The sequence below is a fragment of the Primulina eburnea genome, chromosome 10 (genome assembly GCF_022965805.1).
Source record: "Primulina eburnea isolate SZY01 chromosome 10, ASM2296580v1, whole genome shotgun sequence".
Lineage (NCBI taxonomy): Eukaryota > Viridiplantae > Streptophyta > Magnoliopsida > Lamiales > Gesneriaceae > Primulina > Primulina eburnea.
In genome coordinates this window covers 15,160,018-15,221,886 of record NC_133110.1, presented here as the reverse complement: position 1 = coordinate 15,221,886, position 61,869 = coordinate 15,160,018, and the positions used below count along the sequence as shown (strand labels likewise).

The following is a 61,869-nucleotide window of genomic DNA, read 5'->3' as shown; positions in this document are numbered from 1 at the left end:
CCATTAATTTCTTTATTGCCCGTTTTGAAATATTTTGACGTATATTTCCGGTTCACTCAATTGATGATTTGTTGTGTGTACATGGCATTTGAGAAGGAAATTTTGGCCGCTCGAAAAACATAAAGATTATGTCATTCGTGCACGAGCCTATCACCAGAAGGAGCAGACTTACTTGTAATTTCTACTACCCTGCGTCTTGTTGGTTTTGGTAGCATTTTATGAACCAAATTTGACGCGTTCTTATTTTTTGGTAAGTCGCTTCTGCGTGTTTATAACAGAAACTTAAGGAAAAAGCAGCATTGAGGAACCCAAATGAATTTTACTTCAAGATGATTAAAACAAAAACTGTTGGCGGAGTCCATAAACCTGAGTAAGCTGGAAAATTTTATTTTAATGAGGTTATCTGTTCTCTTTTGAGGATATTTATTTGAGTGTAATTTGAATATTAGCTGTTGAATGTGGATTTTGTAAAGGAGCCAGGCTAATAAGTACACTAACGAAGAGCTGATTTTGATGAAGACCCAAGACATTGGATATATTTTGCAGAAGCTTCAAACTGAAAAAAAAAGTTTTATTTTAGAGTTTCTGGTTTTTTGGGTCTCGGATTCTCGAGATAGCTGTCATGCAGGTTCTTTATTCTGAAATTTAAATTTTTGGATGCAGAAAATTGAAAGACTTAATGATATGCTGCATTCTCTTGACAATCAGTCATCATCCAAACATGTTTATTATGCCGGCAACAGGTGAGTGATCAAGCCCTTTTTCTGCTGACTCTTGATAGTTTTCCTACCCATTTTTTAGAGTAGTCAATTTCATGTTATAACAGTTATGTCACCACCAAAGTTTATTCTTTTCTCATTATTAGATATGGTCGCTTCTGATAGCTCAATTAATTTATTTCTTCAAAGTCATTTTATTCCCTTTTGCTTTAGAAAGAACGTCTAATATGTAATCTAGGAAATTAAGATAAAACTATCCGAAGGCCAATTTCGAAATTTCAATAACCAAGGGGCAATGAGACTTTTTTCTCTGGAACTTCTGTTTTAATCACTTGAATTCCATGTTTACACTTGTGTGTCTGCAAATGACAGATTTTTTTTTTCATCCAAGACAATGATTTCGTGGTAATGTACTGGTCACACAAAGTATTAATGCATAAAATGGTGCAGGGAAAATATTGCTCAGTAGTATAGCATTTTGAGCTTAGTAGATATTTTTGTGTTTCATGAAGTATGTCGGCTGGCTGTTGATTCTCTTTCTAGGGAGGAGGCAAGAGAAGTACGCAAAAAAGTTTCAGAACAAGGGAACCCATCAGCTTTTAAAGACTTGCCTAAAGTTATTTTGAGGTACTGAAATCTATTTTTTTAGTCAATTGCCTCCTACGAAATTGGATTGCCAGGTTGATAACCTGTTTCTACTTGCCTCCCCACAATTAAGATCCCTACCGAGTACCGAATGATATCATTATCGTCAATCCATAAGCTATATTGCAAAAACGAAGTGGACTACAAATTTTCCTCCCCACAATTTAGTCTGCCTGTCCTCACAGCTCTTTCATTTGTCTCTTCACCAACCATACTTTACGCCCTTTAAGTTGTCAATACCTCACTTGTTGATTGAATATTGTGATATTTTGCGCCTTTTCATAATATCTTATTTTTCTTATTGAATTTAGTTTTCAATTTCTACTTCTTTGGTATTCCCTGCTATTGTTCGAGTTTTCTCTTCAAAAACTTTTTTGGATTTGTTGGTCACAAATATATACCAATTGGGAATATCAATCGCATGCTATGTGAGTTAATTATAATTCCATTTATGCGTGCATGATAAATATTTATGGCCGTGTGTCCTTTTTGTATTGTCTGGACTTTCTACTGGGCTTCTATTTCTTCCCAGAGATCAATACTATCCCGTCATTGTGAGTGATGTATCTTTGTATAAATTTAATGGGAATTAGGGGATGATACTTTTCTCCATCATTTATCCTTGCCACTTGACAAACTTTGGTTCAAGAAATCGAATTGATGCACAAGTGCTAGAGAATTTAAACCCAACTGACGTTTCTTGTATCATGAACTACTATCTATCATATTCCCTAAAGGGTCTTGCTTGTTGGCAATCGTTGCTGCATTTTCCTAAAATTTAATCCTTTTTCTATGCTGTATCTTTCTACTTTGATTTTGGGATTTAGTTTTATTCCAAATGACTTTTCTGTTTCTTGTAGAACATAACTTTATCGAATCCAATGGTTGGTTATCTGTCCGCCGTGCACAAATTCTTTTCCTTTTGATGAGTTTTGCTTTGGTTGATTTCCAAATTTCTTTTCAGTCTCTCCTTGGCTTTAGGCCTTCATATTACTTTTGTTTCTCTTCTACATCGAGGAAGTTAGACTAGAATTTGTGGTTGAGGAGTTTAGTTTAATCGTCTATAGAAACACGGTCAACATGCAGGAAGACAGATTCTTCATATCGAGAGCTAGAGGCTAGAAAAAAACGGTTAAAAGATCTAGAGAAAATATACACGGATATGTCTATGCAGAAAGAGTTACAGGTATCAATATTTCAAAGAGTACGTTATACGCTTCATTTTTTCCTTGTTTCGCTGTAGGGTAATCATTTTAATGCATCATTGGTGCAGAAAAGGGGTAAGAAACGCAAACTGCGTGAAGATGAAATGGTTAGTCCCACTTCAAGACCCGTGTATAAATGGCGACAAGAAAGGAAACGTTTAATAGAATACTTATATAACAAAGATTTCTTGAATGAGAACCAGAGGAGGGGACGTGCAACAATATCTTGTAGTCATCTGGGAAGCACAATTTTCGTAACTCTGTGAAATCTGCGTGATTTTTTAATCGGAACAACCGTAAACATTGAAACATAATTTTTCTGTGACTGATGTTGGAAACAAAAGTATACTTCAATGTTTTCATAACCGGATCACCTTCATAACCGGACCGGTGATCGAATCGAAAAACACATGTTAAATTTACGGTGTGACTTAAAATTGTTATATTATATAAAATAATAATATAATATTATAAATAATGAAAAAGATATAGTTACCGATATAGTGATATTTCATGCTTTTAAGTTCCAAAAAATACTCTGCCATTAGAGCAGTCAGATCCATCAAATTTCACTGCGAAGAACTACAATAATGTGTGTAAAGTTTATAGCTTATATTTTCATTGTCGAAATTCTTTTCCATAAAAATATAATAGAAAAAAGTGAGAAAATAGAGTGTTGTTTTGACTGTTTTTTTTATATATATTTAGAAAACTATCATTTAAAAATATGTTCTATTTAGATATATGTGTAATAAAAGAGTTACTTTGGAGAGAGTTCAAATAATTTTTATGGTTTATGCATAATTTTTTAGGTTTGCTACCTTTTGCTATGACAAGCGAGCAAACTTGGGCCGCCACACATCGATTTGGTATTTAAAGAATTTGGTGGTGAACCCAAGTTGGTGATTTATTGTTAAATTTGATCGTGAATTATTTAGTTCTGGCCATATTGATAAGTTGTTTTTGATACTGGGTGAGAAAATTGAAGATAAGGCATTTCTAGATTTGATAAAAAGGTTGTTTGAATATAAGATAATCAACATTGAATTGGGTAGGGTTTGTTTAGGCAGGGGTCTGCCTCAAGAATCTGCCTTGAGTTCGATGTTGATCAATGTTTACTTTAATGGGTTTGATAAGGAAGTTCAAGAATTACTATTAAACACGAATAAAGAGATTCCTAAGTTCGTGGAAAATGATCTTGTATCGGCTGAAAGAGATTCGGACCATGTTTTTTTATAAGCCATTGAAGATTTATGCTGTCCGATTATTGGATAAGATATTGATTGTTACTTCAGGAACAAAGATTGATGGCTTTAGAATTGAAGAATAGAGTAGTGAAGTTATTAGGACGTGATTTGGATTTGAGAGTGGATAAAATTACAATTGTCATTCATAGCACGGTTCACTACAAAAAAACGGAAGGCGTAGCGACGGTTTTAATAAAACCGTCGCTATTATAGCGACGGTTTTTCCTAAACCACGGCGGTTTTTATTAAAACCGTCGCCTATTGAATTTAGCGACAATTTACTAACACCCGTCGCTATAATAGCGACGGGTTTATTAAAACCGTCGCTATATTAGCGACGGTTTTTCATCAACCATCGCTAATATTGCGACAATTCCACAAACCGTCGCCCATGTGCGACGGTCTTGTATTCTACCGTCGCTATGTTAGCGAGCATTTTCAATCAACTGTCGCTTAATTTTAAAGACGACGGGTTTTATCAAAACAGTCGCTATAGAGCGACATTTTAAATAAACCGTCGCTTAAATTGATAAGCTACGGTTTTCATAAAACCGTCGCTATATAGCGACGGTTCAAGCTAACCGCCGCAATAATAGCGACGGTTATGCATCAACCGTCGCCCATCTAGATCCACGACGGTTATGAACAAACCGTCGCCGATCTAGATCGGCGACGATATATGCGCCAAACCGTCGCTATGATTCTATATATACCGAGGTTCGCGAACATGTAAAGGCCCGTATTTCGTATTTGTATTTTTGCGGAATTATTAAAAATTTTCTAATTAAATAATTAACTTGCCTCATTTATAAAATAAACATGTAAATAATTTAAACTTTAAAGATAACAGCGGAAGTCAACGTTGTGTTTCAAAAACAACTTAAAAATAATCCAACATATTAAAATAGTGTTTGAATGATAAAAGATGCATAAGCTAAAACATGATGTCCTCGGGTTTACTACTGCTATCCCAAGATCGCTCACTGGTCTCCGCCCGCGGTCTCGACCTCATCAATACCTACAACAATCAAGTCTAGTGAGTCTAAAGACTCAACATGTATATATCGTGAATAACAAGTAAATATATCATAAAATCGCATGCAACGTAAAAATAAAGTATCGTAAAGCGTACGGTGAAAATCGTATCATGAATAATTATAACTACGTGCATATCTGAAAATCAAACGTAAAAGCTTTGCTTAGTAGAGCTCTGTCATAGCGTATCATAATTTTCTGGTAGAGATAATGTTTCTAAGCTAGTGGCCCATAACATAACGTGAGCGCCTGATCAGACTAAACCACAGTATACTAGGTGGTAGAGATCAATCACAGCCCTTGGACTGGATGTCCGTACCCATACATAATCGTAAACCGGTCGTATGTCACCGGGTGGAGAGGTCCTCGGTTGCGCCTACCGACTTCCAAACCCATAAACATAACGTGGCCACAAGACATATAGCATATATCTCAAAAATAAACATTTTATATTTTTATGCACGTAATATAATTATAACCTTATTTTACCGGATGATTTGGATCGCTCCCAGGCTCGCTGTGACTTAAACTCATGCAAATAATATTATCTTGACCTAAACTCGACAATAGAACCAAAAAATAACCTAACAATAAGACCAACAATGAAACTATTAGGACCAACCCCTTGATTTTCAATCATGGTATTATACCAACCCGAACCAACATTAAACCGACGTTTAACCATGATTAAAAATACCCAAACATACTGAAAAATATGCATAAGAACTGCAAAACACGAAAATAGGTGAAAGGAATCCAAAAACATAAAACACTCTTTCGAGAGTCATTTTGGCACCTTTCACCGTAAATTCTCGTACGACCTCTAAACTCGACCAAATCACAAACGGCCAAAAACAAAAATTTTCTAACTCATTGAGGTACTGTCATGTCCAAGGCCATGGGCTAAAAGCCAACCAAGAACTCAAACAATCCCAAAAACATAATCTCATAGCTGCTGTCAAAAGTGCAGCAGTGGCAGCTTGTGTATTTGTAGTAAACTCTGAAAATAATTGACTATGGGCTTGAACCACCACCCAAGGACTCTTACCAACATTCTAAGGCATGGCTTGGACCATGGCTAAGGGCTAAAAGCCAAACATAAACCAAGCCATTACCTAAGACACTGAAACATCCCAACCGAGAACTCAATTTCTGTGTAGTTATATGTATTGAATTGTTTTATTGTCTTGTGTCGTTCCAGTGGCCATTTCATCAACCATGGCTTGATCTAGACATGATGTAGTGTTGTATGAACCATGGCTATGGGCTAGGAGCCAACCATAATCCAAACCACACTGAAAACCCGAAATGCATACACCCAGAATTTGAAGAAACCGAAAGTAACTTGTTTGTGGTTGTGAAATTCGAATGGATCTGTGACTCAAGCTTATAAAAACTGATTTGGACACATTCTAGACATGATAAGGACGGGCTCTAACCATGGCTACAGTCCCTAGGACAACCAAGATTCGAACACCCCTTTGAACAATCCAATGACAGAAACTGTGAACCCAAAATTCTGTGCTCATAAAAATGTTGCTGTCATATCTTTGTTTGTGCGTGTATGGATGTAAACCAATGGACCAATAACACCCTAACACACTCTAAAACATTCCTAGAAGCAGCCATGTATGCCTGGATTCGAGCAACCCCCTGTCAACAACACAATACACTGAACCGTGAAGCACATATCATTTGCCGATAAGCTGTACAGATTTTTTTTAAGAGTTTTTCTGTCAAAATGCATTTTGTCACTTGATTTATGAACATATACTGATTTAAAATAGCTAATATAACTTGATTGCAGAGCAAAGGAACAATATATACATGCCTGGAATTTGTTTTGACAAAAACAAATCAATACGACGAGTACGAGCGACGGAACCAAGTTGGATTTCTCCTCTTTTTCTCCTACTATTTTGCTGCTATTTTCACTATTATTATCTGCTGGTTTTCTGCTATTTTTCGAAGGTAAGAGTATAGGTTTGCTAGCCAATGAAGATGAGTGTTATTGTAGGTGTTTAAGGTTCCATAATATACATTAAGTTGGGAGTTACAAGTGAAGGAGTTGAAGGGATTTGAATCGTTTCTACTTCTCTCCTTGCTGCCGATTTTCTCTCATTCTTGCTGTTGTGTTTCTGCTAATTTCGAAGGTAAGGGTGTGTAGGAAATGTAGGTAATGAAGATGAAGGTTCAAGGGGTGATAAAGGAGTCTTGAAGTGCATTTAGTTGGAGGTTACAAGTCAAGAATTTGAATGGATTTTGAATTGCTTCCATTCCCTAGCTGCCGTTTGTTTCTTATTATCTCTACTGCATGTTCACGATAATTTGCTTAGGTAATGGTTTGAGGAAAAATGATGTGGATTATAGTATTGAATTTACCAATAAGTTATTGAATTAAAGGTGAGTAATGGTATTCATTTTAAAGACCAATGAGGTGACTAGAATGAATTTACTACTCTTTTGAATTGTCTTAACCAAATTTATTACTCATTTGCATGGTATATTATTATTTAAACCTTGTATTTTAAATTCTTAAGATTTTAAATACTCATTATACATATTAGTGAATTAACTCATTAATTTAGATTAAACTCTTGCATGACTTTGCATGGATTCAACTTTAAGTATTTAAATACTATGTTTAATTTCTTGAATATATATTATACCTAGATTAATTCATCCCCATTTATTTACATATTTTAATTTAAGCTTTAATTAAATATTAACCTAAAAGAATTTATTTAATAACTTAGCTCTAGTTAATTTATTAAATCCTAAAACATTCTTTTTCATTAAAATAAATTATTCCTTAGCTTAAATTAAATTTAGGAATATTTTTCTTATTATTAATCTTATTTCTAATCTCCAAACTCCGGTCCGACCTCGCGTATTTACCCTGAAAAGATAAAACCAAACATCTTCTTTTAAAATAAATAAAACACTTCATATTTTCTTAAAAATTCATTTTTAATTTAAATAATAGAAATTATGCATGGCTTATACGTAATCTGATTTTCGGGTTCTACAGAACATTTCCTTGAACGATTTTTCATCTATCTCAGGTAGTAGAGAAACTCTATCAAATTTTTCGAAGTATCGATTTTTTTTATTTTGTACTAACATTTTTTCTTATTTATTTCGTAGATTTCCTCGTCGGTGCGATCTTCCAATGTTACGTGAAGCTGCATATCTTCGCGCAAATCAAGGTTTTAAAGTTTTTTTTTTCAGAAAATTTAATACATAATTTTAATTTTTGCATAGTAGTTATTTTTTATGGATTTTATTGATAAACATCGTCGCTTCTTAAACGTCGGTTTTTTTAAAAAACCGACGATAAATATAGCGACGGATTTTACGAAATCGTCGCAAAATATAGCGACGGGTTTTTAAAACCCGTCGCTAATATTAACGACGGTTTTGTATAAACCGTCGCTTAATATTAACAACGGTTTCTTAAAACCATCGCAAAAATAGCGACGGTCTTCTTCCAAAGAACCGTCGCTATAAGCGACGGGAGTTGAAATACCGTCGCTTCTAGAATGCGACGCAGCCTCCAGTGACGGATCGCGAAACCGTCGTTAAAACCGTCGCCTTACCCTTTTCATTTTCTAAATAATAATTCCAAACTATACTAAAAGAATTATTAATATTTTCAATATCAATCTTCATAGTTTAATCTAAAAATTAATGAAACTCTAATCAAATAATTGCATGCACAATGATATTAGTATTATTAAACATTAAAAGACCTGAAGTAATTAAATTTAATGTCATTATCTAATTTTTATGTAACAAAAATCACCTCAAACAAATGATAAAATATTTTATTTTGTTTAATAAAAAATATCGTCAAAGCCTATTTTTATAAAATTTGTGGTTCGTCTATAATTATCATATGCTAATAAATATTTATTTATGTTTATAAACCAAATTAATCTTTTAAAATATGATATCATGTAACGTACCATATTTTTCATACTCAAAATTTGGGGAAAAAATTAAAATTTTCTTAAACATAAAATAACCTTCAAAGTTTGCCATAAAATATCTCAACCAAGTCCCCCATAAGACATGGTTGTTCAAAATAACTACAATAAAATTTGCTCACAAAGGTTTGCTCAAAGTGTTTCTCTCAAAACATGAAATCAGAGTAAATTAACATTTGCATAAAAAAAAACTTAAACATGGCGGTCCTCGGGTTTAGCCTCCCATTCAGTCCAAGCCTGCCCCTGGGTCGCCACCTCCTGTCTCCTCATCAACATACTCACCTGCATCGATCAAGCCTAGTGAGTCTAAAGACTCAACACGTATAAACTGGAACAACGAGTACTACGTAATAAAATCGCATGCAACTTTAAAATAGGACATACGTAACTTGAAACTTGAACTTGCATAATAAACTTGAACATACGTACGTACATAACTAGACGTGCCATCAACATAAACTTTCATAAACATACTGCATACTTGAACATACATAACTTCATCATTTTGCATAGAGGCATGTTTCAAAGCAAGTGACCCATACATAATGAACGCCTGATCAGACACACCACAGTACTGGGCTGACAGGGACGTATCCACTGCCACATACATGAGATCCCCGTTCATAATTTAACGGGCTGGTTGGTCCCCGTTCATAATTTAACGCTTTCCAACCTCGATCTAACCCGTTCATAATTTAACGGGCGGATTGGTCCCCGTTCATAATTTAACGCTTTCCAATCCTAAACATAATTTGGTCACAAGACATTTAGCATACCTCAAAAACTTAAAATATTTTCTTTTTGCACGTCAACATACTTACTTGGCATTGAGGATTCGTTGGACTTCGATTGGGGCCGTTGCTGCACATACTAACATGAATTTGCATACTTAACTCGCATAACTTAACGTAGAAATCATACTTACTCTAGAGTTCAACCATTACTTAGGACATTCTAAAATTCCCCATGACACGACCTTGATAATCCTTGCACTAAACCATGACATCAAACCTCAAAGCATGCTAAAATATTTTTCCCAAAATATGCAAGACACGGACCCCGTGCCCAGGTCCGGCTCCGGGTCCATGTAGGTATTGTAAAATGTATGTGCAGAAAAGGGGAGACACGGACCCCGTGCTTAGGTCCGTGTAGACTCTGGAAAAAGGCACTCCGGAAGAACAAAGGCACGGACCCCGTGTCGAGGTCCGGGTAAGGGTCCGTGTACTCTCGGTTTCTTGACACTACGGAGGAAACAAAGGCACGAACACCATGTTAGGGTCCGTGCGTGGGTCGTGTACCTGCGGGACAAGTCAACCTACGGAAATTCTGTACAGGTTTTTGCTTAACAGTCTAGACTCGATTGTACGGACCATGAATCGACACCACGAGACCATGTTAGGATACCACAACAATGACTCGAGCCTATACGATTGTCCCCAAAACAACCACCTATCCCGAAGTAATTCAATAATCTATAAACAACACTTTTGACAGAAAATAGTTTACACGGCTACTCGTTCTCCCAAGAGTCTAACGACATGAAATGACCCATCAATATTCAACTTAACCTCATGCTAAACATACCTAGATGCAGCAACGATCACCCATCGATCCCCAACGAAGCCTGCAACAAATAAACTTCAAGAACACAAATTCTCGTAAAAGTTGCAGTTTGAGCAGCCCCACGAAAAATGTCATAACTCACTCAATTTTCATACAAAAATCTCGAATTTTATATCAAATCGAAGGCATCGAAAAGTTCTACAATTTTCTAGTTGAAAGTATTCTCAAAATCTCGACTGAAAATTTGCAGTTTCAACCAGAACAGTAAAAACGTGATTTTCAGATCTAAAAAGGGTTTAAAAAGCGATTTAAACATGATTGCTCAAACTTATACACAACATACACATGGTTTTACGCATAAATAACAACGCACACATAATATGACATGATCGATGCATCAAGAACAGAATATACGTGCCTTTTGATATTTAAAAATAACGATACGACGATACCGAAGCGGAGACAGTGCAAGGCTCGATCCGGGACGAACGTGGCGCTAAAATCTTGCGATAAAAACTCTCGAAAATTGATGGAATGGTGAAGGGGATGGAGCGGCTGCTGCTGGGAAGGAGAACCCTAGTTTTTCTCTCTTTCAAAATAATAAAAATCTGAAACGTGAAGTGAGTGTGTGTGTTTAGTCGTGTACAGGTGTGTGTAAAAGTGTGTAAGTGTGTGTGAGGTAGAAAACGTGTGTGTGTGTTTTTTTTTTAATTAGGAAAAATTAATGCTAAATTAATTCATTAAAGATACTAATTAAAGGATAACCCACACTAATTTAATCAAACTTTACAATTAAAATAATTACACACCAATTTTAAAAGTTTTAAACTCTTAAATAACTCGATACATAAATAAGGCTTTAAAATTCTAAAACTCTATAATTTATTTAAAATGTCCCATCCTAAATCTTAAAAATAAAATACCACATTCTAAATTGTCAAAATCGTCACCAGTCTTTTCCTCAATCCCGCCTCGAATAATCGCCTGAAATATGAAACTCGAAAAAAATATTTTAACGTGCATCACATAAACATGAATAATTTAAAATAATGCATTTTCATAAATCATGCACTACTAGGACTCGCTTTAAAATTAAATACATGCCTCAATAATTAAATAAATGCATGGGTTATACGTGTACTGAATTTGGGCACTACAGTTCCTCCCCCACTTATAAAAATTTCGTCCTCGAAATTAAATCTTACCGAATAACTCCGGGTAACGAAGTCTCATATCTGCTTCCGACTCTCAAGTGGCTTCTTCCACTGATTGGTTTAGCCACCGGACTTTGACTATCTTAGTCACCTTGTTCCGAAGTCTACGCTCCTGTCTGTCTAGAATTTGGACGGGTCTTTCCTCATAGGACAGATCTGGAGCAAGTTGCAACGGCTCATAACTCAGAACATGCGAAGGATTAGTTAGATACTTCCTTAGCATCGAGACGTGGAACACATTGTGTACCCCGGCCAGGTTCGACGGAAGGGCAACACGATAGGCTAGTGTCCCAACTCTGTCGAGAATCTAGAATGGTACAATAAATCTCGGACTCAGCTTGCCTCTCTTCCCAAATCTCATTACACCCTTCATAGGTGCAATCTTGACGAATATGTGATCGCCTACAGCAAACTCGAGATCTCTCATTCTCTTATCGGCATAGCTCTTTTGGTGACTCTGGGCGGTCTTCATTCTGTCTCGAATTTTGACCACCACATCTGCAGTCTGTTGAACTATCTCTGGGCTAAGTTCTGCCGTTTCACCAACTTCATCCCAATGGACTGGTGATCTGCACTTCCGTCCATACAACGCCTCATAGGGAGCCATACCTATAGATGATTGGAAGCTGTTGTTGTAGGTAAACTCCACTAGTGACATCTTAGACTCCCAAGTCCCCTGAAAATCAATCATACAGGCTCTCAGCAAATCCTCTAAAATCTGAATCACCCGCTCAGACTGGCCATCCGTCTGCGGGTGAAAAGCTGTACTGAACAGTAACTTTGTCCCCATGGCTGCATGTAAGCTCTTCCAGAAGGACGACGTAAACCTCGGGTCCCTGTCGGACACAATCGAAACTGGGAACCCATGCAATCGGACTATCTCCTTGATATAGAGCTCTGCATACTGCGTCATGGAGAAAGTCATCTTCACTGGTAGAAAATGAGCTGATTTAGTGAGTCGGTCAACTATAACCCAAATAGAATTCGATCCTCGGACTGACCTCGGCAACCCAACCACAAAATCCATAGTAATGTTCTCCCACTTCCACTCGGGAATGGGGAGTGGCTTAACCAATCCTTCTGGCCTCTGATGTTCAGCTTTTACTTGCTGGCAAATGAGGCATTCTGACACAAATTGGCGGATGTCTCTATTCATCCCTGGCCACCAATACAAAATCTGGAGATCCTTATACATCTTGGTACCTCCTGGATGGATAGAATACGGAGATGCGTGTGCCTCTAGTCAAAATATCATGTCTGATCGATTCACCCCTAGGCATCCCACATTCTACCTCTGTATCTCACAATCCCATCTGACACTGTATAAAGAACACTGCCCTTGACCTCATCTTTCAGTCTCCATTTCTGTAGCTGCTCATCTGAAGACTGACCTGCCCGGATACGGTCTAGCAAATCAGATTTGACTGTCAGATTAGACAGCCTAGGAGCTCTGCCCTCACGATAAATCTCTAGACCAAACTTCTGAATCTCAGATTGAAGAGGTCTCTGCACTGACAACTGAGCTACAACTTCCACCTTTCTGCTCAAAGCATCTGCAACAACATTAGCCTTTCCCGGATGGTAGCTAATCTCACAGTCGTAATCTTTCACAAGTTCTAACCACCGTCTCTGTCTCATATTCAGCTCCTTCTGCCTGAATAAATATTTGAGACTCTTGTGGTCGGTGAAAATCTGACATTTCTCGTCGTATAGGTAGTGTCTCCAAATTTTCAGTGCGAAGACAACGGCGGCTAACTCAAGGTCATGCGTCGGGTAGTTCTTCTCGTGCACCTTCAACTGCCTGGAAGCATAAGCTATGACCCGACCCTGCTGCATCAATACTGCGCCTAACCCGAGCTTAGATGCATCGGTATATAACACAAAGTCTCCTTGCCCTGATGGCATGGCTAGCACCGACGCTGAAATAAGAGCTTGCTTCAAGGTATCGAAGCTCTTCTGGCATTCTTCACTCCACAAAAACTTAGTATTTTTCTTGGTCAGTTAAGTGAGTGGCACTGCTATGGACGAAAATCCCTTAATCAACTCACGGTAGTAACCGGCTAAACTTAGAAAACTGCGGATCTCTGATGCATTCTTCGGTTCAACCCATTCCTTAACGGCTGCTACCTTTGCTGGATCCACTTCGATGCCACTGCTAGATACTATATGCCCCAAAAACGCTACCTTCTGCAACCAAAACTCGCACTTACTGAACATCGCAAATAACTTGCGACTCTGCAAAATCTGTAAAATTGTCCTCCTAGATACTATATGCCCCAAAAACGCTACCTTCTGCAACCAAAACTCGCACTTACTGAACTTCGCAAATAACTTGCGACTCTACAAAATCTGTAAAATTGTCCTCAAGTGCTGGTTGTGCTCCTCATGGCTCTTCGAGTATATAAGGATGTCGTCAATGAATACTATGACGAATTGATCGAGAAACGGCTGAAATACTCGGTTCATGAGATCCATGAAAATTGCTGGAGCATTTGTCAATCCAAATGGCATCACCAAGAACTCGTAATGCCCATATCGGGTCCTGAAAGCTGTCTTGTGGACATCTGCATCCTTCACTTTCAGCTGATGATACCCTGATCGAAGATCTATCTTAGAGAACACGGTAGCTCCCTGCAACTGATCAAACAAGTTTTCGATTCTAGGCAACGGGTACTTATTCTTGATCGTTACCTTGTTCAGCTCACGATAATCGATGCACAGTCTCATGCTTCCGTCTTTTTTTTTCACAAAAAGCACTGGTGCACCCCACGGTGAGAAACTCGGGCGGATAAACTCTTTGTCTAAGAGCTTCTGAATCTGCTGCTTGAGTTCTAACATTTCTGCTGGAGCTAATCTATACGGTGCCTTAGAGATTGGCACTGTGCCTGGCACGAGATCTATCGCAAACTCCACCTCTATCTGGTGGAAGGCCTGCGACGTCGTCTGGAAAGACGTCTGGGGAATCTCTGACTACTTGCACCCCTGATATAGAAGGAGTGGGCATGTCCGGTGCTGAGATGACGCTGGCCAAGAAGGCCTGACACCCCTTCGAAATGAGCCTCCGTGCCTGCATGCAAGAGATCACTCGTGAGAAACTCCTCCATCGGACTGGCTCAAAAAGAAACTGCTCCATGCCCAATGGTCTGACTAGCACTGATCTCTTCTGAAAGTCGATAAGAACTCTGTTCTTAGTCAGCTAGTCTATTCCCAATATGATTTTGAATTTTGGCATCGGCAATAGGATTAAATCTGCATATACCAGGTGGCCATGCAGTTCTAAATCGATATATCTAAGCACACTGGTAGCTAACAGCTCTTCCCCTGATGGGACTGTCACTGCAAAGTTCATGTCTAGGTCAATGGATTTGAGGTCGATCAGTGCGGTTGTGGATAATCTCTTAATAAAAATGTTTCCTGATATGCGTTAGCACAACACAAAGCTTATATCTCCAACATACAAACAGTAACCTAAAGCATAATAGAACTCAATATCCCAAGTCACACAAAATACCACTTACACACTAATAATCCCAAATAAAAATTCCACATGCGAGGCAAAATAATACTGAGCTTAGGTAGAAAAGTTTACCGGTCAGTAAAGTCATGTCTGGATTCGTCTCCTGCGCATGCATGGCGAATACTCTGCCTTGAGTCGGCTGATGCCACTGTGGGCACTGCTTTAGCATGTGGTCACTAGCTCCACACTTGAAGCACTTGCCTGATCCATATAAGCATTGTCCTGGGTGCTGGCGGTTGCGCTTAGGACACACTGGGAAAATAACGGGCTTCTGAGGTGCCCCATGCTGCTGGATTGGACCCTTGCCCTTTGGCGGTCCCAGATATGGTTTATTCCTTGGTGGTCCCTTAAAACAGCCTCTTGTGATGCGGTCACTGATGCTGATGCTGCAGCTGCGGTGGTGCCTGGTAGGGCCTCTTGCCCAACCTGTCCGCCTCGATATCCCGCTGGTCTTGCTCTGCCGCCAAAGCCCTAGAAACGGCAATTGCATATGTATTAGGGCCAGCTACCTTCACATCACGGCACAAGATCGACCGCAAAACATCCATAAAATGCCTCAGCTTTGCCTGGACATCGTTCGAAATCAGGGGTACAAAGTAACACCCCATCTCAAACTTTCTGACGAAGTCTGCCACGCTGCTGTCTCCTTCACGCAAAGTCATAAACTCTCTGTTCAGACGGAAACGTACTTCTTCAATGAAGTACTTGGAGTAAAAGACCTCCTTGGAACCATTCCATGGCAACACCTGTAAGTTAACTGCCACTGATGCGCTCTCCCACCATAGTCTAGGCTTCTAGTGTTCCCTGTCAGAAGGAACGTGGCGCACCTGACTCTATCTGCATCAGTCAGTTCCATAAAGTCAAAAATTACCTCGATGTACGTTATCCATCCCTCAGCTACCATCGGGTCAGTGGTACCCGCAAACTCCTTTGGGCTCATCCTCCTAAACCGTTCATACACCGCCTCTGGTTGGGGCCTCGCCCCTGCACCTACTGTTGTAGCCTGGTTCCCCGCAAGTTGTGCGAAGAACTGCATCATACCCGCAAGCATCTGCGCCTGCATATCTGGAGGTGGTGGTGGTGGTGGTGGTGGTGGAGGAGGATTGGCCGTCTCCTCAACTCGAGGCTCTCTGTCCTCCTCCCTGGCTTCCCGATTAATCACACGTCTAGGAGGCATACTGTTCCAGTAAATTACCCAACACGTAAACCCAACATGCATGAATGTAATACAAAAACATAAGATGCACGTACTTTGAACTTTACATGTAAGCATGCTGAAACATGATTTGATGCTTACTACATAACATAATTCAAAACTTTAAAACTTACAAACTTGAGGTGTGACTTTGTGAGTGATAAGTGCAAGATTTGCACTTAATTTATATTAGAATCCATTTTGAATTATGCTTGTTTCGAACAGAATTATGCGTTTTTTGGTTGTTTTTGTTGTCATTTAAGGAATTGAGAAAATAGTGGACACGAGACCAAATAGACTAAGAAGACACAGGAGCGCAAACCTCTTGGACGGCAAAGGACGCGCGATAGCGCCACTTTCCGCGCAGCCGTGCGCACAGCACGTCCACCGCATGAACCCGAGAGCAGCGCGCCTTCGCGCCAGTTCCCGCGCACCCGCGCGCGTAGGTACCATGTTGCACACCCGAGACTGCCGCGCCATCGCGCGAAATCCCGCGCTGCCGCGCGCGCACATGCACGCCAAGCATCAAGCCGAGACCAACGCGCGCCCGCGCCAAGTCTCGCGCTGCCGCGCGCGCACGAGACACGCAAGAACCCGAGACAAGCGCGCACCCGCGCGACATCTCGCGCTGACGCGCGCGCAAGCACGCGATACGGAACCAGCACGAAGCGCGCAACAGCGCCACTTTACGTGCCACCGCGTGCACGACGGACTTGGAGAAGTATAAATTGCGCGATTCTTAGGTCATTGATCTATCTAGCCGCCGTGGAGAGCCGTCATTAGAGAAAGACACGCGAACCAGAGCACATACACGGAATAGAGATTCAGAGTGCGAAGAATCATCGCAAATACGAAGAACGACGGATCTGGGGACAGAGACGACACTTCGATTTGTTATCTTTTCCTTTGTTTCTTTATTTTATTGCGTAAACATGTCTAGAATCATAAACATGTCTTGTTTTCTCTTGGATTTCGTGATGAACTAAATTCTCATTCTGGAGAATGATGTAACTCTGTTGAAACGATGATTTGACACCGTTATTTATTGATTGAATTCTGTTTTCGTTTAATTGTGTTCTCTGCGTTTACTGCACTGCAATTTACTGGCCATAAATTGTTTGTTGTTTGATTAATCTTATAACTCGGGAGAGGGACTAGGATTATAGATCATTAGAGACACATCGTTGAATGTTTATAGCGTTCGGAAGGCGTATAACTTTAGCGAGGCTTAGTAAGAACATTGCATGCACTTATCTATGAACCGTAGATTCTAATTAGGAATAATTGAATCAAGGTTGATAGATACACTTTATTCGTCACTTGGGAAAGGGGGAATAAAACAATCTAAGTGTTCTTGGCCATTAATCGATTGGAATTCAGGAAAATAAATTAAACTGTGAATAATTATCGTGGAAACTTTGTGAAATCATTTCTCTAGATACTTTCTCTCATTATTATCTCTCGATTCGGTGACTTAATTTATTCCTTGCCTTCAATTAATTCGTTTAAACAAACAAAACTGATTATTGATTTTTCTAGATAAAGTCTTGGCTATTTTAATTACAAGAATTGATATACATTTTTATACACACTCCTCGTGGGATCGATACTTGTACTCAAACGTACATTTTACTATAACTTGACATCGTGCGCTTGCGAGCAGTTAAGAAAACGCGCAACAAGTTTTTGGCGCCGTTGCCGGGGAGTGTCAAATTTGAATTTATATCAGAATTGTTATCAATTAGTCTAGATTTTAATTTAGATATTTTATTTTATTTCATTTTTGATTTATTCACTTTTTCTGTTTGACAGTGCATGCTAAGATCGCACAGCCCTGATTTGCTTATTTTTTATCCGGAGATCGAGCGAACTGCGAGAAGATTAAGAAAAGCGAGAAGGGAAGAAATCAAAGCGATGGCTGATAACAGAGAAAACGACCGACAGATGCCGCCTGAGGCTATACCAATCAGAGATCACTTCCGACCAGTGATCAACACGCATTATTCTGGCATTGCTCGAGGAAACATCAACGCCAACAATTTCGAGCTTAAGCCCGCATTGATAAACATGGTTCAATAGAACCAGTTTGGGGGAGCCACTACTTCAGATCCTCATCTACATCTCAGAACATTCTTGGAGATTACAGATACGGTAAAAATGAATGGTGTTTCTGATGATATTATTCGACTGCGCTTGTTTCCTTTTTCTCTCAGGGATCAAGCAAGAGGATGGCTGCAATCGCTTCCCTTGGGAAGTATCACAACATGGGAGGAGTTGGCGACAAAATTTCTGGCAAAATACTTTCTCCCTGCAAAGTCTGCACAGTTGAAGATAGAGATTAGCACGTTTCGGCAGACTGAATTGGAGCAACTGTATAAGGCATGGGAGAGATACAAGGAGCTGTTGAGGAAATGCCCGAACCATGGTTTTGAAGACTGGGTGCAAATCGAGCTTTTCTATAATGGATTGAATGGTCAAACGCGTACAACTGTGGATGCAGCGGCAGGTGGCACGATCTTTGCCAAGTCCCCTGCTCAAGCCTATGACTTGCTTGAGCAGATGACCATAAACAGCTACCAGTGGCCATCTGAAAGATCTGGAGTGAAGAGGACTGCTGGAGTTTATGTCGTGGATCCAATCACATCACTTACTGCACAGGTTTCAGCATTGACCACACAGATTGCAGCAATGAACAAAGCAGGCCAGTCTACGTCTGATGTAGCACTGGTTACTGCCGAAGAGTCGCCTATTCCTGAAGAAGTGCAATACATCAACAACAAGAACTTTGGAGGCTTTGGCGGATATCGAGGTAACCCTCCCCCTAACACTTATCACCCTGGTTTGCGAAACCATGAAAACTTTTCTTATGCAAACAATAAGAATGTGTTGAATCCTCCACCGGGGTTCAACACATCAAATGGGGAAGGGAAGCCATCATTTGAAGATTTAGTTGGAACGTTTGTGGTTGAATCTTGTAAAAGGATGTCTAGAACTGAGTCTAGACTGGACAACCTTGAGACACACATGGCGAGCATTGGTGCGACATTGAAAATCCTGGAGTCACAAGTGGGGCAGATAACGAATGCACTTACGTCTCAACCGTCAGGCGTAGTACAAAAGACTGCAGATCCAAATCTGAGAGAGGTGAATGCCATTTTTATGCAGCATGAGGAGATTGGTATGTTAGGCAGCGAAGAGAAGGAGGTTGAACTCACACAAGTTCCGAATGAAAAGCCAACTCCAAGCAAAAGAACCCGAGGTAAGAAATCTGAGAGGTATGAGTTAAATCAATGCATTGATATTTCTTTACTTCCCTACCCCCAGAGATATTTACAATTACAGGCTGAGTTTCAAAAAAAAAAAGGTCTTGAAGATCTCAAGAACCTACACTCTAACATTCAGTCTAAAGAGAAGGAAGAGGTGGCAATCACTGGAGGAGAGAATAAGGGCATGCAAGGAAGTCTTCCTCAGAAGCTGCAAGACCCCGGAGAATTTGTTATACCATGTGAAATAAGGGGGCAATTAGTGGAAAAAGCTATATGTGATTCGGGAGCGAGCGTGAATGTAATGCCAAGTTTTCTCTACGAGAAACTTGGACTGAGTGTGATCAAACCCACAGGACTAAGTTTGCAAATGGCGGATAAATCGATCAGGACACCACTAGGTGTTGTGGAAGATGTTGAACTTAAGATTGATAAAATAAGGCTTTTAGCTGATTTCGTGGTACTTGATATTGAGAACAGTCAGAACGTTCATGTCATTCTAGGACGACCATTATTGGCTGCTGTTGGAGCTATTATTGACGTGAAACGAGGAAAGATGACCATGGAAGTTGAAGGTCAAATGGTGGAAATAAAGGCATCCAAGATATCATATGATCCACCATGAACAAGATTGGTATAGTCGGGCTGATGACGTTAAACCAAGCGCTGTGTGGGAGGCAACCCATAATTTATTTTCTTTAGCATTCATTTTGTTTTTATTATTTTATTTTATTTTACGTCCTTAGTTGTTAATTTTACCCACCACCAGATCTATCACCGCCGCAGCCCATGGAAATGGATGACTCAGATGCTGCGGACAACAACTCGAACCCCGAGTTCTGACATTCGGGAGCGAGGTATGTGTTGTCATATTCTTTATTTCTATACATTGAGGACAATGCATACTTTAAGTTTGGGGGGTAACAAATTGCTTGTTAGAATTTTTCTGAATTTTTTTTTATTTTGCACAGTAGTTAGTTTGATTTTTTTTTATTATTATTTTTATTATTGCATTCTATATTTGTTAGGAAAAGTCATGTAAGTAAAATGTGTGACCGATGATGAAAACTTAATTGCGATCCTGAAATTTATATGTGTTCATGAGAACCTAAGCGTCACAAATATTTTGCACTGTCATGTTTATTGATACTATTGTTGCTTAGAGACAAGTTGTATGCCTGTGATGCTAAACAGACGACGGATATCTGATTTTTGGTAATTCTTGCATGACATTGATTGACACTTTTACAAACATAGAAATGATCTAGGCGGTTTTTCACAATATCTTTGGGCCTGTTTTCTTTGTTACTGTCAATTGTAGCCCTTTGAGACTCGAAGTTTTCGAGATGCTTAAATTTTCTTCGTGCACCTATTTCATATATCATTTTTGCTGAAAATTGCATGTGATTGGTTTGTATGAGTTGACTAATGGATTGACGGAAGTCTAGAACTTGTTTGAACACTTTTCGAGGCGAAATACGGATAACATGTGACATAGGAATGATTTAGGCGATCTTTGGAACCATTTTGAGCCTTCGAGCCTACCAAATGAACATGATATATCCCTAGTGTCCCATTTTGAGCCAACTAAAAAATCAAGTGGTATGTGTCAATGACACACAATTAGCCCCCTTGTATTTATTCTACTTCCCACAACGACTACCTAATGAAGCTTATACACTTACTGTCCTACCTAATTTTGAGAGAAATAAGTTCATGGGTGTTGTAATGATTCAAATACTCCTTGAAAAGAAAAGAAAAAGTTAAATGTGTTGAAAGAGGTTCAAAAGAAAAAAAAAATGTGAATCAAAAGTGGTGAAAAAGAAAATATGGGAAATGAAGGATATGAATGAAAAGAAAACAATAAAGTGGAGGGTGGTTGAAAAGAAAATGAAAATGAGTGAAGTTGATGAAGTTCAATTATTTCTCTCAAATTTTGAATTCCATACCTTTTATTGTAGCCGTGAGCCGTGGCCTAACGTTACAAGCCTACAAGACCTATTAACCTTGTCACATTTATCCAATATACTAGTGGAGAAAAGTTGTTCAAATCAAGCTTATGGATACCTGAAAAACATTGTCAACGAGTATAGACTCTAATCACTTGCTTGCAAGCATCTCATTTTGTGATTTCATCTTTGGCATACTTGTGTTGATCATCTTTCGAGCCAAATAATCACCGAAAAAGTCCTATGTGATCTGTGAATGCAAATGTTGATGTTGTGTAAGTTGAACTGAACTGAGGTTTTCTTGATTCTGTAAGGCGAATGGGCATTACAACTCTATTTGAGCATTCGATGGGGTAAACGAACATTGACATATCACACACACACGTGACTCTTGGGAAATCATGAATTACATGAAATTAGATGAGTCGGAGGTCAATATCACTTTTCGCATATCCATGACTTTAGTAGTGGCGTTAATATTTTCCCTAGTTGTTAGCTTTTATTCTATTTTGCTCGGGACTAGCAAAAGTTCAAGTTTGGGGGGTTTGATAAGTGCAAGATTTGCACTTAATTTATATTAGAATCCATTTTGAATTATGCTTGTTTCGAACAGAATTATGCGTTTTTTGGTTGTTTTTGTTGTCATTTAAGGAATTGAGAAAATAGTGGACACGAGACCAAATAGACTAAGAAGACACAGGAGCGCAAACCTCTTGGACAGCAAAGGACGCGCGATAGCGCCACTTTCCGCGCAGCCGCGCGCACAGCACGTCCACCGCATGAACCCGAGAGCAGCGCGCCTTCGCGCCAGTTCCCGCGCACCCGCGCGCGTAGGTACCATGTTGCACACCCGAGACTGCCGCGCCATCGCGCGAAATCCCGCGCTGCCGCGCGCGCACATGCACGCCAAGCATCAAGCCGAGACCAACGCGCGCCCGCGCCAAGTCTCGCGCTGCCGCGCGCGCACGAGACACGCAAGAACCTGAGACAAGCGCGCACCCGCGCGACATCTCGCGCTGACGCGCGCGCAAGCACGCGATACGGAACCAGCACGAAGCGCGCAGCAGCGCCACTTTACGTGCCACCGCGCGCACGACGGACTTGGAGAAGTATAAATTGCGCGATTCTTAGGTCATTGATCTATCTAGCCGCCGTGGAGAGCCGTCATTAGAGAAAGACACGCGAACCAGAGCACATACACGGAATAGAGATTCAGAGTGCGAAGAATCATCGCAAATACGAAGAACGACGGATCTGGGGACAGAGACGACACTTCGATTTGTTATCTTTTCCTTTGTTTCTTTATTTTATTGCGTAAACATGTCTAGAATCATAAACATGTCTTGTTTTCTCTTGGATTTCGTGATGAACTAAATTCTCATTCTGGAGAATGATGTAACTCTGTTGAAACGATGATTTGACACCGTTATTTATTGATTGAATTCTGTTTTCGTTTAATTGTGTTCTCTGCGTTTACTGCACTGCAATTTACTGGCCATAAATTGTTTGTTGTTTGATTAATCTTATAACTCGGGAGAGGGACTAGGATTATAGATCATTAGAGACACATCGTTGAATGTTTATAGCGTTCGGAAGGCGTATAACTTTAGCGAGGCTTAGTAAGAACATTGCATGCACTTATCTATGAACCGTAGATTCTAATTAGGAATAATTGAATCAAGGTTGATAGATACACTTTATTCGTCACTTGGGAAAGGGGGAATAAAACAATCTAAGTGTTCTTGGCCATTAATCGATTGGAATTCAGAAAAATAAATTAAACTGTGAATAATTATCGTGGAAACTTTGTGAAATCATTTCTCTAGATACTTTCTCTCATTATTATCTCTCGATTCGGTGACTTAATTTATTCCTTGCCTTCAATTAATTCGTTTAAACAAACAAAACTGATTATTGATTTTTCTAGATAAAGTCTTGGCTATTTTAATTACAAGAATTGATATACATTTTTATACACACTCCTCGTGGGATCGATACTTGTACTCAAACGTACATTTTACTATAACTTGACATCGTGCGCTTGCGAGCAGTTAAGAAAACGCGCAACAGTGAGCTTCTTGCGACTGGCGGTAGGCGTAAACCTTTACAAGAACACGGCTCTGATACCAACTGTAACGTACCGTACTTTTCATACTCAAAATTTGCGAAAAAATTTAAAATTTTCTTATACATAAAATAACCTTCAAAGTTTGCAATAAAATATCTCAACCAATTCCCCCATAAGACATGGTTGTTCAAAATAACTACAATAAAATTTGCTCACAAAGGTTTGCTCAAAGTGTTTCCCTCAAAACATGAAATCAGAGTAAATTAACATTTGTATAAAAAAAAACATAAACATGGCGGTCCTCGGGTTTAGCCTCCCTCTCAGTCCAAGCATGCCCCTTGGTCGCCACCTCTTGTCTCCTCATCAACATAATCACCTGCATCGATCAAGCCTAGTGAGTCTAAAGACTCAACACGTATAAACTGGAACAACGAGTACTACGTAATAAAATCGCATGCAAGTTTAAAATAGGACATACGTAGCTTGAAACTTGAACTTGCATAATAAACTTGAACATACGTACGTACATAACTAGACGTGCCATCAACATAAACTTTCATAAACATACTGCATACTTGAACATACATAACTTCATCATTTTGCATAGAGGCATGTTTCAAAGCAAGTGACCCATACATAATGAACGCCTGATCAGACACACCACAGTACTGGACTGACAGGGACGTATCTACTGCCACATACATGAGATCCCCGTTCATAATTTAACGGGCTGGTTGGTCCCCGTTCATAATTTAACGCTTTCCAACCTCGATCTAACTCGTCCATAATTTAACGGGCGGATTGGTCCCCGTTCATAATTTAACGCTTTCCAATCCTTAACATAATTTGGTCACAAGACATTTAGCATACCTCAAAAACTTAAAATATTTTCTTTTTGCACGTCAACATACTTACTTGGCGTTGAGGGATTCGTTGGACTTCGACTGGGGCCGTTGCTGCACATACTAACATGAATTTGCATACTTAACTCGCATAACTTAACGTAGAAATCATACTTACTCTCGAGTTCAATCATTACTTAGGACATTCTAAAATTCCCCATGACACGACCTTGATAATCCTTGCACTAAACCATGACATCAAACCTCAAAGCATGCTAAAATATTTTCCCCAAAATATGCAAGACACAGACCCCGTGCCCAGGTCCGGCTCCGGGTCCGTGTAGGTACTGTAAAATGTATGTGCAGAAAAGGGGAGACACGGACCCCGTGCTTAGGTCCGTGTAGGGGTCCGTGTAGACTCTGGAAAAAGGCACTCTGGAAGAACAAAGGCACGGACCCCGTGTCAAGGTCCGGGTAAGGGTCCGTGTACTCTCGGTTTCTTGACACTACGGAGGAAACAAAGGCACAGACACTATGTTAGGGTCCGTGCGTAGGTCCGTGTACCTACGGGACAAGTCAACCTTCGGAAATTCTGTTCAGGTTTTTGCTTAACAGTCTAGACTCGATTGTACGGACCATGAATCGACACCACGAGACCATCTTAGGATACCACAACAATGACTCGAGCCTATACGATTGCCCCCAAAACAACCACATATCCCGAAGTAATTCAATAATCTATAAACAACACTTTTGACAGAAAATAGTTTACACGGCTACTCGTTCTCCCAATAGTCTAACGACATGAAACGACCCATCAATATACAACTTAACCTCATGCTAAACATACCTAGATGCAGCAACGATCACCCGTCGATCCCCAATGAATCCTGCAACAAATAAACTTCAAGAACACAAATTCTCGTAAAAGTCGCAGTTTGAGCAGCCCCACGAAAAACGTCATAACTTACTCAATTTTCATACAAAAATCTCGAATTTTATATCAAATCGAAGGCATCGAAAAGTTCAACAATTTTCTAGTTGAAAGTTTTCTCAAAATCTCGACTGAAAATTCTCAGTTTCAACCAGAACAGTAAAAACGTGATTTTCAGATCTAAAAAGGGTTTCAAAAGCGATTTAAACATGATTGCTCAAACTTCTACACAACATACACATGGTTTTACGCGTAAATAACAACCCACGCATAATATGACATGATCGATGCATCAAGAACAGAATATACGTGCCTTTTGATATTTAAAAATACCGATACGACGATACCGAAGCGGAGACGGTGCGAGGCTCGATCCGGGATGAACGTGGCGCTAAAATCTTGCGATAAAAACTATCGAAAATTGATGGAATGGTGAAGGGGATGGAGCGGCTGCTGCTGGGAAGGAGAACCCTAGTTTTTCTCTCTTTCAAAATAATAAAAATCTGAAACGTGAAGTGAGTGTGTATGTTTAGTCGTGTACAGGTGTGTGTAAAAGTGTGTAAGTGTGTGTGAGGTAGAAAACGTGTGTGTGTGTTTTTTTAATTAGGAGAAATTAGTGCTAAATTAATTCATTAAAAATACTAAATAAAGGGTAACCCACACTAATTTAATCAAACTCTACAATTAAAATAATTACACACCAATTTTAAAAGTTTTAAACTCTTAAATCACTCAATACATAAATAAGACTTTAAAATTCTAAAACTCTATAATTTATTTAAAATGCCCCATCCTAAATCTTAAAAATAAAATACCACATTCTAAATTGTCAAAATCGTCACCGGTCTTTTCCTCGATCCCGCCTCGAATAATCGCCTGAAATATTAAACTCGAAAAAAATATTTTAACGTGCATCACATAAACATGAATAATTAAAAATAATTCATTTTCATAAATCATGCACTACTAGGACTCGCTTTAAAATTAAATACATGCTTCAATAATTAAATAAATGCATGGGTTATACGTGTACTGAATTTGGGCACTACATATCATCTCTAACAATTTCATAAATTTGAAATAATAAAATACTATCATATTTAAGTAATTATTCTAGTTAATTATAAGAAAATCATATAAAAAATTTTTCTAAATTTTTTAATATAATATCATGATTTTGTTTTTTATTTCTGTGATATCATAATTTTGTGTGTTGTGTGTGTATTTGTATACTCAATCAGGAGTAGGCCTCTTGTGAGACGGTCTCACGAATCTTTATCTGTGAGACGGGTCAACCCTACCGATATTAATAATAAAAAATAATACTCTTAGCATAAAAAGTAATATTTTTCATGGAAGATAAAAATAAGAGATCCATCTCACAAAATACGATTCGTGATATCGTCTCATAAGTTTTTGCACTCAATCCGGAAGCCAATTTGCATGATTGAATTTTAGTTAATTTAAAATAATTTTTTTGCCACAATATAAAATACTTTTCATCAAATCAAGATTCTCTGCATTGGTGTCTCCTTTAAACCCAAAGCCTTCACCCCTTTCCACATGCGAGTCTTCTGTGCTTAATAATTATTTTGAATGTGGTGTAAATACGAAAGAAATCTGTTGTTTTTTCTGTACCGATAACCTTCGCTGTTTCACGGTTAAATTATTTCAACTCAAGATTTTTGTTAGCCCTTTATGTTTTCTGTAGTGGTTTTTGTCTTTCTGAAGTGCGTAAATTGATTTTAAAGTTCTGTGAATTTTTTTTGCTAGCAAAAAGATGTCGCCTTTAAGGAATGCTATTCCAAGAAAAGCATACAAGGAGCACGCTCAGCCGTAAGTGTGATTATTTTTTGGGGCCATTAATTTCTTTATTGCCCGTTTTGAAATATTTTGACGTATATTTCCGGTTCACTCAATTGATGATTTGTTGTGTGTACCAGGAATTTGAGAAGGAAATTTGGGCTGCTCGAAAAACATAAAGATTATGTCATTCGTGCACGAGCCTATCACCAGAAGGAGCAAACTTTGCTGGTAATTTCTACTACCCTGCGTCTTGTTGGTTTTGGTAGCATTTTATGAAAGAAATTTGGCGAGTTCTTATTTTATGGTAAGTTGCTTCTTCGTGTTTATAACAGAAACTTAAGGAAAAAGTAGCATTGAGGAACCCAGATGAGTTTTACTTCAAGATGATTAAAACAAAAACTGTTGGCGGAGTCCATAAACCTGAGTAAGCTGGAAAATTTTATTTTTATGAGGTTATCTGTTCTGTTTTGAGGATATTTATTTGAGTCTAATTTGAATATTAGCTGTTGAATGTGGATTTTGTAAAGGAGCTAGGCTAATAAGTACACTAACGAAGAGCTGATGTTGATGAAGACCCAAGACATTGGATATATTTTGCAGAAGCTTCAAACTGAAAAAAAGGTTTTATTTTGGGGTTTCTGGTTTTTTGGGTCTCGGATTCTCGAGATAGCTGTCATGTAGGTTCTTTATTCTTAAATTTAACTTTTGGGATGCAGAAAATTGAAAGACTTAATGGTATGCTTGCATTCTCTTGACAACTAGTCATCATCCAAACATGTTTATTATGCCGACAACAGATGAGTGATCAAGCCCTTTTTCTGCTGATTCTTGATAGTTTTCATACCCATTTTTTAGAGTAGTCAATTTCATGTTATAACAGTTAGGACACCACCAAAGTTTATTCCTTTCTCATTATTAGATATGGTCGCTTCTGATAGCTCAATTAATTTATTTCTTAAAATTCATTTTATTCCCTTCTGCTTTAGAAATAACGTCTAATATGTAATCTAGGCAATTAAGATAAAACTGTCCGAAGGCCAATTTCAAAAGTTCAATGACCAAAGGGCAATGAGACTGTCTTCTCTGGAACTTCTGTTTGAATCACTTAAATTCCATGTTTACACTTGTGTGTCTGCAAATGACAGATTTGTTTTCATCCAACACAGTGATTTGGTGGTAATGTACTGGTCACACAAAGTATTAATGCATAAAATGGTGCAGGGAAAATATTGCTCAGTAGTATAGCATTTTGAGCTTAGTAGATATTTTTGTGTTTCATGAAGTATGTTGGCTGGCTGTTGATTCTCTTTCTAGGGAGGAGGCAAGAGAAGTACGCAAAAAAGTTTCAGAACAAGGGAACCCATCAGCTTTTAAAGACTTGCCTAAAGTTATTTTGAGGTACTGAAAGCTATTTTTTTTAGTCAATTGCCTCCTACGAATTTGGATTGCTAGGTTGATAACCGGTTTCTACTTGCCTCCCCACAATTAAGATCCCTACCGAGTACCGAATGATAACATTACCGTCAATCCATAAGCTATATTGCAAAAACGAAGTGAACTACAAATTTTCCTTGACAATCAGAAATAATTTGCTTTAATCTGCCTGTCCTCACAGCTCTTTCATTTGTCTCTTCACCACCCATACTTTACCCCCTTTAAGTTATCAATACCTCACTTGTTGATTGAATATGGTGATATTTGGCGCCTTGTCATAATATCTTAATTTCTTATTGAATTTAGTTTTCAATTTCTACTTCTTTGGTATTCCCTGCTATTGTTTGAGTTTTCTCTTCAAAAACTTTTTTGATTTGTTGGTCACAAATATATACCAATTGGGAATATCAATCGCATGCTATGTGAGTTAATTATAATTCAATTTATGCTTGCATGATAAATATTTATGGCCGTGTGTCCTTTTTGTCTTGTCTGGACTTTCTACTGGGCTTCTATTTCTTCCCAGAGATCAATACTATCCCGTCATTGTGAGTGATGTATCTTTTTATAAATTTTATGGGAATTAGGGGATGATACTTTTCTCCATCATTTATCCTTGCCACTTGACAAACTTTGGTTCAAGAAATCGAATTGATGCACAAGTGCTAGAGCATTTAAACCCAACTGACGTTTCTTGTATCATGAACTACTATCTATCATATTCACTAAAGGGTCTTGCTTGTTGGCAATCGTTGCTGCATTTTCCTAAAATTTAATCCTCTTTCTATGCTGTATCTTTCTAGTTTGATTTTGGGCATTTAGTTTTATTCCAAATGACTTTTCTGTTTCTTGTAGAACATAACTTTATCGAATCAAATGGTTGGTTATCTGTCCGCCGGGGACAAATCATTTTCCTTTGATGAGTTTTGCTTTGCTTGATTTCCAAACTTCTTTTCAGTCTCTCCTTGGCTTTAGGCCTTCATATTACTTTTGTTTCTCTTCTACATCGAGGAAGTTAGACTAGAATTTGTGGTTGAGGAGTTTAGTTTAATCGTGTATAGAAACACGGTCAACATGCAGGAAGACAGATTCTTCATATCGAGAGCTAGAGGCTAGAAAAAAACGGTTAAAAGATCTAGAGAAAATATACACGGATATGTCTATGCAGAAAGAGTTACTGGTATCAATATTTCAGAGAGTACGCTATACGCTTCATTTTTTCCTTGTTTCGCTGTAGGGTAATCATTCTAATGCATCATCGGGACGTGCAACATTATCATGTAGTCATCTAGGAAGCCCAATTTTCGTAACTGTGTGGAAACTGCGTGATTTTTTAATCGGAACAACCGTAAACGTTGAAACATAATTTTTCTGTGACTGATGTTAGAAACAAAAGTATACTTCAATGTTTTCATAACCGGATCACCTTCATAACCGGACCGGTGATCGAATCGAAAAACACATGTTGAATTTATGGTGTGAATGAAAATTGTTATATTATATAAAATAATAATATAATATTATAAATAATGAAAAAGATATAGTTATCGATATAGTGATATTTCATGCTTTTAAGTTCCCAAAAATACTCTGCCATTAGAGCAGTCAGATCCATCAAATTTCACTGCGAAGAACTACAATAATGTGTGTAAAGTTTATAGCTTATATTTTCATAGTCGAAATTCTTTTCCATAAAAATATAATAGAAAAAAGTGGGAAAATAGAGTGTTGTTTTGAATGTTTTATATATATATATATATATATTTAGAAAACTAACATTTAAAAATATGTTCTATTTAGATATATGTGTAATAAAAGAGTTACTTTGGAGAGAGTTCAAACAAGTTTTATGGTTTATGCATAAGTTTTTAGGTTTGCTACCTTTTGCTATGACAAGCGAGCAAACTTGGGCCGCCACACATCGATTTGGTATTTAAAGAATTCGGTGGTGAACCCAAGTTGGTGATTTATTGTTAAATTTGATCGTGAATTATTTAGTTCTTGCCATATTGATAAGTTGTTTTTGATACTGGGTGAGAAAATTGAAGATAATGCATTTCTAGATTTGGTAAAAAGGTTGTTTGAAAGTAAGATAGTCAACATTGAATTGGGTGGGGTTTGTTTAGGCAGGGGTCTGCCTCAAGAATCTGCCTTGAGTTCGATGTTGATCAATGTTTACTTTAATGGGTTTGATAAGGAAGTTCAAGAATTACTATTAAACACGAATAAAGAGATTCCTAAGTTCGTGGAAAATGATCTTGTATCGGCTGAAAGAGATTCAGACCATGTTTTTTTATAAGCCATTGAAGATTTATGATGTCCGGTTATTGGATGAGATATTGATTGTTACTTCAGGAACAAAGATTGATGGCTTTAGAATTAAAGAATAGAGTAGTGAAGTTATTAGAACGTGATTTGGATTGAGATTGGATAAACTTACAACTGTCATTCATAGCGCGGTTCACTACAAAAATGTGAGACCCCGAGACTAAACACTTGTAAAATAGCTTTGATGGCATTTTGGTAAATAAGTTGAAAAATAATGAATAAATTTTAAGGGTAAAATGGTAAATAGTGACATATCTTTTTCATATTAGTCTAAATGATTTGAGATTTGGATATAACGAAGAAAACTCAAAGATATAGAATTTTGAGTTTTGAAAAATTGGATCGTTTGACTGGTCCAAAATGATATACCGATGCTAAAATGTCAATGGTATTTTCGTAATTATGTGATGGCATTTTCGTAATTATTTGATGGCATTTTCGTAATTATGTGATGGCAATGATGGCAATTTCGTAAATAATATAATATTATTAAAAAAACTAAAAAGATAAATATGAATAAATTGAATTGATTCATTCGACTCTTGCAGTGAGTCGAGAGAACGAGGGAATATTAAGAGTTTTGATTTTTTCTTTTCGATCGTGCGATTTATCAGTTAATCTAATCGACGAACCGACTTCAGTTTTGGGATCGTTGACATGAGGTCTTCGATTTGAGGTATAAATTTTATATTTTTGATGATGTTTTAAATTCGTAGATTTTTGGAATAAATTCGATAAATCGTTAAATCATACAAAAATTGAAAATTGTTGAGTAGCGTATGATTTTAACGGAATAGAGAAGATTATAGTGATGTTATTTTGAATTATTCCTAATTTATTATAATTAGAGAATTTTAATCGTTTGATTGAGATTGGAGAATTATTTGTCAGTTTTTATTAATTCTGATAAATATATGCAGTAGAATAACCGACAAGAAACTAAGTTTTGAAGTCGGAATTGAATTATGCTACAATTTGAATTTGATATCAATTTTTGAAGTTTCAAAAGATATTTGAAACTTATATTATTGAATTTGAATTAGGTTATTGATTGAAATGAATATGCTATTGATGTAGATAGATTTTTATACTGAAATCTAAAGCTACAGTGGACTGGAAACGAAGAATTGAGGTAAGTTGCGATCGGGTAACATACAACAGGTATCTGTATTATGATATATGTGTGAATGAGTGGATTGAGAATACATGTCTATATGCCATATTTGTTGATTTTATGTAGCATACATGACATGCACGTTGAGCTATGATCCTTGGATATCCTGATATGATTTGATTTGATTATGGGGTTTGTGAACACGATGCTATGTTTGGTATTATATGATCCTTAAAGCATAGTCATTTGTGGCCCCAATGATTGATTGAGATTTGGGATTTGATGGCGCTTTGTCGACGCTATCATACGAGTATCTCTGATTGAGGCCGGTGTGCCAGCTCGAGCATTGATTTGTTAGCGATTTGTTTGATTCTGACATGTGCTTAGTGGATGGGCATTTGACCTGATACCTCCACGACATACATGCATTGCATATCATATATCATTGTTTAGATATCTGTGGTATATATTGTGGTTGTTTCAGACTGAGCTTTGCTCACCCCAGAGGGGGTTGTTCTTGTCTTTGTATGTTGACAATGACAGGTACTTCGAGTTATCAGGAGACCGGAGATAGTACTATTGGAGGAAGTCATGGTTGAGTTGAGGTTTAGTGGTTGTTTGTATTTAGTTGGTTTTGATTACGTGTGGGCATGTTTTATGATGTGAGATGAAATATTATTTTTAGTATTCAAATAATATTTTTGGGCTCATTGTAAAGAAAATTTTAACTAGTTTTCCGCTAATTAATGCTAATCTAATTGCATTGTAATCACGATTAAGAGTTAAGGGCCCCACAAAAAAAGGAAGGCGTAGCGACGGTTTTTCCTAAACCGTCGCTATATAGCGACAGTTTTTATTAAAATTGTCGCTATTAGCGACAGTTTTTCATCCACCTGTCGCTAATATTGCGACAATTCCACAAACTGTCGCCCATGTGCGACAGTCTTGTATTCTACCGTCGCTATGTTAGCGACCTTTTTCAATCAACTGTCGCTTAATTTTAAAGACGACGAGTTTTATCAAAAAAGTCGCTATAGAGCAACAGATTAAATAAACCGTCGCGGATCTAGAAGGATACACATCGTTACTTATCAAATTAAGCACTTGTCGCTTCTTAATCGGCGGTTTTTTTAAAAAACCGTCGATAAATATGGCGACGGATTTTACGAAATCGTTTCTAAATATAGCGACTGTGTTTTTAACACCGACGCTAATATTAATGATGGTTTTGTATAAACCGTCGCTTAATATTAACGACGGTTTCTTAAAACCGTCGCAAAAATAGTGACGATCTTCTTCCAAAGAACCGTCGCTCAACTCCCGTCGCTTCTAGAATGCGACGCAGCCTCCAGGTGACGGATCGCGAAACCGTCAGTTAAAACCGTCATTCTTACCCTTTTCATTATCTAAATAATAATTCCAAACTATTACTAAAGAATCATTAATATTTTCAATATCAATCTTCATAGTTTAATCTAAAAATTAATGAATCTCTAATCAAATAATTGTAATGCACAATGATATTAGTATTATTAAACATAGTCTGAAGTAATTAAATTTAATGTCATTATCTAATTTTTATGTAACAAAAATCTAGCTCAAACAAATGATAAAATATTTTATTTTGTTTAATAAAAAATATCTCCAAAGCCTATTTTTATAAAATTTGTGGTTCTTCTATAATTATCATATGCTAATAAATATTTCTTTATGTTTATAAACCAAATTAATCTTTTAAAATATGATATCATCTTTAACAATTTCATAAATTTGAAATAATAAAATGCTATCATATTTAAGTAATTATTCTAGTTAATTATAAGAAAATCATATAAAAATTATTTCTAAATTTTTTAATATAATATCAAGATTTTGTTTTTTATTTCTGTGATATCATAATTTTGTGTGTTGTGTGTGTATTTGTATACTCAATCAGGAGTAAGTCTCTTGTGATACGGTCTCACGAATCTTTATCTGTGAGACGGAGTCAACCCTACCTATATTAACAATAAAAAATAATACTCTTAGCATAAAAAGTAATATTTTTCATGGAAGATCAAAATAAGAGATCCATATCACAAAATACGATTCGTGATATCGTCTCACATAAGTTTTTGCACTCAATCCGGAAGCCAATTTGCATGATTGAATTTTAGTTAATTTAGAATAATTTTTTTGCCACAATATAAAATACTTTTCATCAAATCAAGATTCTCTGCATTGGTGTCTCCTTTAAACCCTAAGCCTTCACCTGCTTTCCACAGGCGAGTCTTCTGTGCTTAATAATTATTTTGAATTTTGTGTAAATACGAAAGAAATCTGTTGTTTTTTCTGTACCGATAACCTTCGTTGTTTCACGGTTAAATTATTTCAACTCAAGATTTTTGTTATCCCTTTATGTTTTCTGTAGTGGTTTTTGAATTTCTGAAGTGCGTAAATTGATTTTAAAGTTCTGTGATTTTTTTTTGCTAGCATAAAGATGTCGTCTTTAAGAATGTTATTCCAAGAAAAGCATACAAGAAGAGCGCTCAGCCGTAAGTGTGATTATTTTTAGGGGCCATTAATTTCTTTATTGTCCGTTTTGAAATATTTTGACGTATATTTCCGGTTCACTAAATTGATGATTTATTGTGTGTACCAGGCATTTGAGAACGAAATTTGGGCTGCTCCAAAAACATAAAGATTATGTCATTCGTGCACGAGCCTATCACCAGAAGGAACACACTTTGCTGGTAATTTCTACTACCCTGCGTCTTGTTGGTTTTGGTAGCATGTTATGAACGAAATTTGGCAAGTTCTTATTTTATGGTAAGTTGCTGCTGCGTGTTTATAACAGAAACTTAAGGAAAAAGCAGCATTGAGGAACCCAGATGAATTTTACTTCAAGATGATTAAAACAAAAACTGTTGGCTGAGTCCATAAACCTGAGTAAGCTGGAAAATTTTATTTTTATGAGGTTATCTGTTCTCTTTTGAGGATATTTATTTGAGTGTAGTTTGAATATTAGCTGTTGAATGTGGATTTTGTAAATGAGCCAGGCTAATAAGTACACTAACGAAGAGCTGATGTTGATGAAGAGCCAAGACATTGGATATATTTTGCAGAAGCTTCAAACTGAAAAAAAGGTTTTATTTTAGGGTTTCTGGTTTTTTGGGTCTCGGATTCTCGAGATAGCTGTCATGTAGGTTCTTTATTCTGAAATTTAACTTTTTGGATGCAGAAAATTGAAAGACTTAATGGTATGCTGCATTCTCTTGACAACTAGTCATCATCCAAACATGTTTATTATGCCGACAACAGGTGAGTGATCAAGCCCTTTTTCTGCTGATTCTTGATAGTTTTCATACCCATTTTTTAGAGTAGTCAATTTCATGTTATAACAGTTATGTCACCACCAAAGTTTATTCTTTTCTCATTATTAGATATGGTCGCTTCTGCTTTAGAAAGAACGTCTAATATGTAATCTAGGCAATTAAGATAAAATTATCTGAAGGCCAATTTCAAAAGTTCAATGACCAAGGGGCAATGAGACTGTCTTCTCTTGAACTTCTGTTTGAATCACTTGAATTCCATGTTTACACTTGTGTGTCTGCAAATGACAGATTTTTTTTCATCCAACACAGTGATTTGGTGGTAATGTACTGGTCACAACAAAGTATTAATGCATAAAATGGTGCAGGGCAAATATTGCTCAGTAGTATAGCATTTTGAGCTTAGCAGATATTTTTGTGTTTCATGAAGTATGTTGGCTGGCTGTTGATTCTCTTTCTAGGGAGGAGGCAAGAGAAGTATGCAAAAAAATTTCAGAACAAGGGAACCCATCAGCTTTTAAAGACTTGCCTAAAGTTATTTTGAGGTACTGAAAGCTATTTTTTTAGTCAATTGCCTCCTACGAAATTGGATTGCCAGGTTGATAACCTGTTTCTACTTGCCTCCCCACAATTAAGATCCTTGCCGAGTACCAAATGATATCATTACCGTCAATCCATAAGCTATATTGCAAAAACGAAGTGGACTACAAATTTTTCTTGACAATCAGAAATAATTTGCTTTAGTCTGCCTGTCCTCACAGCTCTTTCATTTGTCTCTTCACCACCCATACTTTACCCCCTTTAAGTTATCAATACATCACTTGTTGATTGAATATGGTGATATTTGGCGCCTTTTCATAATATCTTATTTTTCTTATTGAATTTAGTTTTCAATTTCTACTTCTTTGGTATTCCCAGCTATTGTTCGAGTTTTCTCTTCAAAAACGTTTTTGGATTTGTTGGTCACAAATATATACCAATTGGGAATATCAAACGCATGCTATGTGAGTTAATTATAATTCCATTTAAGCGTGCATGATAAATATTTATGGCTGTGTGTCCTTTTTGTCTTGTCTGGACTTTCTACTGGGCTTCTATTTCTTCCCAGAGATCAATACTATCCCGTCATTGTGAGTGTTGTATCTTTGTATAAATTTTATGGGAATTAGGGGATGATACTTTTCTCCATCATTTATCCTTGCCACTTGACGAACTTTGGTTCAAGAAATCGAATTGATGCACACGTGCTACAGCATTTAAACCCAACTGACGTTTCTTGTATCATGAACTACTATCTATCATATTCCCTAAAGGGTCTTGCTTGTTGGCAATCGTTGCTGCATTTTCCTAAAACTTAATCATTTTTCTATGCTGTATCTTTCTACTTTGATTTTGGGCATTTAGTTTTATTCCAAATGACTTTTCTGTTTCTTGTAGAACATAACTTTATCGAATCAAATGGTTGGTTATCTGTCCGCTGTGCACAAATCATTTTCCTTTTGATGAGTTTTCCTTTGGTTGATTTCCAAATTTCTTTTCAGTCTCTTCTTTGCTTTAGACCTTCATATTACTTTTGTTTCTCATCTACATCGAGGAAGTTAGACTAGAATTTGTGGTTGAGGAGTTTAGTTTAATCGTGTATAGAAACACGATCAACATGCAGGAAGACAGATTCTTCATATCGAGAGCTAGAGGCTAAAAAAAAAACGGTTAAAAGATCTAGAGAAAATATACACGGATATGTCTATGCCGAAAGAGTTACAGGTATAGAAAAGGGGTGCAGAAAAGGGGTAAGAAACGCAAACTGCGTGAAGATGAAATGGTTAGTCCCACTTCAAGACCTGTGTATAAATGGCGACATGAAAGGAAACGTTGAATAGAATACTTATATAACGAAGATTTCTTGAATGAGAACCTGAGGTGAGGAGGGGACGTGCAACATTATCCTGTAGTCATCTGGGAAGCCCAATTTTCGTAACTGTGTGGAAACTGCGTGATTTTTTAATCGGAACAACCGTAAACGTTGAAACATAATTTTTCTTTGACTGATGTTGGAAACAAAAGTATACTTCAATGTTTTCATAACCGGATCTGTGAAGGCCCTAAAACTGCTTGCTTTGAAAATTTGCGGAAAATTTGAAAATTTTTCTTTTTAAAAGAACTTAAACGGCCTCATTCATAAAATCACTGGTGAATCAAGTTCAATGTTTTAAATTATTGCATCGGAAGAAAAATAAAGTTTGCCAACAAATACAACTTAAAAATATCCAACGACTGATTAAAAACATTGTTTGCGGAAAAATAATAACTGCTGTGCTGAGGTCCTCGGGTGTCACTACTGCCGACCCAAGCTGTCTCACTGGTCCCCGTCCTCGGCCCTGGCCTCATCAGTACCTACAACAATCAAGTCTAGTGAGCCTAAAGACTCAGCATGCATATATCGCAAGGTAACGAGTAAAATCTGAAGTAAAATATGCTTGCGATAAAATATCATGTCATGAGGCATGCTGAAAATAATCTGTACTCATGCTGAAAATAATCTATACTGATCAATTATAATACGTGCATAACTGAACTGATAATCATAGTAAAAACGTTTGCTCCTTGGAGCCCTGTACTGAAATAACTGGTAAAATTTTCTGTTGAGATTATGTTTTACGCCTGTGGCCACTGCACTAAGCTGAACTGATCGGTAACTGGCTACCGGGGAGGCTGAAACTGAACTGAGCTGTCCGGTCACTGGCGATCGGGTGGTACCATACTGAACTGATCGGTCACTGGAGACCGTATAAAATAACACTCCCACATAGTGAATGAAACACAAGCCATATCGCATAAATCTCAAAAATAATCATTTTCTGTTTTTCATGCACGTAATAAAATTTAACTGGCATAATGAAAAATCCTGTAATTTTTCCGACTGGATTTGATTGGATCGTCCCCCAGGCTCGCTGCAACCTAACTGTGCCATGAAAAATATGCAATAGCTTAAACTTGACCAACTATGCAATTTAGTTCAAAAGATGCGACTATGACGCCTAATGACTTCGTATTTAATCATGACCCGAACCAACACTGAACCGACGTATAGTCATGATTAAATTACGCTGAAAATAATGAAATAATGCTCCTAAAATTATGAGGGCCGAAATCTAGCTGGAATGGAGGCCAAAACAAGAAACGCTCTTTCGAGAGTCAATTTGGCACATCGCACCGTAAATTATCGTACGACCTCAAAAATGATATGAATGACGAACGGCAAAAAACATGACCTTTCTAACTTGATTAGACACTGTCCAGTCCAAGCCCATGGGCTAAAAGCCGACCGAGAACTCGAACGAGCCTCTGAACCGACACAGCAACTTGCTGTAAAATTTTCCAGCAGCTGCGCAACTTGGCACATCGCACCGTAAATTCTCGTACGACTTCAAAAATGATCCGAATGACAAACGGCCAAACACATGACCTTCCTAACTTGATTAGGCATTGTCCAGTCCAAGGCCATGGGCTAAAAGCCGACCAAGAACTCAAACGAGCCTCTGAACCGTCACAGCAACTTGCTGTCAAAAAAATACAACAGCTGCTCACTTGTTTTCCTTGTGTCGTTTTCGAGTCCGCCGGCCATTGGGGCTTACACCACCGACCAGAGACCCTTACCAACATCCCAAGGAAGGATTTGAACCATGGATAAGGGCACAAGACCAGCCACAATTCGCACCAATCCAGCAAACATCAGAAAAGATTCACCAGAGAGCACAAATTCTGCGCGTCGAGCATTGTTCTTGTTTTGCTGTCACGGATCGTTCCATTGGCCATTTGATTGACCATGGCACAATCTAGACATCTAGGGGAATGGTATACACCGTGGCTAAGGCCATAGGCCAACCAAGATCCATACCAAACCACCAAACTCGAAATACATATGCTGTCCAAAAACTGAAGGGCCGAGAGGGGAGGGGCTGTTGTGATGTTTTAATTAAAAACCGAGGAGCCATAGACCAAGCCACCAAAAGGGTGACTTAGTCACGTCTTAGACTTGCTATGGGAGTTATCTAACCATGGCTATAGGCCCCTAGGAGCCCTGTACTGAAATAACTGGTAATCATAGTAAAAACGTTTGCTCCTTGGAGCCCTGTACTGAAATAACTGGTAAAATTTTCTGTTGAGATTATGTTTTACGCCTGTGGCCACTGCACTAAGCTGAACTGATCGGTAACTGGCTACCGGGGAGGCTGAAACTGAACTGAGCTGTCCGGTCACTGGCAACCGGGTGGTACCATACTGAACTGATCGGTCACTGGAGACCGTATAAAATAACACTCCCACATAGTGAATGAACCACAAGCCATATCGCATAAATCTCAAAAATAATCATTTTCTGTTTTTCATGCACGTAATAAAATTTAACTGGCATAATGAAAAATCCTGTAATTTTTCCGACTGGATTGGATTGGATCGTCCCCCAGGCTCGCTGCAACCTAACTGTGCCATGAAAAATATGCAATAGCTTAAACTTGACCAACTATGCAATTTAGTTCAAAAGATGCGACTATGACGCCTAATGACTTCGTATTTAATCATGACCCGAACCAACACTGAACCGACGTATAGTCATGATTAAATTACGCTGAAAATAATGAAATAATGCTCCTAAAATTATGAGGGCCGAAATCTAGCTGGAATGGAGGCCAAAACAAGAAACGCTCTTTCGAGAGTCAATTTGGCACATCGCACCGTAAATTATCGTACGACCTCAAAAATGATATGAATGACGAACGGCAAAAAACATGACCTTTCTAACTTGATTAGACACTGTCCAGTCCAAGGCCATGGGCTAAAAGCCGACCGAGAACTCGAACGAGCCTCTGAACCGACACAGCAACTTGCTGTAAAATTTTCCAGCAGCTGCGCAACTTGGCACATCGCACCGTAAATTCTCGTACGACTTCAAAAATGATCCGAATGACAAACGGCCAAACACATGACCTTCCTAACTTGATTAGGCATTGTCCAGTCCAAGGCCATGGGCTAAAAGCCGACCAAGAACTCAAACGAGCCTCTGAACCGTCACAGCAACTTGCTGTCAAAAAAATACAGCAGCTGCTCACTTGTTTTCCTTGTGTCGTTTTCGAGTCCGCCGGCCATTGGGGCTTACACCACCGACCAGAGACCCTTACCAACATCCCAAGGAAGGATTTGAACCATGGATAAGGGCACAAGACCAGCCACAATTCGCACCAATCCAGCAAACATCAGAAAAGATTCACCAGAGAGCACAAATTCTGCGCGTCGAGCAATGTTCTTGTTTTGCTGTCACGGATCGTTCCATTGGCCATTTGATTGACCATGGCACAATCTAGACATCTAGGGGAATGGTATACACCGTGGCTAAGGCCATAGGCCAACCAAGATCCATACCAAACCACCAAACTCGAAATACATATGCTGTCCAAAAACTGAAGGGCCGAGAGGGGAGGGGCTGTTGTGATGTTTTAATTAAAAACCGAGGAGCCATGGACCAAGCCACCAAAAGGGTGACTTAGTCACGTCTTAGACTTGCTATGGGAGTTATCTAACCATGGCTATAGGCCACTAGGGCAGCCAAGATCAGATCCTTCCTCCATGACAACAAACTGAAATTTTCGAACAAGATTCTGCACTATTGGGAAGGTTGCTGTCATTTCGATTTCCAGCAAGTGTGGGGGCTGAATGAATGGACCAAAATGGTCCTAATGCATCCTAATACATGTCTAGGAACAGCCTTGGGAGCCTGGAGTCGAACCATAACCTGAAATCCACAACACGAAGCAAACCGTTAAGCTGCCCAAGAAAACCGGAAAAATCTGCATGTTGGTTTTCTGAAAAATTCTTGAAACATTTCGGTTTTATCATGATGAAATCTGATCATGCACTTAAAAATACTGATAATATGACTTGATTGAGGTTTAGAAAAAGTATATACATGCCTTGGATTCGTTTCGAAAGAAAACGAAAAGAACGAAGCGATACGGCGCGGAGGAGACGGAGTTGCTTGCTTCTCTACCTTTCCTTGCTCTTGATTTTTCTTGCCTTCTCTTAGCTATGAGTCCCAAGGTTTTCCTCACTCAAAAACACTCTGAATTTTGTGCATGAGGGAGGGGGAGTGATGGTTAGGAGAGTGAGGAGGATAATGGTTGGAAAGGTGAGAGGCAAGATCCACAAATATAGGATCTCAACTCAAGACCAAGCCCACCTCTCATTAAAATTGGATTGTTGACAAGTCTTCATGGGGGACAAGGCATGGCCTATTCTTACAAGGTATCCAAGGCTTGGATATTGCTTAATAACTAACTAATTAAGGTTTGGTTAATAATTGAAAAGATTAGCATGCTAAAATTTACATGGAATGGGTCATAGATGATGAGTTAGCAATGTGTTGTCTAGGCAAGGGGGTGGTCGAAATTTATCTTTTAAATGGAGGGGAAGTGTTGTTTATTTACTAAATTAATAACTCTTAAAAGCCTCACTAATCCTTTAATTAATTTAGTGAGCTAACCCCTTAATTATGCAACTTAAATGGGCTTATTTCTTAATCACCTCAAGAAACTTAAATAATTCCTTAAACTTCTTTTTAACTTAAATTAACTTACTTGCTAGCTAAATAAAATCCTGGAAATATTTCTCGATTCTTAAATCCTATCTCAAAACTCCAACTCCGGTCCGGCCTCACTGAAATAACTGAAATGCTAAAAATCAACTACTGAACTGAAATAATAAAATAATTAACTTCAAAGAAATGCATTTAAAATAATCATGCAATGAAGTCAATAAAATTTAAAAATTTAGAATTATGCATGGCTTATACGTAGACTGATTTAAGGGTTCTACAATCCTTCCCCCCTTAAAAGAAATTTCGTCCTCGAAATTAGAACTCACCGAATAACTCGGGGTAACGCTCTCTCATCTCTGGCTCAGACTCCCATGTAGCTTCCTCCTCAGAATGGTTGAGCCATTTGAATTTGACTCGCTTAACCAGCTTGTTCCGAAGCTTCTTCTCCTGTCGGTCTAGGATCTGCACTGGTTTCTCCTCATAAGATAGGTTCGGAGTAAGCTGCAACGGCTCAAAGTTCAATACATGCGAAGGATTTGCCATATACTTCCTCAGCATAGAGACGTGGAAGACATTGTGTACTCCGGCCAAATTCGGCGGAAGAGCAACACGATAAGCTAGCGTCCCAACTTTTTCAAGGATCTCAAATGGTCCAATGAATCTCGGACTGAGCTTTCCTTTCTTCCCAAATCTCATGACACCCTTCATAGGTGCCACTTTCACAAAGACATGGTCGCCGACAGCAAACTCTAAATCTCTCCTTCTCTGATCTGCATAGCTCTTCTGTCGACTCTGAGCAGTCCTCATCCTATCACGGATCTTGACTACTACATCGGCAGCCTGCTGAATAATCTCCGGACCCAATTCTGCTCTCTCTCCTACTTCATCCCAATGAACAAGAGATCTACACTTACGGCCATACAGTGCTTCATACGGAGCCATACCAATAGACGACTGGAAACTGTTGTTATAGGTGAACTCTACCAATGGCAATTTCGACTCCCAACTCCCTGAGAAGTCAATCAAACAAGCACGAAGAAGATCCTCTAAGATCTGAATAACTCGCTCTGACTGCCCATCTGTCTGCGGATGAAAGGCTGTGCTAAACAGCAACTTCGTACCAAAGTCGAATGCAAACTCTTCCAAAATGAGGAAGTGAATCTGGGATCTCTGTCGGATACGATAGAAACTGGAATGCCATGGAGTCGGATTATCTCTCGGATATACAACTCTGCATACTGAACCATGGTGAAAGTCGTCTTAATGGGCAAGAAGTGCGCTGATTTGGTAAGACGATCTACAATCACCCAAATGGCATTTGATCCTCTGACTGACTTCGGCAAACCGGTCACGAAGTCCATGGTGAATTCTCCCATTTCCACTCAGGAATAGGAAGAGGCTTGAACAAACCTGCTGGTCTCTGATGCTCAGCCTTTACTAACTGACAGGTCAGACACTCGGACACAAACCGTCTGATGTCCTTCTTCATACCTGGCCACCAATACAATAGCTGTAGATCTTTGTACATCTTCGTACTCCCAGGGTGAATGGAGTACGGGGACGTATGGGCCTCTGATAAGATGTCTGCCCGGATAAAATCACTGCTAGGAACCCATATCCTGTCTCGGTATCTCACAATACCGTCGCTGACTGAATACAAGGCACTGCCCTTGGCTTCATCTCTCTTCTTCCACTGTGCCAACTGCTCATCTGCTGCCTGACCACTGCGAATACGATCCAAAAGGGAATACTGAATGGTCAAGGTAGATAGACGAGGAACTATATCTCGAGGGTAAATCTCCAGATCAAACCTCTGCATCTCAATCTGAAGAGGTTTCTGCATCGTCAAATGAGCCATCACTGCGACTTTTCTGCTCAGAGCATCCGCAACTACATCAGCTTTACCCGGGTGGTAGCTAATGTCACAATCGTAGTCTTTCACAAGCTCCAACCAACGCCTCTGACGCATGTTCAGCTCCTTCTGTGTAAAGAAATACTTGAGGCTCTTGTGGTCGGTAAAGATCTGGCATTTCTCTCCATACAGATAGTGCCTCCAAATCTTCAAAGCAAAAACTACGGCTGCTAACTCCAGATCATGGGTAGGGTAGTTCTTCTCAAGGACCTTCAGTTGTCGAGAAGCATACGCTATCACTCTCCCATGCTGCATCAACACTGCGCCAAGACCGAGCTTCGAAGCATCGGTATACAGAACAAACTCTCTGGGCCCTGACGGCATGGCCAAAACTGGTGCTGAGATAAGAGCTTGCTTCAAAGTATCAAAGCTCTTCTGACAATCCTCGCTCCATACAAATTTCACATTCTTCTTGGTCAATGATGTGAGCGGAACGGCAATAGAGGAGAATCCCTGAATGAACTTTCTGTAATATCCTGCTAGCCCAAGAAAACTGCGGATTTCAGATGCATTCTGAGGCACAACCCAATCTCTGACTGCTGTAACCTTTGCTGGGTCTACCTCAATACCACTGCTAGAAACAATGTGGCCTAAGAACGCCACCTTCTCTAACCAGAATTCGCACTTACTGAACTTTGCGAATAACTTGTGTTTCTGCAAGGTCTGCAACACTGTGGTCAAATGTCTGCTGTGATCCTCTTGACTCTTGGAGTAGACGAGAATGTCGTCTATGAACACTATCACAAACTGGTCAAGATACGGATGAAATACGCGATTCATGAGATCCATGAAGATCGCTGGCGCATTCGTCAGACCGAACGGCATCACAAGGAACTCATAGTGACCGTAACGAGTCCTGAAAGCAGTCTTGGAAACATCAGCATCCTTCACCCTCAACTGGTGATAACCGGAACGCAGATCAATCTTGGAGAAAATCGAAGCTCCCTGCAACTGGTAAAACAAATCCTCGATCCTCGGAAGTGGGTATTTGTTCTTCACTGAAACCCTGTTCAATTCCCGATAGTCAATGCAAAGTCTCATAGAGCCATCCTTCTTCTTAACAAACAAGACTGGCGCGCCCCAAGGTGAAAAGCTCGGGCGAATGAACTCCTTGTCGAGAAGTTCCTGAATCTGCTTCTTAAGCTCTGCCATCTCTGTCGGTGCTAGTCGGTACGGCGCTTTGGAGATCGGAGCCGTACCTGGCATAAGCTCAATGGAAAACTCCACCTCTCTCTCGGGTGGCATACCAGAGACGTCTTCGGGAAAAACGTCTAAGAAATCTCTGACAATCGGAACATCTGAGGCTGACTGGCTGGGTTCCTCGGGGACAGATAAAAAGGTCGCTAGAAATGCTCGACACCCTCTATGCATGAGGTTCCTAGCCTGAACATATGGAATAATGCGCGGTAACGAAAAGTACCTGTCCGGCTCAAATAAGAACTGCTCCATTCCAGGCGGTCGGACAAGAACAGATCTCCGCTGGAAGTCTATCAACACTATGTTCTTCAGTAGCCAGTCCATCCCTAGGATGATGTCAAATTCCGGCATCGGTAGCACAATCAGATCCGCATATACAAGCTTACCGTGCAGCTCAAGGTCTATATCTCGGATAACATTGGTGGCTGTCATCTCCTCGCCTGACGGCAACACTACTGAAAAGGCTATGTCTAGCCCAATGTTCTTGATCTTCAGAAAGTTTGCAAAGACCTCCGAAATAAACGAGTGAGTAGCCCCTGAATCTATCAAGGCCTTGGTAGCGGAACCAGATATAAAAATTCTCCCTGTCAACAACATAGTCTCCGGGTTTGTTTCCGTGGCATGGAGAGCAAAAACTCTGCTTTGGGTAGGCAGATTCCTCTGAGGGCACTGCAGCAACATGTGGTCTGGACTGCCACATTTAAAACACTTTCCTGAGCCAGCCATACATGCTCCAGAATGGCGACGTGAGCACCTGGGACAGACTGGGTGCTCCTGAGTCCTCGGGGCTGGGCGTCCCCGCTGCTGCTGCTGCTGCTGGCCTCGGTTCCTGGGCGGTCCATGAAAAGGCCTCTTATTCTGCTGTTGATGCTGATGAGGAGGAGGGCGATGCGGTGCCTGGATTGGGCGCTTGCCCTGGCAGTCCCTCTCAATATCCCTGATAGAACTCGTTTTTACGCGTTTTTAGTGTTGGTTTTGAGTCGCATTCATGCATCATATTAGTTTGCTTTAGTTTAATTTAGCATTTCTCTATCATTATTTAGCATATGGCTGATCTCGTGTATTTTGTGGTTGTTTTGTAGGACTTGGACCGAAAAGTGGGATTTTATTTGCCAAAGAAGCGAGAGGTACTCGCTAGGGCGGTCAAAAGTGACCGCCCCAGCGAGCATGTGTTGCTTGGACGAGGAGTTGGTGCGCAAGTGTCTCGCTAGGGCGGTCAAAAGTGACCGCCCCAGCGAAAATAATGGTCCAGCCGAGAAGTTGTTGCGCGAAGCTCTCGCTAGGGCGGTCAAAAGTGACCGCCCCAGCGAGACCAGAGACATGGCCAAGGATTTTATTCGAGAACTACTCGCCCCAGCGGTCAAAAGTGGTCGCCCTAGCGAGCGACGAGATCAAAGAAGATTTGTTTCCAAGTTTTGTGGACTCTATCCGAACCTAACCTAATACACGAGATTGGGCGCCGTTTTTCAGACTGACACACCAGATTTTCCATCAATTTTCTTAGGAGGAAGGCTAGGAGCAAAGGAGATTTTTGAAGACCTCGAGATTTCCAAGCGTCGCGGCCTTCGTCCGTCGTCATATTTAGTATTTTCATATTCAGTATTTTTTTTCTTGCGTAGATTGTTGATTTTTAGTATGACTTTGGTTGGCTAAACTCTATATTTGTTGGGATTTGAGGGGATCCTATCCCGTACTCGTGGTTTAACATTATTTATCGACGTTTTTATGAGTGATTTGCCTATGCTTTTGTGCTTTATTATTTCAATTGAAGTCTAGCTAACTTCCTTTGATTATTTCATGTTGTTAATGATTTCGATAGAATAATTGACAATAGGATCGAATAGCATAGACCGCGGATTTACAATTCTAGTAGATATACGGAATTGGGTACGTGTCGATAGTGATAATTCACCCGGATGAAAGCTAGCGGATTTCATAGAACGTAATGCAATCGTGAACTGTTAAATAATTGAGGATACTTGATTACTGCATGTTTATGATTAGTATTAATATAGCTCGACAGAGTATATTAATTAGTCTAGGGAATTCCGTCGAATGCACGAGTAAAAGTCGAGTATAATTATTTGAACACGAGCGGTAGGTGAACTGATAATTCCCAACAAATTCGTTTCTCATTTGATTTTCATCCAATTTAATCATTGATTTCTTGACTATTTATTCTTGCATTTTAATCATTATAGTTATTAAATTCACTTTAGTTTAATCACCAACTAAATCTATCGTTGCTAAAGAAATTTAAGTGAAAATAAGAATATTGTAACGCAGTCCTTGTGGATCGATACTCGTATTCACGTACGTTTATTATAACTTGACTATCGTGCACTTGCGATATTTTAAATCGAGCTTTCATTTATAAAACAAATTTTGGGACTATTTACTGTGCAAGTTTTGCTCGATCAAGTTTTTGGCGCCGTTGCCGGGGACTGTTGATTCACAATTTTTTATTTTTCATTTAAATTCTTTAGTATTATTTATCATTATTATTTGATACTCTCATTGTGTTGCAGATTTTTCTTGTGGTGCATGCCAAGATCACTTGACGTGGAGCTTGAATTTGACCCTGAAATCGAAAGAACTTTCCGCAGACGAAGACAACAACAAAGACTCAAAGAACAGATGGAAAGACACGAGCAAGAACGTGGAGAGGAACAGCGTGACAATAGACAAGTTGAGATACCACGTCGCATTCCGATGATGGATTATGCACAACCGTCTCTTGATGGAGCACGTCCAAGCATCGTAAGACCAGTCATCCGAGCTAACCAGTTTGAGATCAAGCCAGCTATCATTCAGATGATTCAAAACACTGTTCAATTTGGGGGAAGTGCACTTGACGACCCTAATTCTCATATAGCTGATTTTCTTGAAATTTGCGATACTTTTAAGTTTAATGCTGTGTCTGATGATGCTGTTCGTTTGCGTTTATTTCCATTTTCACTAAGAGATAAAGCTAAGGCGTGGTTAAACTGTTTGCATGTAGGGTCTATCACTACATGGGAGGATATGGCGAAGGCATTCCTGACCAAGTACTTTCCTCCGTCGAAGACTATGAAACTGAGAGCCGACATTACTACTTTTGCTCAATATGAGCTTGAGTCACTTTACGAGGCGTGGGAGCGATACAAGGATTTATTGAGGAGATGTCCACACCATGAGCTACCTCTTGGGTTAGTTGTTCAAACTTTTTACTACGGTCTGCTTACTTCTAACCGTACCATGATAGATGCTGCTGCCTGTGGTAACTTGCTGAGAAAAACGGCTGAGGAAGGATATGAATTATTGGAGGAGATGGCTGCTAGCAGCTATCATCCTCACTCTGATAGGCAGAAACGAGGTGCGGGAGTTAATCAAGTTACTGATTTGTCTGCGGTGTCAGCACAGTTGGAGGCTTTGAACAGAAAGATCGATGGGATGAGTGCGAGTGGATCGGCTATGCGTCTGCAAGAGATTTTCTGTGATAAGTGTGGAGGTGAGCATGACGTGCAGGATTGCCAAGATGGCAATCCATTCTATGTGCCTGAGGGAGCAAAACACGTGGGATTCCAGAACCGTCCTAGAAATGACCCTTATTCAAACTCGTATAATCCGGGATGGAGGAATCACCCAAACTTTTCGTGGGGAGGTCAAAACAACCAAAACCGCCAACAAAGAGGTCCACCACATGGGATGCACCAAGGATTCAAGCCAGAACCGCCTAGGGAGGAGAAGTCAAATTTAGAGCAAATGATGACTAAATTTATTTCTGCAACCGAGACGAGATTTCAGAATCAGGATGCATCCATAAAAGGGTTAGAGAATCAAATTGGACAATTGGCTAAGTTAATTGCTAATAGGGAGCAAGGAACTTTGCCAAGCAACACGGAGACTAACCCGAGAGAGCATGTGAAAGCTGTGGAATTGCGCAGTGGAAAGGCACTTGAGTCTAAGGAGGAAAAGAACAAGCAAGGTGAGGATGAGGTGGAACAACAAGGAGGTAAGTCTTCTAACTCTACTTTTACACCTATTGCACCGAGTAAAATTGTTATCCCCCCACCCTTTCCTGCAGCACTGAAAAAAGCTAAGTTAGATGCACAATTTGGTAAATTTCTTGAGATATTCAAAAAATTGCATATTAACATTCTTTTTGCTGATGCTTTACTGAATATGCCAAGTTATGCAAAATTCTTGAAAGATATCTTAGCAAACAAGCGGAAGCTAGAAGATCATATGACTGTGAACTTGACTGAAAATTGCTCCGCTTTAGTTCAAAACAGGATGCCTCCTAAGCAAAAAGATCCAGGGAGTTTCTCTATACCTTGCATTATTGGTGATATTAATTTTCATAAAGCTCTATGTGATCTTGGTGCGAGTATTAATTTGATGCCGTATTCTGTGTTTAGGAGACTGGGATTGGGTGAACCCAAGCCAACTAGGATGTCATTGCAGCTGGCTGACAGATCTGTCAAGTATCCACGTGGGATTATCGAAGATGTCTTGGTGAAAGTGGATAAGTTTATTTTTCCTGCAGATTTTGTAGTACTTGATATGGAGGAAGATTTGGATATGCCTTTAATCCTAGGGAGACCATTTCTGGCTACAGGGAAAGCACTGATCGATGTTGACGAGGGAAAATTGAGACTGAGAGTTGGAGAAGAAGAAATTATTTTTGATGTCTTTAATACTCTCAAGCACACAATGCACGATGATAGTTGTTTTCGCGTTGATGTCTTAGATTCTCTTGTTTGTGATTTTGTGCAGGAAGGATTGCAAGAGCCATTGGAGGCTACTCTCACTACTGAAAAACAGGAGGACGAGCTGGACGAGGAAAGGATGGAGATGGTAGCTCATTTGAATGCCATTCCACCTTGGAGAAAGCAAGTGAGGCTTCGACTAGAGGAATTGGGGGATAGAAAAGATTTAATGCCTCAAAAGTCAAGCCTAGAGGAGCCACCCACGTTGGAGCTCAAACCACTACCTCCACATCTCAAGTACGTATATTTAGGAGAAAATAATAAACTGCCTGTTATTATTTCCTCTTCTTTAACAGATGATATGGAGAGTAAGCTCTTGGGAGTCCTTAAAGAGCATAGAGGAGCATTCGCTTGGAAAGTTTCGGATATCAAGGGGATAAGTCCTTCGATCTGCATGCACAAAATCCTAATGGAAGATAAGTACTCACCTCTAGCACAACCACAAAGGAGACTCAATCCAAAGATGCAAGAGGTAGTAAAAGCTGAAACAATCAAACTTCTGGACGCAGGTATTATCTATCCTATCTCTGATAGCGCGTGGGTAAGTCCTGTACAATGTGTGCCTAAAAAGGGTGGGATTACTGTTATTACCAATGAAAAAAATGAGTTGATTCCCACTAGAATCGTTACGGGTTGGCGTGTGTGCATGGATTATAGGAAATTAAATGATGCAACCCGTAAAGATCACTTCCCCTTGCCATTTATTGATCAAATGATTGAACGATTAGCCGGTCATGAATTTTACTGTTTTTTGGATGGATATTCGGGATACAACCAAATCACAATTGCACCCGAGGACCAAGAGAAAACTACTTTCACTTGCCCTTATGGTACTTTTGCGTTTAGGCGTATGCCCTTTGGTCTATGCAATGCACCTGCTACATTTCAAAGATGCATGACCGCTATTTTTCATGACATGATTGAGAATTTTCTTGAAGTTTTTATGGATGATTTCTCTATTTTTGGCTCTTCATTTGATGAATGTTTAAAAAATTTGAATTTGGTGCTCATTAGATGTGAAGAGAGCAATTTGGTGTTAAATTGGGAGAAATGTCACTTCATGGTGCAAGAGGGGATTGTGTTAGGACACAAAGTATCGGAGAATGGAATCGAGGTCGACAAGGCCAAGGTGGAAGTGATCAAAAATCTACCACCACCTTCATCGATAAAGGGAGTTCGAAGTTTCCTAGGCCATGCGGGTTTTTATAGGCGTTTTATTAAGGATTTTTCTAAAATTGCTAAACCTTTATCCTCTTTGTTGATGAAAGATGTTGAGTTTAATTTTGATTCTACTTGTCTGCAGGCATTCGAAGTACTCAAGAAGAGCTTGGTGACAGCACCTGTTCTGACTGCCCCTGATTGGGAGTTACCGTTTGAGGTAATGTGCGATGCTAGTGATACAGCTGTTGGTGCGGTGCTGGGTCAAAGGAAGAACAAGGTATTTCATACCATCTACTATGCAAGTAAGACCTTAAATGATGCTCAATTGAATTACGCTACTACTGAAAAGGAATTACTTGCTATAGTATTTGCTTTTGAGAAATTTCATTCATACCTTGTTCTGTCTAAAGTGATTGTGTATACAGATCATTCTGCCCTAAAATACTTGCTTGCTAAGAAAGATGCGAAACCTAGGTTAATTAGGTGGATTTTACTATTGCAAGAATTTGATCTCGAGATTCGAGATAAAAAGGGTGTAGAAAATGTGGTTGCTGATCATCTGTCTAGGCTTGAGGATATTAGAATTAATGGCGTTAACACTGATATAGATGACTGGTTCCCTGATGAGCAATTGTTTGAGGTAAATGCGTGCCCTTGGTATGCCAATTTCGCAAATTTTCTTGTCACTGGCACACCTCCCCCAAATTTATCGTTTCACCAAAGAAAGAAATTCTTTTCTGACGTGAAATATTATTTTTGGGAGGAACCGTTTTTGTTTAAAATCTGTGCAGATGCCATGATAAGGAGATGTGTAGCGGAGGAGGAAACCAGTCAAATTCTGAACCACTGCCATGACCGTGAGGTAGGTGGTGACTTTGGACCCATACGGACGGCATCTAAGGTACTCGAATGTGGCTTCTATTGGCCAACTCTTTTTAAGGATGCTCGTTTGTATGTTCTAAATTGTGATAGATGCCAACGCACATGTAATATTTCTAACCGTCATGAGATGCCTCTGAATAACATTATTGAGTGTGAAATATTTGATGTGTGGGGGATTGATTTTATGGGTCCTTTTCCTGCGTCTTTTACAAAGAAATTTATTTTGGTGGCAGTGGAGTATGTATCTAAATGGGTGGAGGCGGAGGCTTGTGCCACGAATGATGCACAAGTGGTGTTAAAATTTTTGAAAAAACACATTTTTAATCGATTCGGTACACCACGTGCAATCATAAGTGATGGTGGCACCCATTTTTGCAACAAAATTTTTGATAAACTGATGGGCAAATATGGTGTCACCCACAAAGTATCCACTCCATACCACCCTCAGACTAGTGGACAAGTTGAAGTGTCCAATCGAGAGATTAAGAGGATTTTAGAAAAGACGGTTAATGTGAATCGAAAGGACTGGTCCATTCGGTTAGATGATGCTTTGTGGGCTTATCGTACTGCGTTCAAAACACCTATAGGCACTACACCATATAGGTTACTTTTTGGTAAAGCATGTCATCTACCCGTAGAATTAGAGCATAGAGCATATTGGGCGACCAAGGCACTGAACTTTGATTTTGCTCTTGCAGGTGAAAAACGACTGTTGCAGTTGAGTCAGTTGGATGAGTTCCGAGGTACAGCGTATGATCTTGCCCTATCTTACAAGGAACGCACCAAAAGAGCCCATGATAAACACATTGTAAGAAGAGAATTCAAAGTGGGTGAAGCGGTGTTGTTATACAACTCTCGCTTACGACTCTTTCCGGGCAAGCTGAAGTCAAGATGGTCAGGCCCATTCGTTATAGCCGAGGTGTTCCCATCAGGTGCAGTGGCGTTGCATGATGGAAAGGAAGGGACGTTTACTGTGAACGCCCAAAGATTAAAGCACTATATTGGTGGCACGATTGAGCCACAAATTGGAGTCACTCGGCTCCAAGACAGTCGTTGAGGACATGGGTGAAAAGTCGAGCTCTAGACTATAAATTGAGAACTACCTCTACTCCTTATTTTGATTCTAATTAGATTTTTGTTAGCATTCGTATCATTGCATTTAGGTAGTTGCATGGCATTGCATTCATCGTCTTTATTTATTTACTTTTTTTTGCGAGGGTCCCTCGCTAGGGCGGTTACTTTTGACCGCCCCAGCGAGACGTCAATTTTTTCAAAAACATAGCCACCGAAAAAGTGACCGCCCCAGCGAGTAAATTTTTTCAAAAATAGTTTTCCTGGCGAACATGTCTCGCTAGGGCGGTCACTTTTGACCGCCCCAGCGAGTAAATTTTTTTTTCAAAATTAGTCTTACTGGCGAACATGTCTCGCTAGGGCGGTCACTTTTGACCGCCCCAGCGCGCCCTAATATTTTTAAAACAGTTTGTCACCGTAACCCGCTCGCTAGGGCGGACACTTTCAACCGCCCTAGCGAGTCGCGATATTTAAAAAGCTGCGCCTCTTTTCTTTCTTCTCCCACTCGCAAACCCTCGCCTCCTTTCTCGATTTTCCGCGCCTCCACTCTAGATCTAACGAAATTCACTTGTTTTTTTGCCAATTTTCAGGAAAATTGTGTATCTCCACCTTCTACAAGCTCAAGAAAGGAGTTTTCTGGTCACAACTCCACTCTCCGGTCAACTCTTCACCATCAACGCCACCGCCGCCGCATCTCCTCCGTTCACCGCCACATTCCGGCACCACCTCCACCACCTACGCCGTCGCCGTCACCTCCTCTCCGGCCGCCGCTTCTTCCGTTCTATATTTGTGCACTCTACTCTCGCCATGGCACCAAAAAAATCGAAGGTAACTCACGGTGCCTCTAGTTCTCGGGCTACTCAGTCTATGTTTGTGAATGATAATGCTAGGGATAGATATGAAAATGCTAAACTACATAGGAAGCCTATCCCGGAGCGAGGATTTAGCCCGTCTATTATCCATCATTTTCCGTCATTCCAAATAGAGGGACGAGGGTGGACTGGCTTTGTGGCACAACCGAACGCCGCAGTGGTCTCGGTCGTGCGCGAATTCTATGCCAATGCTCCGGAGGGGAGTGAGCATAAGGCATCTGTGAGGGGACGTCTAGTCCCGTTCGATTCCAGGACTATCAATGATTTGTTGGGTTTGCCGTCGGTGGATGACTCGGCGTTTCAAGCGTGGGTTCTTAACCCGGATTACGATTTGATTCTTCAGACGCTCTGTTATCCGGGCACCACGTGGAAACAGCCGGGGACGTATACGGTCTTTCTGGAAAAATTTTTGAGAGTGGATGCGGCAGTGTGGTATGCCTTTTTGTCGAAGAGATTAATGCCGGTCGGGCATACGAGTGATGTACAGCGGGAGCGGGCGGTTGTTCTGTATGCCATCCAGACTGGGATGGTGATTGATGTGGGCCGACTCATCTTTGGACAGCTCAATATGTGCATAAACAACAGCAACTTGGCGTTTTATTTTCCGACGATCGTGACTGAGCTTTGTGCCCGAGCGGGGGTGCGATTTGCCGATGATGATGAGTGGCTACCACCGATGAGAGCCATTGATGACGCTCTTTATCGATCCAAGAGGGAGAAGAGGCAGGCAGAGCTGCCCGAGGATGTGTTTTTCGAGTATGGGGGCGCCGCTCACCCACCTCCGGCTTTATTACATGCACCGCCCCCTCCGCCGCCACGTCGCCGTGCCATGCGAGATCGCATCAACGAATTGGGCGCTTGGGCCACATATCAGACTGAGTATCAGGCCGTGAATCAAGCTCATATTCAGAACGTCGAGTACTTGGTACAGGGGATCTCCACGCATTTGGGCATCGACACATCCGGCCGGCCTCCTGTACCCGCATACCCGCCACCCTTCCAGTTCCAGTACCATTATCCTATGCCGCCACCAGCTGACGAGGGAGTCCGACCACCTGAACATGACGAGGAGGAGGACTTCTGATCAGGGGAGTTTACTGTTTCCCCTTTCTTTTTTATTTGTTTGCTTATTTCAGTCCTTACATTTGCATTCATGCGTTTTTATGTTTGTTTTTCGTCTTTGTTTCGTTTTGTGCTATGAGGACATGGCACAACTCTAGTATGAGGGGGGTAGTTTGTTTTGGTTATTTAGTTATTTGTTTTAGTTCATTGCATTTCTTTAAGTTTCGTTACATTTCTTTTAGTTGGTGTCGTTTATGGTGAGAAGACATAGTTTATGAGCCAATGATGATCCTAAATTGATGGTTTACAAAAATGTTGATTGGGTCACTTCGTGAACGATACTCTTAATTGTTGAAGCATAAATTTTGGTACAAAATTTGAACTTTTGAGCACATTTGCGTGGGGACTAGGATTTTGTAGGAATAATGGTGAAATTTGAAAATTTTGTTTGGTTAACTTGAAAGGCACCATTTATGAGTTGATTTAGCATGCAAACCCGTGAAAATAAGTCGCTAATAGTGACCTTGATTGAGAAAAGTTGATTTGCCTTGAACTTTACTTGTACCTACTCTCCAATGCACTAATTAAAAGATCAAACTCCCAACCGGCTATAATCCAAAGTGATCTCATTCTTAGCCTAGGGAGTACATGTGTGAAAATTGTGCATTCAAAAAAAAAAAAAAAAAAAAAAAAAAAAGGAGATGTAAGGTGAGGGGGAGCCTAAATAAAAGGAATGAAATTCTATTCCTAGGCTAAAAGTTGGGGATGTAAGGAGACGAGGAAAGTCAGACGCAAAAGTCTTGACAATTGCACAATGAAAATGATCGGTGTACTCCCAACTTTTTAGCCACTTGAGCTTACTTCCCTTCCTTTCGACACCCCTATCTGCTCTTAAAAGTTGAATAAAGTTCAATTTATGGCTAGTGATAAATGGATACGGGAATGCATTGTAGTAGCCCGAATGCCGAATTGGGTAATTAGCGGACTAATGGTGATTAATCATGATCGGAAGGTCTGAAGATGGTTCGGAAGCACCGAAGAGTTCGGACGATCCGAAGTGGGTTCGGTGGATCCGAACATGAGGTGTCAAGAGTGGATCGACACGTCAGTTTTCATGCAAGTTCGGACGGTCCGAAGTGTATGATCGGAGGATCCGATCATGAGCTGTCAAGAGCCGATGGACACGTAGGAGTTCGGACGTTCCGAAGTGGGTTCAGACGATCCGAACATGGCCTATAAATAGTGCTCGGATTTCTCATTTGTGACTTGCCATTCCTTGAGTTTGAGTCTCCTCTTTGAGAGTTTTGGAAGGATTCTAGGGCTAGTTGTTGTTCGAGCGTTATCCAAGAGCTGCCGGGGTTGGTAGCATAGCAGCGCCTGAGTTACGAGGCAATCGACATCAAAGGGCTGTCGACGGACGAAGGTAAACCCTAAACCTTTGGTAGTACTGGTTTCGCTAAGTCAAGCATGGTAGAATTGATTGGGATATGCTTTTGATGCGTAGGCTTGTTCTAGACCTGTTGTCTAGTTGTTCCAGTGGATTAGGATTGCTGTAATAGAGGTACGAAAGTACTATCCGAGATATCCTGGTTGAGTATACATTCATATATGTGTTGCATGATTATCTGCTGCATTATTATATGTCATATGACGCATGCTATTATGTCACAAGTTATGATGCATATTGCATATCATGTTGAGCCGTATCTCCTTCGAGATAGCCTTTACTGTTGAGCTGTATCTCTTTCGAGATAAGCTATATCTTAGGGCCGCTCAGCCCTGTCTTGTGGACGCATGGACACCGAGAGTACACAGTGGCCGACGGGTCGGGAGGGCTTCGGTGGTCCGGGACATTTTAGGTCCACGTCTGTCTTGTAGTGGATGCAGTGACCCAGAGGTTGGACCGCGCGGCACTATCCACTTGGCGCCTCTAGACTGAGCATTGTTGAGATCCTTTTGTGACTCCTGTTTCTTGACTACCCCGGTATCATGATCATAGCATGTGCATTTCATATAGGTCTGTATACTCATACTTTTGTACTGGGCGTTCTTATCGCTCACGTCCTCGGTTTTGTTTATCTTGGACACCCCATTCCCACGGGGCAGGTCTCAGGTTGGATGGTTCCGGAGGAGCAGGAGGAGGACGTTGAGTAGCCGGTTGGTTTAGTTTCGGTACCATTTGATTCGATATGGTTGTACCAGATATTCTTTACCTTATTTTGAGTTGTTCTAGACTTCGTTTGGGTTGTATAACTATCATTTGTTGGTTGTTTCCGCTATTATCTCTGATTAGTAATTATTAAGTTAATTGCATGTTTAGTTTTCAATTAGTAGGTGATTCTGGAACGGGTCACTACATGCATGCTAGTGAGACTTGTATTGAAGTGCTAATTAAGTGACTCGCATGATTTGATAATTGATCTATTTGACGTACGAATGACTAGACCCATCACGACACACACACACGTTCAAACTAGTGTTGATATTTATGTGTAGATGAGAAATGAGTATTCGTTTGCGATTTGACTTGACTATGATTGGTAGTGGGAAAGTAAACTGAGGCATGAACATAACCGTTATCGACTCACCATTGACATTTACTTGGGTTGGTTTTTCTTGTTTGAGTTTGTTTGTTTTTGTTGAAGTTTGTTTAGTATCTCGTGTTTTAACCTATTTTACTCGAGGGCGAGCAAAAGGTTAGTATGAGGGGGTTGATAGAACTCGTTTTTACGCGTTTTTAGTGTTGGTTTTGAGTCGCATTCATGCATCATATTAGTTTGCTTTAGTTTAATTTAGCATTTCTCTATCATTATTTAGCATATGGCTGATCTCGTGTATTTTGTGGTTGTTTTGTAGGACTTGGACCGAAAAGTGGGATTTTATTTGCCAAAGAAGCGAGAGGTACTCGCTAGGGCGGTCAAAAGTGACCGCCCCAGCGAGCATGTGTTGCTTGGACGAGGAGTTGGTGCGCAAGTGTCTCGCTAGGGCGGTCAAAAGTGACCGCCCCAGCGAAAATAATGGTCCAGCCGAGAAGTTGTTGCGCGAAGCTCTCGCTAGGGCGGTCAAAAGTGACCGCCCCAGCGAGACCAGAGACATGGCCAAGGATTTTATTCGAGAACTACTCGCCCCAGCGGTCAAAAGTGGTCGCCCTAGCGAGCGACGAGATCAAAGAAGATTTGTTTCCAAGTTTTGTGGACTCTATCCGAACCTAACCTAATACACGAGATTGGGCGCCGTTTTTCAGACTGACACACCAGATTTTCCATCAATTTTCTTAGGAGGAAGGCTAGGAGCAAAGGAGATTTTTGAAGACCTCGAGATTTCCAAGCGTCGCGGCCTTCGTCCGTCGTCATATTTAGTATTTTCATATTCAGTATTTTTTTTCTTGCGTAGATTGTTGATTTTTAGTATGACTTTGGTTGGCTAAACTCTATATTTGTTGGGATTTGAGGGGATCCTATCCCGTACTCGTGGTTTAACATTATTTATCGACGTTTTTATGAGTGATTTGCCTATGCTTTTGTGCTTTCTTATTTCAATTGAAGTCTAGCTAACTTCCTTTGATTATTTCATGTTGTTAATGATTTCGATAGAATAATTGACAATAGAATCGAATAGCATAGACCGCGGATTTACAATTCTAGTAGATATACGGAATTGGGTACGTGTCGATAGTGATAATTCACCCGGATGAAAGCTAGCGGATTTCATAGAACGTAATGCAATCGTGAACTGTTAAATAATTGAGGATACTTGATTACTGCATGTTTATGATTAGTATTAATATAGCTCGACAGAGTATATTAATTAGTCTAGGGAATTCCGTCGAATGCACGAGTAAAAGTCGAGTATAATTATTTGAACACGAGCGGTAGGTGACCTGATAATTCCCAACAAATTCGTTTCTCATTTGATTTTCATCCAATTTAATCATTGATTTCTTGACTATTTATTCTTGCATTTTAATCATTATAGTTATTAAATTCACTTTAGTTTAATCACCAACTCAATCTATCGTTGCTAAAGAAATTTAAGTGAAAATAAGAATATTGTAACGCAGTCCTTGTGGATCGATACTCGTATTCACGTACGTTTATTATAACTTGACTATCGTGCACTTGCGATATTTTAAATCGAGCTTTCATTTATAAAACAAATTTTGGGACTATTTACTGTGCAAGTTTTGCTCGATCAATCCCGCAGGTCCTGCTCTGCAGCTAGGGCTTTGGAGACGGCAATCTCATAAGTAGTAGGGTGGGGTCAGACACCCTAACATCCCGGCGCAAGATCGGCCGTAAACCCACAAAGAAATGCATCAACTTAGCTTTGGCATCATTCGCGATCAGGGGCACAAAGTGACAGCCCCTCTCGAACTTACGGATAAACTCCGTAACCGTCATATCCCCCTGTCTCAGACTCATGAACTCGGTGGTCAGCCTGGTACGAACCTCTTCAGCAAAATACTTGGAGTAGAAAACCTCTGTAAAGCGTGTCCATGAAAGTGTAGCCAAAGTCAGGGCTACCGACGCTACTTCCCACCATAAGCGGGCGTCTCCAGTGAACAGATAGGTGGCACACCGGACTCGGTCTGCGTCTCCTAGCTCCATAAACTCGAAAATGACTTCGAGAGATTTGATCCATCCCTCGGCAACCATGGGGTCGGACGTCCCAGAGAATTCCTTCGGACGCATCTTCATGAATCGCTCATAAACAGCCTCGGGCCCTGCCGGCCTGGCTGCGGCAGCGACAACGGCATTGTTCCCCGCAAACTGTGCGAAGAACTGCGTCATCCTAGCTAGCATCTGGGCATTCATATCAGGCGGAGGGGGTGGAGGTAAGTCTTCCTCCCTCCTACGATCATCACCGTACTCATGACAGCGCCTCGCGCCACCTCTTGGGCGCCCAACCTGGCGTCTAGGGGGCATACTGTTCCATACATAACCCGTACGTAAATAACATGCATAATTCCATAATTTATTCAAATTTAAATACTGAACGATAAAAATCTGGACGTAATATATTTTTCATGAAGACATGCTGTTAAATAATCCATGCTTTAAATAAAATGCTGTAATGTAAAACTTACAGACCGAAGACGTGGCTTCGTGAGTTTCTCGGAGTCACTAGTAGTGTAACCCTTTACAAGAACCTAGGCTCTGATACCAACTGTGAAGGCCCTAAAACTGCTTGCTTTGAAAATTTGCGGAAAATTTGAAAATTTTTCTTTTTAAAAGAACTTAAACGGCCTCATTCATAAAATCACTGGTGAATCAAGTTCAATGTTTTAAATTATTGCATCGGAAGAAAAATAAAGTTTGCCAACAAATACAACTTAAAAATATCCAACGACTGATTAAAAACATTGTTTGCGGAAAAATAATAACTGCTATGCTGAGGTCCTCGGGTGTCACTACTGCCGACCCAAGCTGGCTCACTGGTCCCCGTCCTCGGCCCTGGCCTCATCAGTACCTACAACAATCAAGTCTAGTGAGCCTAAAGACTCAGCATGCATATATCGCAGGTAACGAGTAAAATCTGAAGTAAAATATGCATGCGATAAAATATCATGTCATGAGGCATGCTGAAAATAATCTGTACTCATGCTGAAAATAATCTATACTGATCAATTATAATACGTGCATAACTGAACTGATAATCATAGTAAAAACGTTTGCTCCTTGGAGCCCTGTACTGAAATAACTGGTAAAATTTTCTGTTGAGATTATGTTTTACGCCTGTGGCCACTGCACTAAGCTGAACTGATCCGTAACTGGCTACCGGGGAGGCTGAAACTGAACTGAGCTGTCCGGTCACTGGCGATCGGGTGGTACCATACTGAACTGATCGGTCACTGGCGACCGTATAATATAACACTCCCACATAGTGAATGAACCACAAGCCATATCGCATAAATCTCAAAAATAATCATTTTCTGTTTTTCATGCACGTAATAAAATTTAACTGGCATAATGAAAAATCCTGTAATTTTTCCGACTGGATTGGATTGGATCGTCCCCCAGGCTCGCTGCAACCTAACTGTGCCATGAAAAATATGCAATAGCTTAAACTTGACCAACTATGCAATTTAGTTCAAAAGATGCGACTATGACGCCTAATGACTTCGTATTTAATCATGACCCGAACCAACACTGAACCGACGTATAGTCATGATTAAAATACGCTGAAAATAATGAAATAATGCTCCTAAAATTATGAGGGCCGAAATCTAGGTGGAATGGAGGCCAAAACAAGAAACGCTCTTTCGAGAGTCAATTTGGCACATCGCACCGTAAATTATCGTACGACCTCAAAAATGATCCGAATGACGAACGGCCAAAAACATGACCTTTCTAACTTGATTAGACACTGTCTAGTCCAAGGCCATGGGCTAAAAGCCGACCGAGAACTCGAACGAGCCTCTGAACCGACACAGCAACTTGCTGTAAAATTTTCCAGCGGCTGCGCAACTTGGCACATCGCACCGTAAATTCTCGTACGACTTCAAAAATGATCCGAATGACAAACGGCCAAAAACATGACCTTCCTAACTTGATTAGGCATTGTCCAGTCCAAGGCCATGGGCTAAAAGCCGACCAAGAACTCGAACGAGCCTCTGAACCGTCACAGCAACTTGCTGTCAAAAAAATACAGCAGCTTCTCACTTGTTTTCCTTGTGTCGTTTTCGAGTCCGCCGGCCATTGCGGCTTACACCACCAACCAGAGACCCTTACCAACATCCCAAGGAAGGATTTGAACCATGGCTAAGGGCAGAAGACCAGCCACAATTCGCACCTATCCAGCAAACTTCAGAAAAGATTCACCCGAGAGCACAAATTCTGCGCGTCGAGCATTGTTCTTGTTTTGCTGTCACGGATCGTTCCATTGGCCATTTGATTGACCATGGCACAATCTAGACATCTAGGGGCATGGTATGAACTGTGGTTAAGGGCCATAGGCCAACCAAGATCCATACCAAACCACCAAACTCGAAATA

General features: G+C 39.9%; 1 protein-coding gene, 1 long non-coding RNA gene and 1 other non-coding gene across 3 annotated transcripts; 2 read left to right on the top strand and 1 right to left on the bottom strand.

Annotated features, from left to right (window-relative positions):
- Positions 1-1,260: 1,260 nt before the first annotated feature.
- Positions 1,261-2,756, top strand: LOC140803532 (uncharacterized). Its single transcript, XR_012111897.1, has 3 exons — positions 1,261-1,346; positions 2,451-2,550; positions 2,638-2,756. It is a non-coding gene; the product is annotated as an uncharacterized lncRNA (long non-coding RNA).
- Positions 2,757-18,243: 15,487 nt separating this feature from the next.
- LOC140842927 (uncharacterized) lies at positions 18,244-20,217 on the top strand. The gene is made up of 5 exons (XM_073211132.1): positions 18,244-18,399; positions 18,476-18,480; positions 18,543-19,138; positions 19,256-19,588; positions 19,703-20,217. Exons 1-5 carry the CDS (start codon positions 18,244-18,246, stop codon positions 20,215-20,217), a joined length of 1,605 nt encoding a protein of 534 aa, XP_073067233.1.
- A 27,931-nt stretch (positions 20,218-48,148) lies between these two features.
- LOC140804113 (small nucleolar RNA R71) lies at positions 48,149-48,255 on the bottom strand. Its single transcript, XR_012112072.1, has one exon. It is a non-coding gene; the product is annotated as a small nucleolar RNA R71 (small nucleolar RNA).
- Positions 48,256-61,869: the final 13,614 nt, after the last annotated feature.

What these genes read in the sequence shown, in the direction of transcription:
- LOC140842927 (XM_073211132.1), top strand. Translation starts at nt 18,244, where the DNA reads ATGGCTGATAACAGAGAAAACGACCGACAGATGCCGCCTGAGGCTATA. An exon ending in AGGCTTTGGCGGATATCGAG is followed by an intron (nt 19,139 to 19,255) that starts GTAACCCTCCCC and finishes CAAATGGGGAAG; the next exon opens with GGAAGCCATCATTTGAAGAT. An exon ending in TCCAAGCAAAAGAACCCGAG is followed by an intron (nt 19,589 to 19,702) that starts GTAAGAAATCTG and finishes AAGGTCTTGAAG; the next exon opens with ATCTCAAGAACCTACACTCT.